Raw genomic sequence first — 72089 nt, forward strand, 5'->3', positions numbered from 1 at the left:
GCATTCCCGTCTCGCATGATTTTCCTTGTTAACCTCTTTCCGTTTTTGGAAGAGTTCAGATTGTGTGCTCCATCCAGAGAGACCTGAAATGTCCACCTGTCGTCTGCTTTTTCGAAAGTCATTTGTTTCAGACGCCTCCTTAGGTGCTGATCCAAGGACCAGAGGCGTCGGAAGTGTTTCGAACCTGTGGGTGTCCGTCTTGAGATTCATGTAGGAAATTTCGATTTTTGAATCAATTCTGTGGGTGCTCGGAGCCGTTCTACAAACTTCCGTGGGTGCTCGAGCACCCACAGCACCCCCGGCTCCGACGCCACTGCCAAGGACTGAACTCCAAATCATGTTCAGTTTGTGAGCTCCGTCCATAAGGAACTAAAATGAATAGATGTTCATAAATGTCGTCTGTTTCCATGGAGGCTATTTGTTTTGGACGCCTCCTAATGTGGTGACCCAAGAACTGAACTTTAAAGCAAGTTCAGTTTGTGGGCGATGTCTGTAAAGCCGGGTTTTCCTAGGAGCAGGTTTCCTGTGCCGCGTGCAACGTGATTCACCCAGCGCGACACGCCGTCCACTCACCAATAAGAAAAGCAACATGACTGTTTTCCTACAGAGCGCAATACGCCTGACGACAGCGCTTTACGTCGGGCGTGATTGGCCGACTGCTTCTGGGGGAGTCAAATGCGTCGTGAGCCGCGGTTTTGCCGATATTCTCTTCACTCTTGTGTGTTTTCTTTTCCTTCCCTTCAAACCGGAGCATGCAGACGACAGAGTAGCTGATGCCGAAGCCATATACCTATATAGCCGCCCTGATCTGATGCGCCTCGCTAGGAAAACACAAACGCGTAGCGTGATTATGTAACACGTTTCTGTCGGCGCGAAATAGTCTAATTCGGTTCACGCTGCGCAACAAACCTATTCCTGGGAAAACCCGGCTTAAGGGACTAGACTGGATAGATGTTCATCTGTCGTCTGCTTTTTTGAAAGTCATTTGTTTCAGACGCCTCCAATGTGCTTATCGCCAAATCAAGTTCAGTTTGTGGGAATGATCAAGAACTGAAATGAACAAGTCTCCACTAGTCGTCTGCGTAGGCTACCTTTCGTTTTCGAGCTGACCGGCTCCAAATAAAGTTTGGGAATAAATACGGGAAAATACGGGATATTGTCAATCGTTGCTAAAAAAAATATCCCTCGACATGCTTGGTTGGCAAATCAAACTTTTAAGTCCGCAATTGCAACAAGTTAAGCGCTTCTGCAAATAAAAGAAAAACGTTTCACATAACAAATACCAGAGATAAATATTTATATTTATAAGTTGTGAATATAGTCTTAATATTTGATTTCAGGGAGGAATTAAAACTCAAGTAAGCCCCATAAAAATTAATGGGGAATTTTAATTAAAAAAAAAAGACGGACAGAGAAAAAAAATCACAGGAAACAAAATACGGGTTAATATCTCCCTTAAAATACGGGTCATATGGTCAGAATATATAGACTATCGCGCCAGTGAGGCATGCGTCCTCTTTTCTCAGTTTTCGAATCTGGTAACACTACGTTCTGTTTATTTTCAGATCAGGTGAATGACCCATGGCCATCGTGCGAATATTACTATAGTGTTATTTAAGCTTGATGCCCATGGCACATTCCAAAATCACTTAACTAGGCTGACCATATTTCCTCGAGAGAGATACGGGAAAATACGGGACATCGCCAAGAACAACGCCAAAACTGTACAAAGTTGCCAAATATTGCTGAAATTATTAAAAATCACAATGGTGGAGGGGACTGCCCCGGTTTTCACGTATGGTCACCCTGCACTTGACCCTTCTATTATGAATATATTCGATTGTTTTTATTATTAAACACTAATATCAAGGACGTGCGTCGGTGGTATAGCGGTTAGCATAGCTGCCTTCCAAGCAGTTGACCCGGGTTCGACTCCCGGCCGACGCAAGTTTTTTTTTTTTTGCTTTGTCTCATGTGCAAACGAGCAACGGAATCACAATTCATGAATCGTTTTTATGTGGAAAAATACAGAAAAACTCTTCAACAAGAGTCACTCTCCGAAGTGCTCTCTTGAGGGGGGGGGGGCCGCCCATATAATTTTTCGGAAAAGAAATGCAACATGTAAAAAGAAAAATTGTCCTGACAGATGAAAATTTTTCGAACGGTTCACACACACACCGTAAAAATCAAGGGTTTTCTTGACCCTTTTCAGCCGCGAACCAAAATCAAGATCAGCTTCGCGACACATGGGACTTCTTTCGAAATTAGTGAAACCAGCGATAAAAGTACATTTGTTACAGGACTTCTGTATTACTATATAAATAAGGAAGCTCCCGAGAATCAAGTTTGGGTCGTGAACATAGCCCGTACGTTTTCACACACTCTTTTGAGATAGTCGTATCCTAAGGGCGGCAGAATTCCTGGGACAGGCCCTGTGTACGACCCATAGCTCAAGAGGCCCTGGCTGTTAATGGATTTGTACGACCCATTTCTCGGAATATCCTGTGACTCAGAGGTTTGGGTCATGACCGATAGCTCCACAATTCCTGGCTACAAGATTCATACGGCCCTTATCGGAAACCCCCCTTGTGAATCGAATTTTGATCGGATCCATAAGAATTATTTCTATTGCTTTTAGTGGATTTATACGACCCATGTAGAAAGCCCTTGCGTATCAGAGGGTTAGGGTCGTGAGCAGTGCTGCCTTAAATAACGCATGGGTCCACTCTGGCCCGTGCCATCTTAACGATTGGGCCCACCCATGGCACCCACATCCTGTAGCGGGGCCCCCTAGGCTGGGATCTTTTGCGGACCCCTCGGTCAGACTTTTAACGAGCCCCTTCTGTAGGTAATTTATAGCGTGAAAAAGCAAAAAAATGATGATAATCGTCCCGGACCCCAGTGCTAGAGCCCTGTCAGCTGCCCCCCCCCCCGCTCATGTGGGTGCCATGGGCCCAGCCAGAAATTTCGTACGTGGGGGGGACCACTTTCATTTCGGGGGGGGGGGGGGGGGGAACCAAAGTGACAGAACAATGGATTTGGCCATTGAGGCGGACACTGTCAGAAGGTTGCGTGTTCAGATCACGTCCGGGTCACCACTGAAGCCGAGGCGTACACATAACACAAATTTATTAAACATTTTAGCACAAATTACCAAGACACAAATATAAGACAACTAAGAATCAGACAAACTGAACATGAACATGCTTCTCTGTGTGAGTCAGCGAGTGATACAGTATATATGAAAGATCTTCGTCAGGAGTTGGGGGGGAGGAGAGTTTAGTTTTAGTTCCAGTCTCAAAGTCAAACCAAAACCAAAGATGTTCTTCGTTTTGCGGTAAACAGTGTCCGCCTCAGCTATCTTTTTCCCTTTCTTGGGTCATTTTCTCACATTTCGGGAGGGGGGGGGGGGACCAGACCCCCAAGTCCCCCCCCCCCCTCGCTACGCCCTTGCATGGGCCCCACCCGGGAAAGGCCCGGGGACCTCAAGAGAAAAGGGGTCTCACAAACATAAGAACTGAATTTCCGAGAATTTTCCTGGTAGGGCCTCAGAAAAACCAATTGGCCCGGGGGCCCATGATGCTCTTAAGACGGCCCTGCACTCTGGCACTGCCCGGGGCCCTCAAGAAAAGAGGGGGCCCTTCACAAATACGATATACAGTTGAAATTTTTGAGGACTATGCATGTAAATTTGCCTGCTAGGGAAAAATCACTTGGCCGGGGGGCCCATATGGTGCCCTTAAGACGGCACGGGTCGTAACCCATAGCTCAACAGCCCTTGACTGCTATTGCCGTTGTACGACCCATCTCGGAAGCAATTGTGACCAAAGTTTGGGTCGCGATCCATAAGTTAAAAACCCTTGCTGTTAAAGTCATGAAGCATCGCTATATCGTACTGAAATTCGTTATTTTTAATAGTTATGACAACTTTTATAGTATTAGTTGTTTATTTACGATGATAGATGGCAGCACGAGAATAACGATGAAATGAATAGGTTTTCCCTGTCCAATACAATAACGTAAAACTAAGCGGCAAATTTGAATAAAAAATTACATTAATCCAAAGCAAATTTTCAGGCAAGCCGTCAAAACTAGTTCCAGGGCACCATTCATTTTTCTAGGCCCTACATCTAGGGTGCTCAACTTTTTGAAGAGTGTGGGCCACTTCATTGGTCTGGAAACGTTAAAATGATCTGAGAATGCCACTCACTGGCTACTTAGTGATTTGTATATTTGCCGCGGGCAGGGCCGCAACTAGATGCTTGGCAACCCAGGGCAAGCGCGCATTTTGACGCCCCCCCTTGTAATGTTGAAGGAGAGGTTTCATAACGAAATTTTGCGCCCTCTCGGGTCCAGCGCCCGAAGCACGAGACCCGCCTGCTACCCCCCTAGTTGCGGCCCTGGCCGCGGGTCACTTAAGGGAGCTGGAAATGTGCCGCCGGACACTTAGGTGATCTGGAAATCTAACGCGGGTCACTTACAAACCCACGCAACGTGTCATTCAAGTGACCTGAAAATGGAGGATTACTCAAGTGATTTGTAAATGTGCCACAGGCAGTGCCGTCTTAAGGCATGGGGCCCACCTGGGCACGACCTCAAGCGAAGAGGGGCCTCATAAAAATGAGATCTGGTTGAAATTTTCGAGAAGTTGTTTGGTAGGGCCTCAGAAAAATCAGTTGGCCCGGGGACCCATAATACTCTTAAGACGGCACTGGTCACAGGCAACCCAAGTGATCTGTAAATGTTCCACGGCCCAATTAAGTGATACGGAAATGTGCCGCGGGGTTATTTGAATGATCTGGGAATGTGTGCCCAGGTGCCTTACTCGATCTGTAAATGTGCCGATCATCAGTTAAGTGATCTAGAAATGCACCGAGGGTCACCTGAGTGATCTGGGAATATTCCGTGGCCCGCGGGTCACTCAAGTGATCTGTAAATGTCCCACAGGCCACCTAAGTAATCTGGGAATGTGCCCCAGGTGACTTACCCGATCTGTAAAAGTGCCGATGATCACTTAAGTGATCTAGAAATGCGCGCCACGGGTCGCTGATCTGCTCAGTTCATTCTTTACTAAACTGAAGTTTCAGGTCGCGGGCCACATTTGGTCCACGTGCCGTGGGTTGAGCACGGTCCTACATGCATAGGCCCATTTCACCCACATATAACTCAATTTAAATACAACTCCTATTAAAAATCGTTTATAATAAATATTTAATGATTCAGCGCACGCGGGCCCCGATCATTGTAATCGAATATGACATCGTTTTCGATTATTCGTCAAGAGAAAAATTATTCGATTGAAGAGTTCACAAATTTAGCAATAATATATATAGTAACGTATTTCATCCAAAAACTATTAAAATTTTTTCAATTTTCAGAAATTTTATCGAATTTTAAAACACTCGCGGCTGTGTATTCACCAACACAGTTCAAACTGCAATCGCAGGTGAAAGAAGGATTGAAGGCGGATTGGTGAAATTGAGGATTTTCAAAACCAATCCGCGTCGATCGCCAATCGTTTAAGGTAGGTCTATCTCACTACTCTTTCGACTTGGAAAAAGTCGAATTTTCAAAAATGACTTCAAAAAATATTTCATTTGATTGCAAATAAAACGCTGAAAATTTCGTGTCAATCGGTTAATTCATTCTTTCGTAATTGAATGTAATTGAATGAAACAATGTATACTAGCAAAAGCACTTTGAACGCGATTTTCTCTCGGATTGCAGTTTTTGAGCTCAGGGGTCAGCATCGGGGGAGGGGGGTTGAATGAAGGTTGATGCTTACGTCATCAACCACCCCTTTTTGAATATATGAAATGTTCTAAGCTGCTGACGAAATTTTACTGAGGAGGGTGGGTCAGTGTTTTTTGCTGAGAAGGGGTGGGGAGGGGGTCAAATATGGCTGAAAATCTGCTTACGTAATACTTGAATGGCCCCTCATGCATAAGATTTAAAGAAAACCCACTGCCCCAAAAATTCTGATTTTTTTTGCAGGAAAGTTTAGTCGACATGTGTTAGCAGAATAGACCTCTCGGACTTTGATATCTGACCATTCGGTTAGAATTTATTGAATTTTTAAAGTTTGAAAAATATATAAATTTCAAAAATCTAAATTCAAAATTAAAAAAAAAATACTTCCCATCAGTCAATGGCTAAATCCGAGGTCTATTCTGCTAACACGTGTCGACTGAACTTTCCTGCAAAAAAATGCAGAATTTTCGGGGCCGTAGTTTTCTTTAAAATCTTACGGATGAGCTCAAAAACTACAATCTGAGAAAATCGCGTTCAAAGTGCTTTTGCTAGTATACATTGTTTCATTCAATTACATTCAATTACGAAAGAACGAATTAACCGATTGACACGAAATTTTCAGCGTTTTATTTGCAATCAAATGAAATATTTTTTGAAGTCATTTTTGAAAATTCGACTTTTTCCAAGTCGAAAGAGTAGCGAGATAGACCTCCCTTAAACGATTAGCGATCGACGCGGATTGGTTTTGAAATCCTCGATTTCACCAATCCTTTCACCGGCGATTGCAGTTTAAACTGTGTTATACGGCAGTTGGTGCAGTTAATATTATTGCCATCTTTTTTTTTTTTCATTTTTAGTAGGGTTTCAAGAAAATATCAAATACATTACAAAGTACGGCATACATGCTCAATCGGATCGCGGGATCAATCAGATTGCAGGCCAGATGCAGGGCCGTCTTAAGAGCATCATGGGCCCCCGGGCCAAGTGATTTTTCTGAGGCCCTATCAGGCAAATTCTTTAAAATTTCAACCAGTTCTCATTTTTGTGAGGCCCCTTTCCTCTTGAGGCCCGGATGGGCCCATGCCTTAAGACGGCACTGGCCAGATGCCCCCTTCCCCTCCAGAGTCATCTGAGAAATGGGGCAAATGATCAAAATACTTCAGTGGCTTAGCGGAACACTTGCAGATTACTTAAGCTGCCGAGAACGTATATCCAAATCCCTTAAAAAAGGCGACTCCAAGCACATATCTGAATCCGTAGAGCGCGACCCGTGGCACAGCTCTAGTTTGCTTAAGTGGTGCGTGATACTTTTGCAGGTTAACTTAAGTGGCTGGCCGTTACATTCTAGTGGTCAGCAGCACGCTTTGAGATTATTTGAGTGTCTCGCAGCTCACAATTTAACACCTGCGGCCCGCGACACATTCACAGTTCTTTTAAGCGGCCAGCTGCATTTTTATAGATCACCTGAGTTGCTCTTGGCACATTTCCAGATCACTAAAGTGTGCCACGACATTTTTCCGGATCACTTAATTGACTTGCGGCGCATCCAGATGAAATCAAGTGCCCTGCGGAACACTTTCAGATGACCTCTGTGGTTCGAGGCACATTTTCGAATAGCTCAAGTGGCCCGTAAGTCTCCCAAGAGGTTGAGCATCTCCGTAAATATACATTTTTTTCGAAGTTCCTCTTCTGGTCGCTCGCATGTTTTAACATCCTCTAAGTTTAACAGTTCTCTAGCTTTCCATGGCACCCTTCACCAATTGTCATGACTCCACTTTCATCACAGCAAATGGTTTTTAGTGATAAAAAATCTCCCTCCCACTTCAGTTAGCACCCTAAAAATGTGGCGCCATCTGCGGCCGCGTAGCTAGCAGGATTCTAAATCCGGCCCTGGCAATCATGACCCCTCCCCACATTCTGTATCGGGGGCCCCGGGATGAAATATTTTCAGCCCAAGATTTAATCCAAAGCCAGGTTTTTCATGGGCCCTTCATAGTGTGAAAAAACAAATAAAAAAGTTAAGAACTGCTGGCAGAGTTGGAGCTCTGCCAGCCTAATACAGCACAAACAATACAATTATGGCCCCTATATCCTGCAGCAGGGCCGGAAGGGCTCTAGCCCTTGGGCCTGGGACAATTCTCATCATTTTTTGCTTTTTCACGCTATACATTAACTATGAAAGGGCCCGCAAAAGATCCCAGCATAGGGGGGCTCTGCTCCATGATGTGGAGCCATGAACAGGACCACCCAGGCCAGATTTTTCACGGAGCTTTGAACAGTTAATTTATAGTGTCGAAAGCAAAAAAAAAAATTCAAGAATTGTTTCGGGTTCCCAGAGCTGGAGCCCTGTGTGTGTGTGTGTGGGGGGGGGACATCCATGAATAAAACACACATTAATGTCCTATTTCCCATAGCGTGAGTGTTAAGGGCAGATTTCAGGGAAGGATCCAGCCCCCACCTTGTGGGTGCCAGGTACGGTCAGGACGGCCTTAACACTTAAATTTTTATATTAAAAATGAAATTATTATTTAATTGAATCAAAATGAACAAACAAAAATGAATCAAGTATTAGTTACTTTCTTTTCCTGGTAGATGGCGCGGCAGTAGCTCCGACAGTGGGGGGGAAAAAGAAGACGAAACGGTCGAGAGAACGGCAGCTGCTGCTGGTGGTAGTAGTAGAGTAGAGAGTACACGTTCGGCGCAGACGACACCAGACGCAGCCAGAGAGGTTATTCAAAAAGAAAAGTCCATCCGGCAGCGATTTGAACGGGGGAAGAAAAATTATAATCGTCGGGTGTTTTTTCAGCGGTCGGTCGGAGGTTTTTCCGTCGAATCGTCACCAGTGTTATGTGTGCTTCGGACCGGAATGTTTTAAATAATTAATAATTAGTTTTTTTTATAAATTAATTAATCCGGCGGACTCGCAAAACTAGAGATTAGGATACGTGAAATATACTAAAGTCGTCATCACCATGGATGAAAATAGTGCCAGCAATCCCGAGGTATCATTATTCGTTCACGAGTTCCTCCAGTACAAACTTAGCCAGCATGGACACGATTGGACTTCCCCGCTCACGGAGCAGCAGCAGCACGAGGAGGAGGAAGCCGGTGTCCGCCGACGCCGCCCGATAGCCGCGACGAAAGTGGGCGCAGCCCTGCGCTCGCTCGCGGACGACTTCGCCGCCCAGTACAAAGACAACTTCAAGGAGATGTGCGAACATTTGAACATCAGCGAACAGACCGTGAAGCCGACGGTGGTCGGGGTCGCGAACGAACTCTTCAGCGAGGGCATCAAGTGGGCTCGGATCGTGGCCTTTTTCGTGTTCGGTAGTGAACTGGCGACGCACTGTTACCAAGAGCGAAACTTACCGCACCTCGTGAACGACATTGCCAACTCGTTATCGTGTTATATCTCACAGAAACTGCTTCCCTGGATTAATGACCACGGCGGATGGGTAAGTGCCAGCCTTAAAAAAAATTGTCTTGTACTCGTATTACTTCCATTCCATATGGTGGGCGTCGCCATCCATTTGCTTCCATATGCTAGGGCTCTGACCACACCCTGGGCAGTCAGTCTGTCCCCATGGGTAAGCTAACCCTATGTAGCGAGGTTCGCTGTTAAAGCCCCTGGGTGTCCGTCTGCCTCCGTAACGCTAAACAGCTCATGCTCATAAAACCAGAATAAAGGGCCGCCTTGTACTCGTATTGCTTTCATATGCTGGGACTCAAGCCGCCATGGGCAGCCAGTCCCCTTAGGTAAGCTAACCCTAAGTGAGATCCACATTGACCCCTGGGTATCTGCCCCGTAGCCCCAAACAGCTCGTGTCTGTAATTAAAACCACTCTTTCATTGCTTCCATATGCTTCCCCTTAATCACGCTGGCTCTAACCTGTGAGCCCGGGGCCATTCCTACCATTTTTTTTTCAATTTCTCTGTAGGTTGTCCCGTGAACCCAGACAAGTCGCCCGCGAAAGATCCTAGCCCAGGAGATCTGCTGTAGTATGTGGTGTCATTCGTCAGGGCCTCTGGATGCTAGTCTGCCCGTAGCCACACCAGTTCGTATCGGTCGAAGCCAGATCTGTATTTTTTAAATCGGGGTCAATATACACAAAGGAAGTTAAAAAAGAAAAGTCATTGTATAGGGACAGTGGTTCTCTAAACTTTTTGCACCCGTGGCCTCCTTGAACACTTGTACGTCTACCCGTGGCTCCTCGCAATAACAAAGAATCGCTTCAAAGCACTGAACCGGCGCGTGTGCCGGTGATTAACATGTGCCGATGATGGCTCATCGCGCCCCCCCAGGAAGTCGCAACGCACGTTTTGAGAACCACTGGCAAAGGTGTTCGACAAGGCTTAGCTGTTAGACCTTTAACTGCTCAACAATAAAGCCAAGCTTTGAGCGATCATATGGATGTGTATCATGCGTATCTTACACCTTATTAACAGACTTTCAAACATTAACCCGAGGCCCTTGGATCTTTGAATGGGGTCCTGTGTGATGCTGTTGGGACAACTGAAAATACACGCAGGGTTTCTCATTTCGTGATACTTTTACAGGTCAAATTACATTTTTTTTTGGATGAAATACCACACGCTCTACCAAAAACACTGGTTTTTCCTATAAATATCGCGAATATGATCGATCGCATTTGATTGATCGCATGAGCAAGTAGGGTCATTAGCCTCAGCCCCCCACCCCAGTCGTACAGACGAACCCCAAGCATGACGTCTTAAATCTCCATTTTGTGGATTTGGCCGAAAAACCACAATCTTTAGAGAAATTTGGTGTTTAGCACAAAATATTAGCGAGAAAATTAAAACTTTAAATTCGGCGTTTTTCGATCAGCACCTACTGGGTACCCCCTCCTCCCGGGTCAAACGCTGTAGCAGAGGCGCCGACATGAAGAAAATATTTGGGGAGGGCTAAAAGTTACTGATCGTCCCGTATATACGGGACTTACGCGTACGCAGGGGAAGGAAAGGTGCATTCCATTGTTTTTTTCAGAAATGATTGGGGTGGGAGCTGCTCATATGGCCTCAGCCAACACCCCCTATAGATAAGAACCCCCTCTTATCTATTGGTTGGGCAAACTTTTTTGTCCTATCGCCCCCTTCAGAAATTTTTCTCCCAGCGCCCCCAACGTAATCTAACCCATAGAATCCTATGCTATATCTGTAGCTTCTACCGCCCCCTGGAACATTCCATTGCCCCCCAGGGTTCGTTAACGCCCACGTTGGGAATCATTGCTCTACAGCAAAGTAATGTCAGTCCCTTGCCATATTTTCATTCCAGTTTATGATTTTTCCTCTAAAACACATCACGCGGACGTGTTATGTGCCACTCTCCTGACTTGCGGGGGGGGGGGGGGCTGGGGGTCACCTTTTCTGAATCCCTGTGATTAATTCAGTGACCGAGTGTTCAGTACCTATCACTTCATTATCTATGCCAGTGGTTCTCAACCGAGACTAGCGGAGCCCTTTTTATAATATAATTTTTGTAGCGGAGCCCTATCTCTTTTTTTCACGATCAACTGAGAAAAATATCAAATTTACAAAATTTATTTTAATTATACCAAATTTACCGATTTTTATTGTTCTCCTCGGGTGGCCGCGGAGCCCCCGGCAAGTGCACACGGAGTCCGAGGAGCACCGTTGAGAACCACTGATCAACGCGGACATTTCATTAATATTATTCATAATCAGTAATAAAATTTACCTATGTCTAAATGCACGAAATTTCAGATCAACAGTGGCGTAACTATAGCTGAGAGCGTCATTGCTCCAAAGTTAGCTAATTCAGAAGTTGTAAACGTTATGCTTTAAATTTTGGCTCTAAAACTTGAAAAAAAAAAACCATATTCCCCCCCCCCCCCCCCCCCCACACGCGAAATGCATGCATACTTTTTTTTCTTAAACAGTTCAATGCAATAATCCGCTTTACACAAGGTTTTTTTGAGCGATTCGATGGATTTATCAAAGTGATTATATTTTATTAATCTGATTTCAAGGAAACGTCATGCTTCCGTGACGTCCATCTTTTTTTTTTTGAAAGCGAATTGAAAAAAAAAGAAATGCATATGCTTTTTCTATCCTTTCATCGTATCAATAGGACCAAATATGTGCAAGAGCCTTTTTCAATATGGAAATTACGGCCTGAATGTGGAAATAATAAGTTTAAAAGAAAGATGAAAAAAGAAAAAGCGGCGCATGTCGTAATAACTTCCTATGAATCAAAAACAGGAAATGAACAAATTCTCATCCAGTAAATGAATGTTTGGTATAAAGGCATTTTGAATGGCTGCCAGTTTTTTTTTTTTTCCAGTTGGTTTTCATTTCACGTGGGCGATTGCGGTGATGAAATTTATGTCTTCTCTTTTTAAGCCCGGTGTTTGTGTCAATAACATTGTTGGAAAGGCGAATTCCTCCAGACACACACACACGATGATGATGGCGTAGTTGTTACGATCGTCTTTTAATGTGTTAATGGGTGCGGATTCCGATGACATGACGTCAGGCCTCTATTAAGATGTTCTTTATTTTTCTTAGCTGTCTGGAAGCGACGTGTAATGAATCGGTTGTCTAAAAAAAAAACCCCCAGAGGTGTCCAATGTTTCATTTCTCTCGGAACCCGTGGTGTCTAAGATTTTTCCACTCGACCGTTTGTAGACATTTTTATTATAGCGTGTAACTTATGGCCTGAACCAGCGTTTTTCGTGGCTTTTTTTCTCCCCAATGTCCCTCCGCCCAGAACCTTGTCCAGCGCAATTTTTTTAATGAACATTTTCAACACCGGTTATTTATTTAATTCAGGGGTTTCCAGCGACCCCCCGAAAATTCAAGAAAATATGCAAATGTTTGATAAAAGTCGGGGAAAATTCTGTAAAAGGAAAAAAAAACATTTAAAAGCTGAGATTTGAATAATAGGTAGGCCTATTTTCCATTTCTTCGGTAGTTTTGATCTGGGAAAGTGTCAAGCAAATTTGAGTTTTGGTTAGGGAATGATTAAGAGCATGTTTTGCTGGTGTTGTTCATGATCAAGGAGTCGACTAGAACATTTTTTGATGCAGTTGAAACCTCAATTTTTAAAACATTTTTTAACCTTGATATTTTTTAGTTTTGACGCATGGGCTCACCCAGGGCACCCTCAGTACGTTAGGAGCTCCGTGAATAACTATTGTTCTAGTAATAACTGCATCATTCACACTGGATGGTCATGGTTTACTCGGGTCGTAGAATATCCGTGGCAAACAGACTGAAAATGAATCATTTTTTTTATGAATTTGTTTCGAATGATCCGCCTTCACGATCATTGCCGCTATTGAAAACAATTGATTATTTTCATTGCCCATAGACGAGTTGCGTTCGGTTTGAAAAAAAATCGTTGTGCCGCAATTAAGGGGGGTAAGCGTACCTGGTGTTCCGGGTGCTGGACTAAAGGGGGCGCCGAATTCACCCTTTAACTATTTCTATAGTACACGGAAGCGCCAAAATGAGTGATTGCCTCGGTTAACAGTTTCTAGTTGCGACCCTGTTCACAATTATTACAGTATGATTTTTTTTTCTTCCTTTCATTCGTCGTTGTGGCGAACTTTTATGATTTTGAACCATGGCCCCTCGTTGAGAACTCCCTGGTCTATGAGAGTCGAGTCTAACTAGTGTCGTTCTTCAAGTGGGAGTCGTCTCATTAGAGAACGAAAAAAGATGTCTTATCTATCTTCCAATATAAGAGACAATGGGCATTTGTTTTTTTTTTTTTTTGCTGCCAATCAAATCACGGACGGCGCATGTTATTGTTCTGCGATGAGAATCGGGTTTGCGAACGTTTTCCATTCATTGTCATTGGAGTGTTGATGAGATTTGCCTCCTCAAAGAGTTCCTCCATTCATGCTTGTTGTGTAAATTGGCTTTGCCCTTTTTCTGAAGAACTCGATGTCGCATGAAGAGTTCAGATAATCTAAGGCTTTTGTTCAAATATTTGTCCCGTATTTTTTTGCGCTTTTTCCTCAGTGCATCGCGGTTTGCATAAATGCGTGATAGGGGGTTGGTATTTTTTTACAGTTGCTTTAATGCTTCTTATTTACATATCTAAGTCTGCTCACGATGTCTCCGACCATTGGCAGGAGTTAACTAAATTCAAACGGCATCGAAGTGCGTATGAGGTGGGTTCAGATTGGGTTCCTTCCTCTGTGCTGGTAATGATTTTTTAATGCTGAAAATTCATCGAGACCGAGCAGTCTATGTCAGGACAGTATGAAGGTGATTGGGCCCCCTTTAATAGTGATAGCCAGGACCGGAACCAGAGGGTGAAGGGCAACTGCCCCGGGCAGCAGTTTTAGGTGAGAACATAGAACCGTTATAAAATTATCGAATTTTGAAGTTGTTTTTGGTGGCAATCATGTTTGTCCCGGGCGGCAAATCCTAGTTACGGCCCTGGCGAAGTGAATGACAAACTACGTTCAGGAATGCCATGTTCGGCAGGCCATTTGACTGGTGGGCGGCCCCTTTAAAAAGGTTTTCAAAGTGGAGCAGGGATTACCAAACTTTTTACTTTTCGCGGCACCTTTATCCTGTGACATTTAAGTGGCACCCTAATATCAGCTTTCAGGAATCGTAGCCTTCCTTCCCCCCTTTCAATACGAGTTCGTTTCCAAGTTATCGCACAATGAATTCATCGGGAATCACTGCTACAAGTCATTTTCAAATTTTAATGCTTACGCCACCTCTGGGAATGAGACTGAAATTTTGCTTACATACCGGCACGAGACCGATAACCAATTTCATGCCATCCTAGAGCACCGTACGCCATTTGGGATTCACTGTTTCAGGGATCAGTTTTTAATTGGTGATTCAAAATCTAAGAATTACCCCCTGGTCTGAAAACCAAAGGAACCGCGGAACTCCTGCGATTTACCGTGGTTACTTGCAATATGATCCATTTTAATTTACGTTTTGTCATGAAGCACGTTCTTTGAGCATTTATGGTTCGCAGACCACTTCAAGAGACGCCTCTCTCTGGAGCCACCTTTTTAGCAACTCTCCTATTAGGTTGAGAGCGGGCACTGGTTTGTGTCAGGGGTGTTAAGATGCAAATGTAGTGTTTCAAAACACCTGTAAAGTGTTACGGAAGTTACTGATAGAAGGCCGCAACCCAACGGTGACCATTTTTGCTCTCTAGTGGTGAGCCAAGTAGAATGTCTGGCGGGCTTTTTTTTTTGACCCACCCGTTAGCATGTCAAAAAGAAAAGCTTGATCTGAGGTTACACGGCAACATGAATTGAGCACGTATTGGACGAGTCAAAAAATATATTTTGGACCGATTTTATCAGTTTGTGGGGGACTTGACGCCTATGAATTTTGCGGGTGCCTAAATTTTTTTTTGCCATTTGCCAAGCACGGGTGTGGACGAGGATGGCACCCTAGTTTAACGAGGGTGGCTCTCGTTCATCGATGGCAAAAACGGTGGCCAACGGTGGAAATTACATAGAATAATAGTGTCTTGCATATGATCCATGCGATTCATTTTCATCTTACGAATGTTGAAATTAAACTGGCTTCATTTTCCGACCGACCTTCGTAAATTGGTGCGAAAGTTGCCACCCTCACGGCTCACGGACAATGGAAATTGATATCGAATCTCGGATGCAAACGTTCATTTGCGTCGGCGTATTTATTTTTTTCTCCCTTTCAAGGACTGATGGGTATTGTTTGCTAACTAACGAGTAGTGATGCGTGCTAATTAGCGGTGCCTTCTAATTAGTTCCTTGTGTAAGTTTTCTACATCAAGATATGGGCCGGTTCTCTTGGTATCCATTCATTTCTGCTACAAAGCTGAATATTTCAGTTGCTTTTTTGCGTTCTATGGAAGGTTGTAACGGAGACAGTGGGACCTACGTCAATTAGCTTTGCTTTTTTCTAGACCTTCTGTTGAGGGCCCCCTTTTATTATTCCCGACTTTCCCCATACAGGATTTTTAATTGGCCCGTGAGTAATTACTGAGCGAGTGCCCAAAACCTTTTTATGTTGTATCCGCGTGTGTATGTGCAAAACAAAGAAAAAAGAGCCCCATACAACACTAGCGGTCCATGGTTTTCTCACGCTTGCTGCTGCTGCTTTTTTTTTAATGAAACGCTCCGTTGCACAGTATGAGTAGGGTAGATAGAGTAAATGTTGATGGAATGGGTAGCGTGTGTGTGTGTGATGAGCCTGGTTCTGCTGCTGATGTGACGTGCGCTTGACTATGTTACGATCTGTTGTGGAAGTTTTCTCGTATTTTATTCATCGCGTTGCGTGCCCATAACACGAAGGTATGCGTTGTTGCGTATATCTCTGCTGCTCCTGGTCTGGAGCTGGTTACGAATTTTTTACGTCTCATTTCCCCCATCCACCCCGCCGATATTAATACGTGGGAAAAGTTTGTGTCGGATTCGGGAGAGTTTTGTAGAGTTACTACTGTGCTTCCCCGAAAATAAACCTTAGCGTGATTTTTCAGGATGTTCCTAATAAAGCCCTACCCCGAAAACAAGCCCTAATGCATTGTTCTAAGCAAAAATTAATATAAGATGGCCTTATTTTCGGGGGAAACACTGTAGAAAGCAAGTTTTGAACTCGCTGTCATGTGTAGGATGACAGTGGGAAAACTGATTTCGTCGCCGACTACCCTTCCTGAACTCTGAATAGAATGGGCAATAAGTGTATTTACATTCTAGAATGTAAATTTCACTTCGTTCCAGGGCAGTAACTTGGTATTTTGTCAGCAGCCCCCCTCCCCCCGTAAAACTAACATCATTTTTTTGAGTGATAAATTTTCATCCCCTAGTTTTTGCGCCTCGTCAAGATTACTACCCGGGCCAGTTGTGGGCCCCTTTGACCTCCTAATTCCGGCCCTGCTTCATTCTTCACTGAGGTAGTATTAAAACAATCACGCTTGTCTGAACCAGGATGATATATATATATATATATATATATATATATATATATATATATATATATATATATATATATATATATATATATATATATATATATATATATATATATATATATATATATATATACACCTTAATTTCAAACCAATCAAGCTGCAGTGGGATTTACAGTCAAACCTCCGTATAACAAATACCTCAAATACCTCTAGGTAAGAGCTTTGGGTCCTGATCCGTAGCCCTTTGAATAAGAACTCATTTACCTCTGAGTTCAGTTCTTGTTTTCTGAATAGAGGATACCTTATCTCTATTTGGGGGATAAAAGGGCTGGTCTCATTGAAAGGTTTCACTGAATCAGATTACGGTCCAGACCAACACGTCCGAGTTTAGCTCCTGCAAAGACGATGCGATTGTTCTTGATTCCTAGTTCTAGTTCCCATAACTGCTCGATCGGGCTTGAGATCAAGACTGCTACGAAAAGGTTCACAACAATCTTTTCATACCAAAGTCTTCGTATCACTGTATATTATTTATATGGTACATTTTCATCCTGGTAAAGAAATCGCCAGTTTCATGGTACTACTACAGTGTAGGAATGGTGTGTTTATAACATCAAACTATCGCCAGTCATGGCAGTAGAACCGGAAAACAACCCATACAGTGCTACCCACTGCTGGTTTGCTTATGTTGCTGAACAATTGTTGGTGTGCACTGTGACCTGACTAATTCCTTTGTAACTTGCCATGTTAACCTTTCAATATCTTGACCTGGTCTTCGTCGCATGGCCAGGCGAACAGAAATTTTAAACTAATTTTCAGTTGCTCAAAATGGAATAAACACAGTGGTCTCGCATCGACTGGAACATCTAGCCTCTACCAATGTCCAAAACGGTCCCTAGTTTGTGAGTCTTATCGTGAATTTCTAGTTTGCGGAACTATTTGCATATTCCATACCTTGTATCTATGGTCTCTGCTGAAATGCAATGCCATCTACCTCCCGCGAATATATGATTCGTTTGTCAAAGGGTTATTTTTTGGTGATACGTGGATGGCCTCGCGGTTTTACTCATTCATTCATGGCCGGACAACCAAGAGGAATGTCGTCAATCCACCTCCATTGTAGTTTTTCCCTCTTCCAAAACTTCGTTCACTAGAAGTCTATTCACACAAATAGACCCACAATGGGCTGTTTGGACCCCGCCATTGTCTTGTAATAATGGAGGGGATTGAAAACTCTCTTACAACTACGTAGTCACGCAATACAGCGTATATTATAAAGTGCAGTTTCCTGGATGGTGCTGATGTTGATAACTAGTCGACGACCATGCCGGACCCAACGAACCGTATCGCATTTACTTTCGAATCGACGAGTAGTAGTATGCTATGAGTCTCACTCGGTTGTGAACGGTCGCACCAATCCCTTTCATGGCATATACCCTGGAGTCTTGATGGCAGTTACTGATATGACAATATGTAAGATACAGTTGAAGGTATGGTATCGAGTGGGGTAGGAGGAGGTTGGCTGCTTTGTCCTATTAAACGACTTTTGTTTCCCAATTCATTAGCTGCAGTACGCATGTAGAGAGAGGGTAAGGCTTTCTTTCCCATTCTTGTCGAAGATCCATTCTCCATCCGTTAATGATGGTCATCTGTCTTTCAATGGTGAGAAACTGTTGTTGCGTGGAAATGACATAGTGTGTGTGTGTAGGGAATCGTACGGTGAGCATTGTAACATTCAAACCACCACTCACCAAATGCCTGTTCAATTTGAGTTATACCTCAAATAGGTGATTTCTACCTTTCCCAACTTGAGTGTTATCTTTTCGATATTGCACAAAACTTCTATCTTTCAATGGGTGGTGTTTTGTCACTTTACGTGTTGGCAGATTTAGCAGTGGTTGCAAGATATCGACCGAGGTCTAAAGCACATTCCGATGTTCCTTTACACGTCAGATGTCGTTGCGCGATGCTCCGTTAATTCGATCGTGGCGTTGAATGAGAAGGGACTAGGAACTATCTCAACTTGGGCGGTAGTTGTATGTGTATGTATACCGGGAATTGCAATGGGACTCGAAAATTACTTGCCCTTGGATATTCTAATTCATTCTAATGGCGTTAGCGGTCGAGGCGGAACGAGATTTTCGTGGATTTTCCTCTCTCTCTGCCCTTGTGAATTGACAGTTCCGAGTCCACTGTTGAATGGAATTTCTATGTTACAGTTATATGCCTGACTAAGCTAGTAACCATCTATTGCTTTCGGACAGGCGATACCAAATCGCTAGTTCGACTGTAGCTGTCGGTATTTTCAATATTACGTTCGTTTTCTTCAATAAAAATCGTAGCAAAAATATTTCTGAAATTGTTGCTGCTGTTGAATCTGTCAGTGTTTTTGAGATCAAAGTTGAAAATCGTTGCTTGTGTGTAAAGGAAGGTGGATATACAGGAAGCTCTTGAAACTGATGAAATCGGCTATTTTAGTGCTGAAAGGCTTTGGGGGAAAATTGCTTATGTGGATGCGTAATCGAGTTCTATCAGATACGAGTATATCGACACGTGTAGGCCGATAAGGAAGGTAACAAAAGGGAAAAAGGATTGCTGAAAAGTAGAATTTTAATTTGGGATCATGATTATCACTTATAGAAATAACAGCCGTATTGTCATATCTCGATCGAAACTCGTCACTCATGTGCTATCTACTTAAAAAAAATAATACATTCATGTTTATTAAGCTTACCCAAAGCAATAAAATTTTTCCCTGTAGAAGGGCGAGGCTTAAATCATGTCTCAGATTTTTCGAATGCTATCCCCTGTTTACGAGGAAAAATAAGCTGCTGCCCAATGCGTGAATGAATGAATTTTGAGGACGGGACAACTTCCCGTGCCTTTGTGCGGTTCGTTGGCTCGTGTTTTCAAGAGAAGAAAGGGTCTTGGAGCGCAATGACCTGGCCCGCGTATGGCGCATTGACATGCCCCAGAAACCCGAACCCTTCTCGAGAAGAAATCGCAGACCGTCTTTGAAAGAACTTATAGGGCAGTTCATCTCTACTAGTACTATTTTCCTCTTCGTAGCAGAATACTCGTATCTGCTACGGTTGAGGTTATTCTTAGTTATTCAATCATTGCAGCATTAATTACTCTAATTTTTAGCGAATTATTTCTGGTCTATTCTTATAAGAATCGAAGGTGAAGTTTTTGGTTATTTAAATTATTCGAATCTGGATTAGAAGACTAGTGATTTCCAACTTGAGATACGCTTGCCCTCGAGGATACCTGATCGGCTGTTCAGGTTACACAGAAAATCATCCGTAATTAGTATCCTCTGTTTAGTACTTAAGTACTCTGTTTAGTTCTTAACCTTTTTTGACTTGCGGAGCCCTTTTTGGTAAAAATAAAATTTGTACGGTAGAGCCCCGTAGGCATATTTTTATTTATTCGTCAAAGTTACTGATTTATTTTTATCATTTAAAAAATGTTCATTTTCAAATTTACTGGATTTTTTTTTATTTTTCTAGAGTGCGGCCGCGGAGCACCGGTGGAGAACCGCTGCCCTAGTACATTGCAGCTAGTGCTGTATATTCCTAGCGCTTTTGATTTTCTTCACTTTATCTTTTTTTGCGTAGTTACATACTTTTTATAACTTGAAATCTGAACAAACGCTGATCTATAGAAGAGTCGCCCCCCCCCCCCAAGAGCCCGAAAAGATGTGGAAATATGCCTGACGAGACTAGTCACCATTAATGTCAATAAATAACAATAAATGCTCCATCTCTGACACATCATCCTGAATTCGCGTCTAAGTATGAAAGGTTGGGCACCGTTGGTCTAGAACAGGGGTTCTGAACCTTTAGTGTTCCACGCACCGTTTGTGCCAATAAGATGAAGCCACGGGGCCCCCCGTTTTACATAGCATTCGGTGTACAGCTATGCAAAAACTATGTGTTTATCGTTTTTTCATGTAAGCTTTCGGGACCCCTGGTCTACAACAAGGAAGTTCACTTGAATGGGGACTGGAAATTCCAATGATTGCATTTCGTAGCACATTGGTAAGGTTGAAGTTCATCAGATTTTTTTTTGGTACATCAACTATCTCATCTCCAGAAATCATGCTCGTTACATCACAAAATCTGTTTAATATTACTGTATATTTTACCAATGGCAAACGAGATAGTCTAGAAATCTGGGTGGATAGATAGTTCCGTTACACATTGTTGATTGTATAAAAGATATAGATTATATATATAGTTTTTCCCTTGCTAACACAAGATGTATTATCCTATCTTTCATATTTTTGTTTCCACCATCCCATAATGGCTTGTCTTTCATTTCTGTTCTGCCTGGGTCGCCGTTTGACTGTATATCCTCGCCGCTCGCAATTAATCTGTGCGGTCTGGTTTGATATCCTTTGAACTCATCCGGAGATAGCATGGAGCCGGTGGATTTGTGACTTATTCTATATAATGCTTGCTGCAGCAGTCGAGTCTCTCAGCTCCACCCTAGTGTTGGTTGTGATATAAGTGGGTTTTTGCTCTCTCTGTGTGGGCCTCATATTTTTTTGTCTCTCTAACCCAGCAACCATCTGATCCGTATTGTGTTATGAGGCTCGCCCTGTACTTTGTGAAGGCGTTGTTGGCGCCTGCCGTGCTATTTCGAGGGGGAAGTCCGTCTGTGCTCTAGAGTTTGTTTCTTCCTCCCTCTTCATATATCAGAAATATGCTCGTAGTTTTTAATAGTTGGGCAACGAGATTTTTTACGCCAATTTCGCTTGAGGATGAACTTCATGCTTGAGGACTATTCGCTTGAGGATGAACTATAAGGGAAGTTTATGCTCTAAAAAAAATTTTCTTCACCCTGATACAATTGTAAAAATTTGCACATTTCAACATTTTCTGGAATTCGAAAGACACTTGCTGAATATTCATTTGAACTGACAAACTATTTTCCCAACTCGGCCGCGTTGGAAAAATTAGTGCTAGACCAGTGCTTCTTGGCCCTTTTTTTTGTCTTTGTCCCCGTCTAATCCAGGGCCCCCTACTTCTCGTGCAAGAGCGAGGTCTTTTCTACCAATTGATTTTTCGGGTAAATTTGTTGTGCACGAAAATTTCATAAGATCGCTCCCTGGTCGCATCTTTTAGAATTCAGTGAACTATGTGTTTAGTGAATTCGATGTCTCTTTTCTTTTTGTGGGGATTCAGTGCAGTGCAGGGCGGTCTCAGCATCACGAGCACTCGGACAAAGTATGGGACCCCGTACTTGTCTGGAATTAACAGCCGGCATATTTACAAATACAAATACAACGCCACAACAGGCAAAATGCCCAACGAGGTGGCTGATAAAAAGATGCCCATAAAAATATGGTTGTCATATGTTTCAAAAATACAGCAACCCAATTAAAAATGCAATTAACACAAATTACAAACAATATATACACATGATAAAATATTATACAATGCCCATAAAGAATACTTATGGTTGTCTTATCTAAGAATGGATAGCTTCTCGATTTACCCCAACATGTTTATCGTATTTCTTTTTAAACGTGTCAATTGTGTTACAATTTACTACCTCCGGGGGTAAGCTATTCCATTTATTAACAACCCTATTGGAGAAAAATTCCCTGCGACACCATAACCTTGCATTGTCCCTCACCAATCGATACTGGTGTCCCCTTGTAAAAGCAGTCGATTGGCGGTGTACTAAAAGTTCATGGTCCATCCTATCCATCCCATTGAAAATTTTGAACACTTCGATCATATCTCCTCGACACCTGCGTTCATCCAATGTAAACATATTCACGTTCTTTCACTTGAAAATCATAGTACCAGATCTTATCATATAGGCTCCTCATGGATATGTGGCCATGACGGATGTGACCATGGGTTGAAATAGCCCTGGTTCTGCGGTTTTATTATGGAGCGTGTAATTTTTCGGTTACCATGTCTTAATTCGTACCATGTCGGTAAATTGTCTAATGAGACTCAAAGACAGTTTTGGAATTCGGCCAGGATTCAAATTTATTCGTATTTGGTACACATCCGAAATTTGTCAAGGCGTGAAAAGTCCGGAAAAATTTAGGTGTCGCCAAATTTTTCAGGCATCAATCAGAAAAAACTCAAAAATGCCCCTATAGGGACATTTTGGACAGTTTTTTCTATTTTCTTAAGGGATTTATTGACCCCATCTTATATGTTGGTAAAACGTTGGTGTGAATTTCAAAAAAAAAAATTGTTTTCAGACTTCGATTTAGTAAGCTTACATGAAATGGTTAGGTGGTTTTTTTAAGTAAAAGCTGTATAAAAATTTTCATTGTCTTTTAGAAGGTACCTTTCATCAAGTCACTGTCATAGCTATTGATTTGTTACTCAATGACGTCTACAGGTTGAAACGATATCTTGAGAATTGTGTTCGGCGTATGAAATCGGGCTTTTTTTGTGTGATACGTACTACAGTATTTTATCAGCTGTTTTACGTCATAAGAAATGCAGACTTCCAGACGCCAGTCCAGACTTTTCTTTCCACCAGGCTTTGAAATGTTCATTTGTTGTGTTTTTTTTTATGTGTACCATTGTCGCACACCTTTATTTGTAAACGTCGTCCTCCTCAGTGCACTATAAATCTAATCTCGTTTTTTTTTTTCGTTTCATAACTTATCTCTTATCTTGACAGCTCGTTTTGCTAACGATAATATCCGTTTTAATCTTATCTCGTCGGCGAGTAGCTGGTGAAAGCCTTTGATCACCGAATGTGCCTTGTTTTTTACGAATATATGGATGCGCATTTTTTTCAATATTTTATTTTAGGGCAAAGCTGTTGCAGACTGATTTTATTTTAACCCTTTCATAAGGGAGCTCCTGAACATTTACATATTGAACAAAACCCACCACTGAAGGAGTTGAAGGGGATTTTAAACGAGGAAGTTTGCAAATAATAGATACTTGACTGTAGGTCTATTCAGAAGTACTATTCAACGGAGGGAAATCCCAAATGTTATAATCAGATATTCCGGTTGAAAGCAAAGCTGTTGCACGAGCGTCAAATCAATGAGCACCTAAAAACTACTCGATACTTATCTAACTCTTAAGTTATTGATTAAAATCCCACTCTAGCACCCCTATTCGAATTTCAGTCAAGGGGTTATTATGCGGATTCGAGTATGAGCTGATGTCGAATCTGTCATATGAATTGCCTTCCTTCTGTGACGGGCATACATGGTGCTTTGTGGCTCCATAAAGGCTGTAGATTCCTGGTATAGTCAGGTGTCGTAATGCTGTTACCAAACCGTGATTTACGCCAATCTGGGAAGGCTCGAGAAATCCTAAATTTTTAGAGATATTCTATTATGAGCTTTCAGACCAGTGTTTCACAAAGTGGGCGATATCGCCCCCTTTGATGGACGAATTGGGATGGGTGATAGAATCTTAAAATACAACATGGGATATTATGGTTTGGTTCAACGAAGACGACGAGGGAATGATTTTTTTCCCCTTCTCAAGAGATGAGTGATGAGACAAAAGTTTTCAATACTATTATGAACAATACTGTGATGAAAACGGGATGTGGCAGTCATTCTCAAGGCGAGCATCGTGGCGACCTGGTGATATCGATGTGTTGCGATTTGGTGCTTGAAAGCGGTTCTCTGTTGGACTATTCTGTGGAACCGCAGATAAATGTTGACCAGTTGCAGGGAACCGTGGGTGATTTAAAGTTTGTTGGACAAAACATGTGGAATTAATTTAATTAAATTAGTTTCAACCTGTAGACGTCATTGAGTAACAAATCAATAGCTATGAAAGTGACTTGAATGAAAGGTACCTTCTAAAAGACAAATATATTGCCCAGTGAAAGACTTGGAAAAAACCTGAGACTATTGGCCTCGAAGTTGTCAGTGAAGTTTTATTTTTGTTCTCTGAGCCCATAGAGGGTGCTCAATTTCTCAATGCAAAGTAAAAATCTTAAGTATTGTGATCGTTGTAATTCAATGTTATTTTCATTTTATTTTGATGTCTGATTATTCTAGAAGCCTTATTAATATTGTTTATCAGTTTTCAATATACAAAATATACATATGGTATTAAACAGCAATTGAATTTTCCCCCCTCAAAATCGAATACTCCGTTCAATCGGATGTTATGTGCTGGAACCGTTGACATGCGTTTAAGCGAGGCTAACTGTATATCTTATGCAGTAAGTTTCCAAAAACTTGCTCATCTAGTACATAATAAATGAAATCGCCCAAAATATTTTGCCATAAAGATATTTTTTCTTCATGAATAAGGTTCTCTCTGCAAGTTAGGCCAATATCACGCTCAGGCCCCGTAAACGAGCCTCACTTCCACTTCGGTTTATGATTTGTCAAATGGAAACGAGGCTGTGAAAAATGACTAGGATGCAGTAAATAATAATGATGTAAAAAAAAAAACTAAATAAAAAATACGTGTATCCAACTATGCGTATTAAGAAAAAGAGGAGAGAAGAAATATTGTGTTACAGCAAATGCCACCGCCCAATCTTCACAGAAAAGTGTTTGAGGCTCTTTCTTTGGGAGGCTTGTTCAGGAATGTCTCTTTGATTCGAGCCGAAACGTATCTTGAGGAAGAAGAGAGATGGGACGGGCTTGTGTGTGTCTCGGGGAAGGGAAGCAATTCTTGGATAGAAATTTCTTATATAGGAAGATGGGGAGATGGTGTGTGTTATTGAGGAGGGGGAATCCCCTCCCTTTGCTTTTGCTCCCATTCCACAGCATCATCTCCTCTGCTTGTCTCTCTTGTGACCCCTAGAGGGCAATCCAGGCCCTTCACACACACACACACACACACACACACACACACACAAGCTAGATTTTTTCTCATGAAGACCGAACCGCATATATTTGTGTGTGTAGTGAATTTATTTCTTTGGGTTTGGCGAGTCGTTCGTGCTGTATCCGGTGGAAACATTAGATTTTTTTTTCCCGCTATATATTTCGTAAGAATTTCGATCGGATGGTTTTACTTTTTCATAGTGTTCAGAAATTTTGTCGAGAAACTGCGTAACCAATTGGGATAGCGTAGTAGGACTATTTTAACAGCGTGGTGGGTCTCCGGACGGAGCAATGCACTAGAGTCATCAAGCCTCTTGTAATTGATGTTAATGACTATGCAAGGTCGTCACGGACTATTCAAGTACAAACACAGCTTCGGGCAGTGGTTGGATGAGCCCATGCGTTAATGTGGCCCTAGTAGTGCTTTTCTAAAATATCGTATGTGTGTGTACTCAATAGCAGAATCTTAACGCATTGGTCTACTGTGCATGGGGGTGTACGGCCCCGTGATAATGAAATTTGATTTTCGATAGTAAATGGACCGAACACACCCCGCTTCCCATCTCAAGGAGATATCGAAGCGTTCCCGAAAGATGGGTGTATCCGGAATTTTATTAAATGAGTATGTTTGTCATTAATGTGAAATACGTGTCTGTCTGTTCTTTATACATACCTACAGTTTTTGACCGATCGTCGCCAAATTTTGCATATATATACCAAACAGGACCGGGATTGAACCGTAGACTACTTTGAAAGTTCGTCAGAGCAGGGCGAATTCCCGAAATGGGCAAAAAACCGTCGGGCAATAATAGTTCTTGGGGCCCCAACAGTCACTTTCGAAATATTTCCTTTGGTTGTCGTGGTTTCCTAACTATGCGTTTTAGACGTGTATATGTCTTTACAATGTTTTGCCACTTTAAGATGTTTTAAAATTAATTATGGGCCCGCAAAGTACATCGAAGAAATTTCACTGCTTTAATTAAGCATTTTTTGAAGCAGAAATAGGCAGATGGATAACTTGAAGTTCCGTTGGTGGTGGTCAGTTCGCGTTCGCTGGATGTCACAAGTTGAAGTCGTGCAGGCCGTACACACGACAAATCATGTTTGTCACATGGAGTCCTGGTCCAAGTCAGCCAATGTTCGGACACCCAGGTGGTTTAGCTCATTCTAGGCGCATATTTCTGTTCCATAAGTATCCTACATCTCAATTCTCCTAGGCAAATAGAATTTCATCATTCCCGAAGCTACATAGGCTGGCTAGTTTGATTATGGGTGGCATCGATTCACCACGTTTACATGTTAAGTGCTTATTGTTTCTCCAATAAAGTTCGCCATTCAGCGCCATATCAGTTTCGTGAATTTCCAGTACTCCACGTGGCCGCAAGTTGTAGACTCCCCCTGGTATCAGCTTTACTGATCTGGAAGGCTGAAATTCATCCTGCTTCTTCCGTAGTCCACCCTCTTTGTCGTGCAGCAAGTATAGGTAACAGTCTAAAAATTGAATCAAAATTTTGAATGAGCCAGAAGTTCATTGGACTTTTTAGTATTTTCCATGCCGTCATCTGGCTTTGTTACATCTGACCAAAATGAAACGCATGTATGTGGACATTGGCAGACAATGCCATAGCGAGCCCGTAGCACCACACTTACAAGCATTGTGAGATGATTGTTCAAAGCGCTGCAATTATGTCGGACCATGCTCAGTTAAAAGGATCGTTTTTGTTCGTGGCCATATACACAGGGCCGCAATTGGGGGGGGGGGGAGCAGGCGGGTCTGGTGCCTCGGGCGCCGGACTCTGCATACACACTTGCGCAAAGCCACTCGACGTTTTATCTTGACGCTTGCCAAAAAGATAAGCATTCTGTCTTTCAAGATATTGCGGGCATGACTACTCGTCCAAGGTAGAACAACCAAATTTTTTAATGTTGTCGCCTCCTTGGCAAGTTGATCTGCTTTTTTCGTTTCCAGCAATACCTACGTGCGCTTTGACTCAGACTAATGTTATGATGTCGTTAGTACAGTAGATTCTCGATAATCCGACCCATCCAGTAATCCGGCGTTTTTTAGGCGGGTTTTCTTCGAGCGCGTGTGTGGAAGAGGAAAACTTGTCACTGTATTATGTGGGTAGAAGTTTATATTTAAATAAGGCTTTTCAGTTGACTTCCAGTAATCCGGCGATTTCTACAATCCGGCACACCCTGTGCCAGATTAGCGAGTCTATGTGATAATTGGAAGGCTATTTTCAGACGGATAGGGTTCGTTCTCTGGCCTCTCTTCTTCCAGCGAGATAGAGTTGGGGAGGGGGCGGTGAAACGAGACGTCGCATTGCATGAGGGCCCTTGATGCTGTTATGACTGATCACAATAAGATTTCTCGATTTACTCAATTTTACCTATTTTTCACATGCTGCTCCTATACGTCAGAAATTCCTCAGGACTATTAGCGTGGAGGCGTGTCTGTTTTTCATGTTATTTTTCGCAGGGATTATATGATCACAGGGAACAGTGGCGTAGGAGCCGGGATTGCTGTGGGTGCTCGTACCCACCACCATCAATTCAGAAATCAAAATTATCTTCATGAAGCTCAAGACGAGCTGGTCTAAAACACTTCCGACGCCCCGGCATTGAATGGAACCGTTGCGGTGAATTTAGAAAATTTCTTGGTTGATGTAAGAAATTGGCGAAACTTGAAAACTTCGCGATAGTTATATTCACATACTGTATTTTTATAGCAACCCTCTGAAGCAAGTGGAATTCCAGTCTGGGTAGAGGAGAGTGAAGTGGTTTTTTGAAAGGTTCCTCCCAATGGTGTGTTCTTGGTGACCTCTTCTCTTAGACCTGTTGAAGATTGTTTCTATTCTCCCCCCTCCCCCCCAAACATGATGGGAAATTTCTTTTGAGGGGTGTGTGTGTATAATAGTGAGAATAGAAATATATAGCGCATTTAAAAAAATGACGTTTTGCTTTTTCTTGATTCATTCGGTTTTATTTCGTCATGGATCAGAGTTGAATTTGTGATCAGGAAAATAAGTACGGTATATGATATGCTTGTCTTTTTTTCAGTTTTACTTCAGTTTCTTGTGCGTGGATTGGTGTCAGTATTCACTTGTAAAACGGGGTTTTCATCCATGGAGTAAATAGAAGGAAGTGGAAATATTCAGTTGTGAGGAAGGTTGAAATGTTCGTGTCTGGATTTTATGCAAATTCTTGACGTTTCCTCCGCAACACCCTGAATGTACAAGTACTCACGGGGGTAAATTACAGCAGTTTTATCAACATTTTTTTTTTGCCCCGGTCTTTTGTGGACCACATTCTCACTTCGTGGCCCGCTTCTCATCCAGGAACTAGATCCTCTCTACCTATTGAATCGATTTCTTTTCAGTAAATTTATAGTTAACAAATATTTCATAAATAAGGAAGTCTTTGGATCAACATTCAGCTTTTCTCTTGTCCCTGGGTCTATGCGGGACGTCTCATTATCATAGATCCCCGGGCAGGGTGTTGTTCGGGAGGCCCTCTTATTTAGCTGGAAGTTTACAGTTGCATATTTACATACTTGCTCTCAATCCTATTACCAGTACTCCTCATGGTATCGCCCGAGTGGCATGGTGGTAAGATGCTCGTATAGCACCGTGAATGTCCCCAGGTTCAAACTGGAGGAAGTATATAGATAAAAGATATTTTCCCTAGCGTGCTTGAGGTGACCATCGATAGATGGTGCCTTTATTTCAAACCATACTTGTTAATGGCAGTAAATTGTAGTGTAGCGAGTGTGGTGAAGTAGTGCTCATGATGCTCACAGATCATGTTCAAAAGAGCTCATCAAGATGGATGGCCCTGTTTTATGTGCAATTCCTCTGGATTATGAAAGGAGTAGCACTCCTCCCCCACCATATTTCACTTTCATTTCTTCATCAGAATTTTTGTCACAACTCTGTGACCACCTGTCATAGTTGCCCTTCCGCTTGATACCGATGGAAAATTCGTTCCCCCTCCTTTCAATGTCCCAGGACTGCAAGCCAGGTTGAGTACCTCTGAATCTTGAACCTCCTAAGTGATTGCATGCGTAATTTTCGAGGAAATAATTCGACCAGTTTGAACTTTGGGTAATATCCCGCATCACTTTTTTGCGGTGGGACACATGTGATGTTCGTTAATTTCAAAGTTTTCAGTTCCGTCCATAATGAATGCTTTCCTAATCATTAGTCGTTGCCCGAATCCCACCAGACGTTAGTTGAGTAAGCGTTTTTTTTCCTCCTCTATAGACACTAGTTGTGGGAACTGTATCGAGATGTGTTTTGCATTCTTAATTAGCTGGCGGAGAATGTATAAACTCGCCGATGAGAGAGAAAGAGAAGTCATTATCGCCAGCACAATCTATCGACCTTCCCTGAAGCTAAAGATAAATGCAATTGCCATAGTTGAGATTTTTGTCAGCTGACTGACTACCTGTTGTAATGGCTTAGAAAAAAGAAGTGGAAGTTGGAATGAGAAAACCTGCTCGTTTCCTCTTATGCAATTCGGTTTTTTTTTTTTTTGCTGTTCTCCCTTCTCTGGTGGCTGGTCCTTTACTCACCTTATATTATACGTACCTTTCTTCTTCGGCAGCCGGCACTACTAGTGTCTATCAAAAAGCCCTGTACTACAGGCCCTTCTTTTTAGCGCTGCTTTTTTATTATAAGCCGAAAATCCGGGTAGCTGCATTCCTTTGGAAGCCTTTCGACCAATGGCGTTGCGCTGAGGCTTGCCTTCGTATTTTTTTTTGGTTTGACTGAAATTTTTTTGACCACAGGAGTTGAAGGCGATTGTCGGCCTCCCAACCACATTTTTTTCTTATTCACGTTCTGCACGTGGAACGGTTTCAAGTTCATGTTTGAAGGTGGTGGTGTGGTGTGAAGTTTTTCTCTTTTCTGTACATATGCCCTGGTTCAAGTGAGAAAAATCATGTGGGGGGGGGGGGGTGTCTGAATTTCTCCAGTTGGGCCGTATATTACAATATTTGCAATGGATCATCCAAAAGAGATTTCGGTTCGTACTTGATCGCTGTTAGTTGGTTTCGTTGCTTTTGTTGCTTATACGTGACCGAAGAATAGGCTTATTGAGGGATTATGTGTAAAATTGGCTGGAGTCTTTGTTAACTAGCAAGCAGCACACGATAACAGCGTCTCAAATTTTTTTTTCAGCCATGTAACACTACTTTGAAAACGTATGATACTAAACTAACAATCATATTGATTTGACATTCTTTTACTTAAAATTAACGTAAATCTGACAATATTAGATCGTTTTGAGAAGCTTATTTGGCATAAACTTAATTTTGACCTGTGAATTTTTTTTTCAAATAAGAGGTTTGATCTACTTTTTGCAAATAATTTTTTTTGTAAAAATTTAATAAAAGTATTTGAAATCGCACATAGTGGAAAATTGTCACAAAAAAGTGTTTTTTTCGTTGAATTTTCCATCAACCATTGTCTACTATAGTATTTTGAAATTTTCGTGTCTTAGATGTGAGAAATTTGTTTTTGATTGTGAATATCGTATCGAAATAGGAAGGTTCGTTTCAGCTCCACTTGGGTTTTTTCACGTCCTCTAATGTGAATTTGGACTTCTTTACTAGGCTTCCCCCCCCCCTTTTCATTCTTGGCATTTAATTTATTTCGTTCTTGGTATTTATTTTGCCAACATGACTTTTTCTAGATCCTGCAAGTTATTGATGTGTTTCAAGTACGGGTTCCCCTACAAGTCAGGTACTCCATTCGGGCATGATCTAAGCCAAGTTATCACGGATCTTTCGTGGCTAAATTATACGACTTTTCGTACCTCTGTTGTGTTTCTTTAGATATTATGTTTCTGTGTTATGTTGATAACAGTGAAACCTCTCTGAAGAGCCACCTCCTAATCGGGTCAGTTTTTCGTTACGTATGTTCCCTTTTTTTTTAACCCTCATCGGCTTTAACGACATATCTCACACTGGAGTACCGTGGTGCTCGCGAGCAAAGGGGTCGAAGATGCCTGCTCTATATCATAGTTTCCCAAACTTTGTTTCATCGCCCCCCAAGTCAATCTATAGGATCTTGCACTAAATCCAAAGCTTCTATTGTCCCTTGGACCACTCCATCGCCCTACAGGGGTGATATTGCCAATTTTGGGAAACACTGCTCCATATCTTTTGACACCTTTGTAACTGTAACTAAGACAGGTTTTAATGAAGCCTTTAACTAGTTAGTGCGAAGTACCAAGCATTGAGCTCTTTTCTTCATGGTTTCTCTAATTCATTGTTTTTCAGCCAGTGGCGCCGCTATGCGGTAGTGTGGTCATCATGCTGGACTCTTGTCCTGAAAATCCAGGTTTGAACCCTGTTGAAGGCACAGTGGTGGTTCTCTGAAGTGTTTTTATGCGGTTTTCCAGCTTTGAGGCGTGAATGCGAGTCCCGGTCTCCCATTTGAAAAAGTTTCTCCGCAGAGAGCAGGCAGACCTACAACACGGTACTGACATAACATGCGATTTTAAGCATTTCCATCTTTACATGAAATCAATAGGCTTTCTCTGGATATTATGCCGAGGTTAACAGGAAAAAAGGGTTTCTCGGCACCGGTTATCGAACCTAGGACCTTTGCATACCGGGCAAGCGCACTTACTATTATACCATAGGGAGACAATATTTTTTCTTCAAAACAGTCCATTGGCGGAAGTTAAAGGCTGCAATACCTGTCTCTACTCAGCGAAAATCACGCTATTGTGTGTGTGTGTTTTTTAAAGGGAAAAAATAGTCTGGTATAATGGTAAGTGCGCTTTCTTGGTATGCAAGAGGTCTTGGGTTCGATTCCTGGTGGAGAGAAACAATATTTTTTCTTGTTCACCTCGGCATAATATCCAGAAAGCTTGTTTTCATGTATCTTAGCTGAGCACAAAATCATCACCCATCTCTATTTCCATATTTACTTCAGAAAATGGAAGCCAGATGGAAGCATGAACGCGAAACAAGCCCAACTCGACAAAAATACGTTAGGACCACACGTACTCTCAGAACACACATTCTGGCATGTACCGATTCGTTAGAGGAATGTGTACGAGGTGCATGCACGGTTAAGTAGTAGTAGCAGCCACTTGCAAGACCACGGGGGTGGTAGGCTGAAGTTGGTTTCCAGCGATTCTCATCTCCGAGGCGCGAATGCGAGCCCCATTAAAAAGTTTCGTCACAGAAAGCAACAGGCCCACAACGTACACTTCATAGTTCGAAAAATAGATAGCGGATGGAAGCACTATAAGGAAGCATTACACACAAACTTCGCGTTAAGTTCACAACACACATGCACATTCCCACATGTACTCATTCGTTGGAAATTCCATAGAATAGAGGAATATGGGCGAGGGTGCATGTGGTTTAGTGGTGGTAGTCAATGACAAGAATGTACGTAATGTATGTGTGGAAAAGTTTTTTTTTAATTGCAAAAACCACATTAAACACAATCAGATACAATACGAAACAAAAAATACCAAAGACCATACAACAAAAATGATACACACACTATGCAGCTCTTAAAGACTTATTCGGTTGGTCCTAGAACTTAACTCTTTAAGCTGCACAGCAGAAATCAATTGAACCTCTTTCAAAATGCTCTGTATTTTTTAATGAAGTTTTTATAGTTATGTGTTATGTAGGCGAAAGTGTTACATTGAGAAATCAGCTTCATAAAATATCTGGGCTTGTCAATACTAAAAATACAAGGCTTTTCAGGAGGCGAGATATCTCGTCAATGCCGCTTAAGAGGGTTGGCAAGTTTCCCAAAGAACACTTTCGAATTTTTCAATTTTTAGATACTATGAAATTTTTTACGTCTTTGTTACACACACACACACACACACAATGGCGTACGCAAGGGGTGGGGTTTAGGGCCAAGCCGAGATTATAGTGCTATTTTGCAGGAGGAAAAAAGTAAACCCCCTGAGAAAAAATATATACCCCCCCCCCCCTCGAGAAAATTCTGCGTACACATATGTATATATATATATATATATATTGTCTTGCAACTTAAATGGTTTTTTGTTAGATAAGGAACATTTGTTTTTGAACACCACTCATTCGAATGCCTCGAAACTCTCTCTCAACATTATGGAGTTACATACTTTAACACGAGAAATTTTCGATTAAGAAAATTTTATAGCGCGCGCGCATGTACACAAAACGGGTAAACTATGGGGGATTTTTGAAAATGTTGCATGATGTTGAAGTTAAAATTCGAGAAAAATGCTCGTGGTAAATTTTGCATAAAAATATCCATAGTATTTCAGAAAAGAAATAATTGAGTGTCTATAGTGAATAGAGAATTTTTAAATGCTGCTTAAATGGAGATTTCTCCCGTAGGAAAAGGGGAAGCCAATCCCCTTGAAGGGTTAATTCAAATTCTGTATTTCAAACAAAGCACGGTCTGTGAATATAAGGATTGCAAATGTATGTACGTGAATGTATTTTTTAATGGATGCGTCCAACTTTGACAGGTTTTTACTGTAACTTGAAGGAACCAGGAAAATTTACGCGATTCGGTGGCTTTTTTTGTCAACTTGGCGGTTTTAATTTCCACGAACCGTCGGCATTTGTATGCTTTTTTTTCCTTTCAAATGCAATCGTTTCTGGCGTCTAGATTGTCATTGGTTCTTTCTGGTAGTAGTACTTGAAATGCAAGTGAAGGAAAGAATAAATTTTTTTATTTTGTAATGAGAGCTAGTGAGAAAAGAAAATATTCCAGCTCTCGGTATATATTTTCCAGCCACCCGAGTAGAATTTTCCCACACATACCTCCTCCCTATATCAGTGAATTCTGCGAATTCGTCGTTCTGGTATGTGCCAGTCCCCCCTTCTATTTTTTTTTACACACATTTAGGGGAGTTTCTAGTCGAGAGAGATATCAATGGCAAGGAGTGTCGCTTCACGCATGCGCAGATTGCTGCTTTTCTGTTGTGCGTGTCCCCTTTCACCGTGTCCCCAACTCCACGACACTCCCCACACCGTTGAACCTTCATTATTACACCGCGTCCCTTCCCTCCCTCGTTTGAGTTCTACGTCCTCGCGTCCCCATGAATGAATGAACTGCTGCAAATGCTTGTGATTTGGTTGGCCGGCAAAGCGTCTATTTCGGTCTCTTGTTGGTTTGGTTTTGATTCTCGGAAGCCATCGATCTGTGCTCGTTTATTGGTGGATGAATCTCAATCTGTCCCGTGAATAAATAAAAATTATAAAGGAATTGCGGAAAATGTGAATTAGACTTCAACCCTTTCTAACGTGTACATTGATTAAATCGCTTGGTGCAGGAGTTGAACGCTCTTGAAATTTCTTTTGCTGTCACTAGAAGTTTTTTGATTCTATCTGAATTTAGCTCCATCTTGGTGTGAAGAATAGGTTGTTTTACAGGGTGTCTCATAAATTCATAAAAGTTTGAGATTGGTATACGGTGAAATCTTGATATAACGATGATCTGTGAACCAAGAAAGAAATATCGCCGTAGAGAATTATCGTTATATCGACACGCAGCAGTTTAACATCAAGTTGTAGGCATTTCCAAACAAGGCTTTGAAAAATATCGTTGTGGAGGGATTTATCGTTATATCGAGTATCGTTGTACCGAGTTGTCGCTGTATTTGAATGTGGTTTCAAAAGTTTCTCACGAAGAGGGATTTTTGTTTTGAGCAGAAAAAATTTAGTTCAAATTTTTGTCGATAGTGGGCTGCACGGAAGCAAATGACACAATTCTGGACTCGAACCTTTAATCTCTTCTGTGTCCGAAACGTTCGTAAAGTTTTAACGATTCGGAGCTGAGGTAAAGCAACTTCACCAACAGTGCATTTTTATCCACCAACATCAACATTACAATGATAAACCTTATGTAAGCGCTAGTAACAGGAAAATTCAGAAATGAGCTGTTCTTGTACTGTCTGCATTTTGTTACTCTTATCCGCATATTTCCAGTGATTTGCTTTTGTGCAGTGCACTCTATCGCCAAAAGTTTGAAGTAATTTTTTTCTCCATTCGTGAAAATAACCTTTTCGCAAACAGCATTAAAAAAAAAAAAAAAACCAATCCCCTCAACTTTTATAAATTTTTAAACCAAGAATTTATGGGGCATCCCTTTATTTTCTTTACATGCAGTAAGAATTCGAGTATCTGCAAAACCGTAAAATCGCCAACATCCGAAATCGGGTTCTCCCATCCAAATTTTTCGTCCGTTCTCCGGACCTTTCACAGAACTCTGAATCTCGTATAATTTTCAGCCCTTTATTGGTTTTCTGTGGTTCCTAACTTCAAGACGAGCCGATCTCCCGTTCAAAAAGTCTTGCCACAGAAAGCAACAGACCTACAAATGTAATTCAATCATAACATCACACTTCGCTTGTGAAATATAGATGGCAGCACTGGAAAATCAAACGCAACACTGCATACGCATTCCGACTGGTGGGTACATACAGTTACACTTCCGGTACAACTCACTAGGTAGTAAATCGCCCATAGATGGCGATAGACCTGAGTTGTACTCGGTTTGAAAGAAAGAAAAAGCCCTTTATTTTGGCTTCCAGTCTCATTTTCAAGTCAATTTTGTAGATATTGCACATGAGGTTTCCTAGTGACCTGGAAAGTCAGGGAAATTTTTAAATTTTGCAGAAGTCGGAAACACGTGCAAATATTTGATAATAGTCTGGGGGGGGGGGCGACTTTTACCAGCAAATTTGGTCTATGAGAAGTTTCACAACACCCGATTTGTTGCTTGATTTTTGCCCATGGAGCGTGAACTTATCCTCTATCGATCGATTTCGTAAATGTTCGGTTTCAATCAATACTTAGTGAGAGGCTTCAGAAGGCGGACTGTAAATTAAGGCTTCAGACTTTTTTGGACTTGTTCACTAAAAATAAGATTCAAAGTGAAAATGTTTTTTCCCCCCTCCATTCACAAATGGCGCGAGCTCATTCTGAAATCGTGTTGATATTACTACGTGGACGCGATGTTTTGCGTTTTTCCGCTGTGGTTTTTATTTTCTGCTTTCACGGTGACTATTTTTGGTTGCGAGTGACTTGGATGTTGGTTTCCACGCTTCCAGCGGGTTGTTTCCGGTCTCCCGCATGTCTTCGCTCTTACTTCCTTTCTCATGTTTTATTTTCGCATCTGTTAATTTCAAGATTGCCAGTATTTCTCAAAGTGTGCGTCGCGTTAGTAACTCACTCAAGTATCTCAAGTAAGGATGGGGGGGGGGGAAATGCAACAAAATTTTTGTAGGTAACAGGCGGTAAAACTATATCTTCCTCTGACTAAAGAGCAAGGAACTTCGTCAATTAATGACCAAGAACGTGTGCAAGCAGATGAGTGATCAAAACAGTGTGCAAGCATGTGAGTAACCTAAAGATTGACCTAGAGAGCGGGGGACCACGTCGATGAATGACTGAAAGAGTAACCAAAACAGTCTGCGAGCATGTGAGTGATAAACAGTGAGATGCAGATAGAGGGACCAGATCATTGAGTGACCAAAAATGTGACTTGAGTGTTATAGGAATGACCGAAAGTGTAAGCAGAGTGACTAAAAGTGATTTAAAGAGAGGATCCAAGTCAGTGAATAACCAAAAGAATGAAAGAATGAATAAACGGGATGGGGGGAGCGGCGAAATGGATATTGGTCCCCGGTAAAAGTAAATTTCGTTTCCAGTTGCGGCTTTGAGTGGTGCATACCCAAATTTTTCCCGTTTAAAAAAAAATCCAGTGAATCCAAATGAAATCTTGCGGCGTTATAAAATCCAGAATATTCCCCGTGGTAACACTAAATTTGCAACTTAAAGGAAAAAAGGCTGTCATGGATTCCATTGGAAAACATTTTTTTTGGTTTTTTTTATAATATAATGGTTTTATTTTTTTTCATTCTATACACAACCAACTGTTGCTGTGATGAGGCAGTTCAACATCAAGGTCGGGTTCACACGCTCTCGCCGCCCGTGGGAGAGAGAGAACAGAGAATGAAAAAAGAAATTCCTTTCTGAGAAAAAGCCGGTTGTGTAGGCTGGCTGCCGTTTATACTGGGCCGTGTTTGCAACATTGGCTGAGTTATCTCTCGCTCTAGAAAGAACTGCAACACGAACTCTCTCAGATATCGAGACGTTTCCGGTCAATTTCCTCTTGTGCGAAACGCATTTTCAGTTCATTTCGTCTATTTCAGTGTTTCTCAGAGTGGTTGATATCCCCCCATCCCACACCATTCTGCAGGCATAGGCGGGGAAAAGGGAGCCCCGTTTAGCGAAAAAAAAAAATGCATTATTGACATAGGTGGCAGGGCAAAGTTGAGATTTGCCCCAATTCAAGGAGCCTATATCCGCTTTTTGGCAGCAGGGTCCATACGCTTGGATCTTCGGTGGGCCAGGTCAAGTTTTTCGTATGCCCCTTCTATAATGGAAATCCATATTGCAAAAAAAAACTGACAAGAATAGTTCCGGGCCCTTGGGCTGTAGCCCTTTTGGGGTGGGGGCTCAGCTACAGATCAGGATAGTATATGTACTGTGACAAGTACAGTAAAACCAGCCAAAAAACATTCGCCCGCAGATGGCCGTTAATCAGGGGTTAGGAATGCATATTTTTTTTAAGGGAAAATGTTTGGCCGTAAAACTATTTTCTAAGTTCTTTTTTAAAGACAAATTATGAAAAATCTGATCTAATTCATGGCATTTACGAATTTCAGCGAGGCCTTTAAGGCTAGATTTCTACTGCCCAGCTCTTACGTGTTTTTTCTTCAGGCTAATGCTCTTGCGGATACCACTGTCTAATTTTTCTTTCCAATGAATTTAAATTCCAGCGAAGATACTCCCGTTAGAACGTTTTCTTTGCTCGAAAGAACATTGTAATGTCTTCTGCAGAAATGAACGATAAGGCATACGTTAACATCTTCCAAGTCCTTTTGATATTTGTAGCATTTATTTATATAACGTTATCCTCTGCGTGGCATCCATGCGGATGCGCATTTCCTGCTCTCGAGAAGAATGAGAATAAAAGAGGTTGGTACGTGTTTCCCGTCGGAGGTCTCGTGGTGCGAATTTTGAATGACTTGATTAAATTTTTAAATGGGGCGATTTAAATATTGCGAAGCGAACCGTGCGAGTTTTTATTCTCGGTGAGAGATTTTGGCGACGAACGGAAAATGTGCCCATGATTTTCGAAACGCTTTGGTACAGTGATACCTCGGCTAACGAAGATAATTCGTTCCGGAATCACGTTCGTTAGCCGGAACGTGATTTATCTCGGGGTTTCTATGGAAAATCGTTCAATTCGTTCCAGATATGGCCCAAAGTTTGAAGATAAGTTTTTTAAAACACCAAGGAGCGCTATGCAAAGACGTAAATTGACCTAAGGCTAAAATGAACAGCTTCAAAACTAGATGAGTTCGCATGTGTCCATCCGTGTTTTGGTCAACTCAGTTTTGTGTTTGACACATGCAGATAGAAAAGATAAGCTCCTAGAATGTCCAGGCTGTTCAATTTGATGCTCTGTGCAAGACCGAGCAACACTTCAGTTTGATGCTTTCAGTGCTTGCACTGATAGCATGTGTGCTGTCTTATTGCATGGCCCCACCCAGGGATCTCAAGCAGAGGCGTACGCAGGTAGCTGTGCCCCTTTCCTCCCAAGGCGATCAAAAATTAAAAATGTTTGGATATTTTTGTCAAAGAATTAACATATCTATAGAAAGCACTTTTTGGCTATCTTAATGAGTTTCCACTAATTTAAAATGCTCTGTTAAGGTTATATAGTAATTCGAAAATCTCTGGAAAAAATGTCTAGTGCCTCTCTAATGGTCAATCTTGTCACGCCCCCTGACCTCAACTACAAGTGGACTCTTTGTTAATGAGATCTCGTTAAAATTTTCGATTTTAAGCATGTAAATTGGCAAGCAATCATTTTTAGTCAGGTTGGGGGCTTCAGAAAAACCAATTTACCCGGGGGGCCCACGATACTCCTAGGACGGCCCTGGACGTGAGTTAATCGGGCTCGGGTGACAGTAATTCCGATGTGATGTTTGGCGCTGAAATTCAGCTGTTCAGCGCGTGCATCCATATCAACGAAAATATTCGTTAACCGAATCTGTATTCGTTAGCCGCGGCAGAAAAATCGCGAAAAAAAATATTCGCCGTTGCCGAAAAAATTCGTAAGCCGAGGTATCGCTGTATTCTCGTCGCCTTGGCTGGGATTTCTTGAAGACCCCCAGGTACCAAGCTCGGTTTTTTCTTGTTATGTGCAACCCTGAAAAATTCCTCTCATTCATTCATTCACACAGAGGCACCTTACCTTTTTTTTTTTGCTTTTTTTTGCATCCTTATTTGTGCTTTCTCCTCGCTTTCCTCAGGGTTATGCGCTTACCCTATCGTACCTCTTTTTATCTGTGCGTTTCTCCCTCCGATATCTTGGGAATAGCCATTCTTTTCTTGTTAAAAAATTTTGATGATGGTTATTTTTTCGTGGAAAACTTCTCTTCTCCCCCCTTTTTGTGTTGTTTGCCGCCCCTCTATCGAGAGCAATGCGCCTTTGCGTTTCTTTTGATTGCGTAATTTTTTTTTGTTTTATTCGTACATCTCGTTTTGAGATGTACGAAAAAAATATATATATATTTTTAGTTGAAAACTTCTGAATTTATTCCTTCGTATGGGGTAGCCTGAAATTTGCAGAAACGAAATGCAAAGAAAGTTTCTTCAAAAAGTAAAGTAGTAGTTTAGTCGACTAATAAGCTTATTGGTTATATTCGAGCGAATGTAACAGATAGGTTGTTTTTTTATTCAAGTTTTGTAAAAGATCTTTTATCAAACATTTATAGTGTAATCCCGGCACTTAGACCACCACGGGTGATCGAGAAGAAATAACCACTGCTCCAACTAGAATCTTGAATATGTGTGATGTAGGGTTTCTCTGCAATTTTTCTGTATTCATTTCACCGTTTTATATAATCGATGCGAATTATACTTATGATTTTTCTTTCTCTTTTACAGGAAGGTCTGGTCTTATATAACGAAGGTAACCCCGGAGCAGCGGAAGAAGGTACAAATGGAAGGTGGCCCTCAGTCCGGAACATGCTGTGCTTGGGCATCAGCGGCCTAGGAGCACTCTCCATTGCTGCCTTCCTCACGAAGTCCTAGTTGAAAATCGCGCCCTAGTTAACTATTTACAACAACAACTACTCTATTATTTTCTAGTGCACAATTTTTCTTTTTAAAACTGTGTATGATACAATGATGATGAAGGAAAACCGAGAAATTTCTTTATATATTATACATATTATATATATAAATATAGCGGATTGTATCTAGATAATAATTTTTTTTCATTTTTTTTGTCCACTGTACATTTTATTTTTCGGAATTCGAAGATGTGTTTAGAAGAAGAAAGTGTGAAGGTATTTTTCTCTCCACTGACTACTTACTGTGCAATGGGAAAATAATCGAACATTTTTACGTGTAGGTTTTTCTGTTTTTTTTCAGTGATTATAGACGAATACTTATGTCGGTAACACTTTTTTTTAAAAAAAATAAATAAATAATGGAGTTTTTTGTAACATATTTTGCACAAATTTACGCTTTGTTTTTCTGTAATAAGCTTTGTGTTCATAACGGGAATTTTAGTGTTCTCCCCTCTCCAATAGCTGTGTTTTTCCCTCAAGTGTAAATTGAGTTCATTTGAATTACATGGGGAAACGAGTTCTGTATTTTGTGTACATTGATCAGCGTGTATGGTTCCTCTTCCCCATAATATTGCCAAAAAATGTTCTTAAATATTTATCCCCCTACATTCAAACATTATGACGTCAATGAAAGTTTTTCACCCCCCTTCCCTTAACCTACCCGAACGATTTCTCATGAATAAAAATTTCATGTTTGCCGAATGAATTCATGTTTGTTATTTTTTTCGTTATTTTTCTGAGTCTCATGTTAATGAATTGCTATTTAGGGTTTTGCTTTAAGCAGCCATTGAGCAGGTCTAAATTACACTAAATGCTAATACTTGTCCGTACACCATGTGCGTTATCTATTTCTAAAAGACGTTCAGGCAATGGCGTCATTGCTACTCCGTCGTGGCTTAAAAAAATCCAAAGTTTAGGTGCCGGATTTTTTAGGAGCCAAGCATAGTTGTTCGAGAAAAATCGTGCTAAAAAATGGAATCGGTTGGCTATCTGGATACTATGCCGAGGTGAACTTGGAAGAAATATTGTATTTCTCTCCACCAGGAATCAAGCCCAGGACTTTTTGCACACTGGGCAAACGCACTGACTAATATACCACAGAGATGATACTCTTTCTTTTTTTTCCCCTTAAAACACTGCACAGCAGCGTGACTTGCTGAGTAGACATATTGCAGCATCTCTTTAACTTCAGGTAATGGCTTCCAGGTGGCGGCAGTAGAAATATCATTTATCGGTATTTTTTTTTTCTCGAGACTTGACCTGTTTTCGTGTTGGTAGATACAAAATTTTTTGATTTCATAATTATTTTTAATCGCTGATTTTGGCAATCAAATATAAAATTGTTTTTGGCGCCAATAACAATTTTCTAGTTGCCATGGTGCTCGGGGTACGTCAATCCCTGTCATAGGTGGAATAGACTTGGAAGTCTGGGGGCGGGGGGGCACGATGTCAATTCACATATATATTAGATCAGTCGACTCTACCTTTGATGCTGGGGGGGGCGCAATGCCCCCACGCACCCCCGTATCTCTGCCCATGATTCCTGTACTCTGTGGGTGATAATGCAACGCGTCACAAGCGGTTGTAATGTCTTATGAAGGCCGGTGTGCTGTGCGGGCTAGACAAACCTCCAAAAATTTACATGCCCAACTTGAAACTAAGTGCCCAAATCAATGTTTGTTATGCTAGCGTGAGGCATTTGGTTGAGAAAACGTGTGCCCGGTTGAAAATTTTACGCGTCGGACAATAGATTTATCCAACCCTGCTGTGGTGTGAAACGTTGTTTCAGTCGTTCAGAACTAATCTCGACCCCATCGAATAATCGTGGGACGAATTGGAACGAGGATTAACGTCCAGATCAACTGGCATCGACTTTGAAGCGGCAGTAATTAACATTATTCTACTTGACGCAATCGAAAATTAGTCTGAAGTCTTCCAAGAGGATATTATTCGTAATAGAAGTTCAAGGTTGTCCTAACTTTTACTAAAGCCAGAGCTACACGTGTTCAGCGTATCTCAATACGTTCCAAGGAATGTGGCCGACCATTGGCAAAGATCGTCAAAATTTGAAGGCTGGTTGAAGGATTATCCTGCCTTAAAAGTCAAAGGAGCCTGCTTCCTGATATTCCAAATCCATCTAACCACTCTGGTTGAAATGTCAAGAGTCACAACATAGTGTTCTGGAAGCGAATATTCGCCAAGGAACATTGGGCCAGTGTGTAGCCAGCCTATGCAACTGGGGGTTTCCATTGCGGCAGACATATATTTGCGAATGACTATTGGCCACACGACTGTAGCCCTAGCCTAAAACGAGCGTTTCTCTTAGGTAGACCATCGATCCATTTTCTGGATCAAGCTGCTGCTGAATTTGGGACTTATTGGACTACTTTACCGCACACCAACTCCTGGTTACATCACCGTACGGTAATTTCCAACCAGTGGAGTTTGATGGGAAATGAAGTGCCATCTATCGGTGGTCGCCCCAGGCTCGGTAGGTAAAGATCTTGATGGTCTTTACCAGGATTCGAACCTTGACGGTAACGTTCATAGTGGAAGACGAGCAGGACTTGTGGGACTGTTATGCCAGATATGACCCCAGGCTCGGTCCCATATGGGATATAAGCACATCACCCCTAGGGGTTGGGTCACACTGGAGAGAACCAGGTGCGCCGGACCAGAGGGCTCGAAAACAGCCCCCAGGCCTCGATCCATACGATTGGGGCTCCAGGCTCAGAATCCTTAAAGATCCTGGGCACCCTACCACCACTGGTCCGAAACCATCCCAGAAGGGACCCACGAACCCGAAGACAGCCGCAGGAGCACCAACCAACACCCCCGGATACCCGACCCCGCATTCATCCCAGAATCCTTATTATCACTAATATATATATGTCTCACAATAAAATGCATACACACGGAAAAATTTACACTAAATACAAGAAATGAATGAACCCCTACAAAAATGCAGTACGTCATGATATGATTGCGTGTAAAACGTATAAAGATTTATGTTGAACGTTAAGCGGAGGAAAAGATGCATTAACAAAAGTAGAGCAAACCAATAGATGCAAACAGAATATGATATGTAATATCGGGATAAAAAAATGCGCCAACAGTATGAGTACTTATTGTATGATTAAAAATGGCGCAATATTGTGATAGACCATGCATATCTTGTTTAATTATATGACGTAAGGATTTATGTAAAAAAATCCTTACGTCAAGGACTGGAGGTCCCAGTTCTCATTTTTATTCGTTCCGCAATTGCTCTATTGGATTCGGGTCAGTTTTCGATGTAGGGCTTCTTGAAGCCCCAGATCGAGTTAATCCGCCATCTTTGAGTGAGGTGTGATGTCAGTATTATCACAATAGCCAATCGTTGTTTCGTATCCCTTTTTTTAAGGATTTGATGTCACTTTGAACGAAAAAAATTCCCGAGACATTAAAATAAACTTTTAATCAGAATGTTAGGATTCCTATTAAAAATCAAATGGCGGCAATAACCTAAAGCCCCCAATTTGATGCCACCATTCGCAGAATGCAGACGCTATAACTTATTGTAACTAATACCTGTATATGAAAGATTCGCAGAGAAACTTCCTGGTACTAAATCGGGGGCGGCAATATACTATAATTTATTCGTAAAGTAGCCTTTTCTAAGTTTTAAGAACCCGATTTTACCTCTACGCACGGGAAGCGTTGCTATGGTGTCCCCGCCGTTTACAAAAACAATGCAAAATATTATTTCTCTTCCGTAACATGTTCCGTGACTGTTGGAAACTTCGTTGTTCTCTAAAGCATACATGCTCAACCCATGGCCCGCGGGCCAAATGTGCCCCGCTACCTCGAAGCTGTAATTGTAGAAATGAACGGAGAAGAGTGAGTAGGTTACTCTTGCGCGACCCACACAGCATTTCCACATCACTTACGTTTGTGGCGCATTTCTAGATCATTTGAGCGACTCGCAGCACCTTTACAGAATACCTTTAGATAGGGACATATTTACAGATCGCTTATATGTGACTTGGGGCGCTGTTGCGGAACACTTAAGTGGCCCGCGGCACATTCTCACTTCAATCAAGTTCTTCGCGGCACATTTCAAAATCACTTAAGTAGCTCTACTACTACACCATACCTGCACCTCGTTCATATTCCTCTGCGGAACTTCTAACGAATTGGTGCGCGTGCTGAACCTGAGGCCCGTTGCTCTTTGTGGCGAGATTTTCTAAGAGATCGGCCCTCATTTGTGCCCCGAAGTAGCCCGCGCGCATTCTCTAATTACTAGATTGGTCCGCGGCACAGTTCTAGGTCGCTTAATTGACACGCGACGTATTAATGGGTCATAGATTATTCAAATGACCCATTACAGGTTTTTTAAGTGACCCTCGGCGCAGTTCAAGATCCGTCAAGCGGACTGCGGCACATTTTCAGTTCACCGAAGGGGACCGCGGCCTCGTTCTAGGTAACTTAATCAAGTGGCCTTCGACATGTTTCCAAACCAATGAAGTGGCCCACACTCTCAAAAAGGTTGATCACCCTGAGTCTTAAAGGCAATTGTTAGCAAAAGAAATATCATTGTTGTCTGGAGCGATTATTATTATTTCGCACGAGAGCGACTAACTGTGTACAATGATACGATTGGACGACGCTGTTGCAAACAACGGCAAAGAATCGAGGTCAGGTTACGGGAACAGCTGGAAACACACTCGCATTGAAACGACTGTCCGTTCAGCCTTTTCGTTCAGCTCGCTGAATAAAGAGGACCTTTTCAATACAATATAATGCCCATAAAAAAAAATAGAGCATTAACGCGCAGAAATTGAATACACACAGTAGCGTGTTGTTCATTGTGACATATTTGGTTGAAGCGATATCTAGCACAAATGCTAGCCATGATAATTATTATTAGTCGAACCCCGACCGATCTGTTGAAAAATTGCCCTTTTTATACTTGTTAAGTTAAAACTTTAGCACTTTTCTGTAAAATAGCGCTGGAGTGAACTTTAATTGTATTTTTTTTAGAAAGTACCCCCCAAAATAATGAAAACAATAGTTTTGGGACGACCCGTGCCTTATTTTCTATGAAAAAAAGTTATTTTTATCTCGAAATTTATGCAAAATTCTATTCGAAACACGATTGCGAAAATTCTATGAGAGAATGTTTTGTTATTTTCACACACTACATTTTCAGCTAGTGATGGTGTAGGTTTAGTGTTTCCTCAACCTGGGAGCCATATGGCCTCCTTGTGGTTCTGGGGGGGGGGGGAGCACGGGTGAAATTAATGTGAAAGGGGGAAGTCAGGAAAAGTAGTTCGAGGGGCCACAGAGAGGTACAAAATATTCTGATGTGAAGAAATACTGCTTCAAAGTGGAGTGTGGTGGGAGAAAATACGGTCAATTTCAGAACCCAGCAGAACTGCTCATAGAACCTGCTCCGTCCATGTCCGGATGCATGACCAGAGACACGGGGATCTCATACCCATAGAGGCCTACATGGATATATGTCATAGCTGCCAAGTCTCCAGAATTTTCCGGGAATCTCCCGAATTCTAGCTTCATCCCTCGACCTCCCGAAAAGTTCTTAAATCTCCCGAATTTTTATGAAAATCACAAAAAATCCCTAATTGTCACTAAAAATTCCCTACTTCATTAAAAAAAATCCCCGCTTCTGAAAACAATCCGTAAGGAATTTCTTGTGGGGCATGAAGTCTTTTGCCTATGTTTTTTTCCCCTTTCGAAATGACGTCACACGTCGTAAACAGGGAAAAATAGCTTAGCAGCCAATAGTCCTGGGTAATAATTGAAGATTATAACGACGCGCATGTGGTCAGAATTTCTTTGATCATTTTTGTCACACCACGGCCATTTTTTGCACACGAGGGCTAATTAGACCGGGACCTACAATTTATTGCCGATTCCGATAGGCAGGTTTCTGACAAGGACGAACTGGGTATCGAACTCGCGACACCTCTAAACATCCTTTGGTACTTTAGGCGAGCATCTTATCGACCGGGCTACCGCGCCCTCAATACCGGGAACCCCCCCCCCCCCATTGATGATGACGTAATACTTGAACGGTCCCATGTGAAATCAAAAAAACATAGAGCAAGTGAGTTACAAAAAGTTATTTTTCTTTAAAAATTGACGCTTTTTCCCTTCATCTTCCGATGATTTTGGGACCATTCGCGCAGAATGTTTTTGAACACAATATGGAAAAATCCCTTTTGTATACATATATGAGGGAGTGGTTTTAGCATGAAATACGGGTCCGCGCGAAAATCTCCCTAATTTTCATTTTCAAAAGTTGGCAGCTATGATATGAAATCCTGTACAACAAATGAATTGAAAAATATGTTAACCTTTATACTTCCAGATAAGTAAGGAAGCCCGCAGATCATCACTGACCCAGGAATTTTAATGTTGAAATGCCCCTACGTAGAACCACCCACTCCCCCCAAGAAACAAGCTCTCACTGAACTGTATCTCAGGGTAGGAACGGATGTGTTTGTAAGAGGCGATTTATTGTGTAGGTCGTTGTGAATCATCTCGTATTTTACAGGACGGACCAATATTTTGGTTCATTTCAAATTCAGCTTTGACTTAATTCAATGGAAAGCGTCTCACTGGATGAGTGGGGGGGGGGGGGGGCATTAGAAGAAAACATGATTTCACAAAGGAGGAAATGGACATATATGTAAAAACGCAGCACTAAAGTTTCCACAGTGGTGGTCTGCTGAAGTTGGTTTTCTGCGGTTCCCAACTTCGAGGCGCGAATACGAGCAGATCTCTCCCGTTAAAAAAAAGTCTCGCCGCAGAGAGCAACAGGCCTCTACATCGGTACAGTTAGATAGAGTAGAAATCCGGAAGAATTGGCAGCTATCTCCCGGACTCCCGAAAAATTCTTATATCTCCCGAATTTCGCAGTGAAGGGTGTCTAAGGGCCCTTTCACACGGAGCGGATGCGGGTCCGGAAGAAGTTTTAACAATTGGAATATACTGCGCCTTTCAGACGAGCCGAAAAATCTCCGCACCTAGGAAATGTTCATGCGGGTCCGGACGTCGTCCGCATGTGTCAAAACCTAAGTGCGGGCTCCGCATCCGCACATAGAAGTTTTGACAATGGGTTTATTCGGAGCTATTCACACGATGCGGATGCGGAGCGAATTCGTCCGCATCTTTGGCTACTTTTTGAAGGTGATTTTTCACGGAATTTTTTTAATTATTTGCCATAAATACCCTTAAAAACACCATATGATGGTCCCTGCTCATTAATATAATGTACCTACATACGTGTATCCCTTCGTTTCCTTCTGAGATTGAGATATAGCAACTTTAACTGCCTTTTGTCCATATTTCACAACTTTATATAATAAAACCTGCCAACAACGGCCACTGACGGGACCAAAATTATAAGCCGTTCTGTTCATTACGAATATTTGATTGACTGCATACTTTAATAACTTTTAAATTTAATTAAAAAATTTTAATTTTTTTCTTTTTAAATTTTTAAAATTATTTAAAAATATAAATATCTGAAATATTATTTTAAATATTTGTTATTTTTTAAAATTTTTAATCTGTTAATTTTTTTAAACTTTAAAAAAAATACTTTTATTAAACAACGTTATCCACGTACGGTGCTCACTCAGAGCCGGATTAAGACGTTTGAAGACCCTAGCACTTGAATATTTTTGGTGGTTCCCCCCGAATACCTACAAGTTTATTTTACTCAATATTTAGTCTATAAACTGAAAAAATGAAATTTTATATTTCAGAAATGACTAATCTAAGAATGGGATTTCACTCTAAAAGGTTTATGAAAGTTATTTTATAAAACTTGAAAAAAGCAACTAATAAATTGCAAGTGCAACCGATAAATATATTAGTTGCTTTTTTAAAAGAATTATTATAAAATTTTCATAGTGTAATCCGTACTTGAGGCCGGGATTATACTATAAAGTTTTGTAAAAGATCTTTTATAAAAGTTAAAAAATTCAACCAATAGGCGCATCGGTTGCATTCAAGCAAATGCAACCGGTGATCTTAATGGTTGAATTTTTCACGTTTTATCAAAGAGCTTTTACAAAACTTTTATAGTGTAATCCCGGCCTAAGACAGAATTGTGATGTGAATATTTCTAAGCACAGACATTTTGAAAGTTCCCCCCCCCCCACCTTTTTTCATACTTGCAAATTCTTTGATATTTGCTGAATTTTTTTTTTTTTTTTTTTGGAACATTGAATGTTTTGGATATTTTTGGATTGGATTTTTCGAACATTGGATGTGTTTTTGGAATTTTCTTTCACATTTTTCCGAAACGACAGATTTTTTTTCAAAATTTTTTGAAAATATTTTAAGATATTTTCTCCCATCGACTACTTGTGAGGATCGGAATAGAGGCATCTTTAGGCTCAATGATAAAAACCACCAAAGAATGCCTCTAGGCTGCCTATGGGCACTGAATCAGGGGTGAAGGAGAAAAATAATTACAAAAATTGCGAAAAAACAGTTTTTATGCACGAATTTCGAACTAAAGATGCGGGCGATTCGTCCGCATCTTCAGCGCTCGTTTGAAAGGGTATGCGGACCCGCGTCCGCATCCGCTCCGTGTGAAAGGGGCCTTACCCAGGCATCTTCAACCCGTTGCTCGCGGGTGCTCCCTGAAGCCCCCCAAAGTGCTCGATGTTCATGTCCGATTTGGTGCTCGCGAGCACTTGAGATCAACTTTCCAATTAAATACCTTGTGTGAATTACATTCAAGGATTGAAATCATCTTGATTTCCATGCATTCGTATGTCAAACTTGCCGTACAGGTGCTCTTCTTTTGGTGATGGGTAAAAGCAGTGCTCACGTCTAGAAAAAGATTGAAGACCTCTGCTCTAAGTGGCCAATTTCATCGCAGCCGTGGAGCTTAAATACGCAACATGGGGGCCAAAAGCAAGTTATAAATTGCAGTACCTAGACTCGCACAGTGACGTCTCAACGGATTAGCCCCGTGGGCCGTATATTGAAATTATTTTTTTACATTAAATATGAGTTTTTTCATTAATTCTGAAAAAGAAGTTCGCTTTTACCGGGGGGCGGGGGCGAAGGCGGAGGCATTTTGTTTAGATGAGCCTGCGTAGAACCTCTCATCCTTTTTTTTTCTTTCAGCCTGTGGCACCATTTAAACCATATTTTCTTCTCCATAAATATCTCAAGACCGCAAGGGTCCTAGGTCGAGAGCCATTGATTCAGTGTGCTCTGATTTGAGAATACTCAAGGGGTACGGGTTACGAAATGAGAAAACATTGAGAAGGGTTGAAAGTTTCCAGTTGTCCCGTATAAACAGGACTCAAGCCCTTATATGGGAGTGGTGCTTTGCATTGTATATTCATTAATTCTTGTGGCTGGGGGGCCCAAACAGTCTCAGCCCCCGGGTTTCTGCACCTATGCCCAGGGGTTGGGACATCGTAAGCTCTTTATTGTGTTTTCTTGAAGAAAAAAAAAATTCAAAAACAAAGTGGGGGGGGGGGGAATTGGCAAGAGGCCGATTCTTGGCTCATATTGACGATCACGGCGTTGTAGAGCATACAGGGTATCCTTTATGCGGCCTAATGTCCTAATGCGGCCTTTATCTCATCAACCTTCCGTCGTAGAGGTATGTATAGCTTCTATTTAAAAAAGTGCTCGAAAGGGATACACAAAAATTACACTGTACCAGTTATATGTGTCAAAATGCGGTGGCCAATATGAGCCAAGTCGGCTTCTTGGCAAAAGATGACGGCCTTGAGATAAAGGCCAAGTGATCTCTTGAAGTTGTTGACATTCTGTATATTGGCAGACAACTGCACCAGAGAGAAAGTCCAGCTACTGGCAGTGCAATGAGTCCTGTCACGTACCAAAGGGCCGTGCCCGTAAAAAAAGCTAAAACTGCGCTGGACTAAGCTGAAGGAAAAGTTCTACCCACAACAGGAAAGGGGCCATTCAAGTATTACGTAAGCAGATTTTCAGCCATTTTTGACCCTCCCTCCCTCCCTCCCCCTTGTCAGCAAAAGTCAGCAAAACACTGACACCCCCCCCCTCCCCGACGCTGACGTAATACTTGAATGACCCCCAAAAAACTTGAATCATGGGTTATCAACGTAGACTAAAAATGTCTATTATTACTCCATGGTTATCAAGTGAAAGCAGTTCCAGAGCAGTGGCCACGGGAAATTTACCCTTTCGGGGTTAAGGGGGGTGATCTATTCGCAGGGGCCAGCAGAAATTCATTTTGTTACAGACCCGGGTGGATCCGTCAACCACGTCCAGTTGCGCGATAACAAAGTCACATGATTCACGCATGGTATCGCGGAAATATATCTTCGGCCAGAATGGATACATTATTTACATCTCTGGGCTGTCACCCAAACTGACACGGACCCCCCCCCCCTCCCCCCGAAAAAGCTGTCGACACTCAAGAGAATAGGAGTGGGGTGGGGGCGCCCATATCTCGAAATAGAACTTTATACGAGGGCATAAGAAGTGTGCAAAACAGGACGGTGGAATGAATATGAAAAGGGTGGCAAGGCAAGTCAGTAACGTACACAAAGAGTCGGGCGGGCAGGCCCTGGGGCGCACGCCGCGCTCTCTTCAAACAATGGAGCCACGCGTCCCGGCCACGTCCGCCTAGTTTGCGGTATGTGTTTTGTATACGCTTTTTCATATACGGCAGTCTTTTTTCTCTATACTGCTCCGGGTATCCCGCACTAAACAGATGCTGCAGGGTTGGGGTGGGGAGGGGAATAGACAGCGGTAGGCCAGGTGTCATTCTATAGGCTGGGTCAGGTCTTTTTATTTATATCGTGGTACAGCTGATCATCTGGAAATTTCCATCATCTTGCGTGTTGTATCGTGCAGTATTTGACATGCTTTGATATTCACTGGTTTCATAACGGCATTTTCGGGCCTGGTAAAATTCGGTTTTTTGGCCCCCTTCCCCCTGTTTTGGGGTCTGCCCCCCTCCCTCGTCTTTGAATATCGAAGAAGAAAAAAACCGATAACAGCAGCTGCATCCTACGAGCAGAGCCGCCGACATTAAGGGGGCAAAATGTAAATCGCCATTCATCCCGTAAATACGGGACGCAAGCACGTACTCAGCAGGCAGATTGGTGCTTGGTATTTGTAAAGTCAGCCCTATATGGTGGATAAGTCAGCCCTTGGTGTCAAGGAGCCCTATATCATTCCTTCTTGGGGTAACTGATTCATAACACATTGATGTCGGGCGTATATAAAACACAGCCCCCCCCCCCCTTGTACGACAAATCAGAGCAAATCTAATTGACAAGCCCAACACTTTCATCTCATGGACCAGGGCCCATGTGGGTAATCAAGGGAATGAATTAGCAGACGCACTTGCTAAAACAGCTACTTCATCAGAAAATATGAACTCTGATGTTTTTCCTCCCTGGTCTCATGCCAAACACAAGATACTTTGTGTAGCGAAAGAAACTTGGCAGTCCAGATGGATTGATGGTGAACAACGGGGCAGAAAGGTCTTCCAAATCATAAATAAGACCAAAATCTTCAACCAACCATGGATTAGAGAAAGGACAATCCTATATAGTGAGCATGGCCCTGTTCCGTATTACTTAAGGAGATTTAAAATATCTAAAAATAAATTATGTGCTTGTGGGGAAATCGGAACATTTCCTCACTATATTTGGTCGTGTCCAAGCACTGCATCCTACCATCAGCCCCCGATTAATCTAAAACATTTCCACGTCTGGAAACGTCAAGTAATAAAAACTAAAAACTGGGCTGACATCATTAAACTTATCAACTTTCTAGAGGAAAATCTGTCGTTACTGCACAGCAAAAATGAAGAAGATCTCTTTGAATCTGATGAGAGTGGTGAAGACATCCCTGTCTTCACCATGGTGACTAGATCGATGGCCAGATCAGCATCGACACCCCAAATCTAATGACTACGCTGAAATTGTAAAAATGTGTTCACATTTTTTTCCTTCTCTCGGACTGTGACGTGCATTGTGCTTACCACAGATGTTTAATTTTCACTGTTTTTTGTTTCCCATAGTGATTTAACTAATTTTTATTTTCTACTCCTCATATACATATGTACTTGAAAGGACTGTGACGTGCATTGTGCTTACCACAGATGTTTAATTTTTACTGTTTTTTGTGTTTCCCATAGTGATTTAACTGATGTTTATTTTCTATTCCTCATATACATATGTACTTGAACGGACTGTGACGTGCATTGTGCTTACCACAGATGCTTAAGATTTGAATATTTCTTGTGCTTACCATATTTGCATTTTCGTGTTCTTCATATTTGCATTTTCGTGTTCTTCATATTTGCATTTTCGTGTTCTTCATATTTGCATTTTCGTGTTCTTCATATTTGCATTTTCGTGTTCTTCATATTTACATTTCCGTGTTCTTCATATTTGCATTTCTGTTGTTCCCCGTTTTTTTTTCTCTCGGACTGTGACCTGCATTGTGCTTACCACAGATGTTTATTTTTCATTGTTCTGTGTTTTCCAGTGTTATATAACTGATATATAGTATATATAACTGATGTTTTCCCCCACCCTTTTCATACATACTGAACTGTGACGTGCATTGTGCTTCCACAAATGTTTAATTTTCACATTATTTTGTAAATTACTATATATATTTTACGTCCCCCCCCCCCCCCATGTACTTTGAAAAAGTGTTCTCATGTTTGATCGGGTAGGGTGGATGGATTTGATGGGCTGGGGAAGGTGTTGCTACTTTTCCAACAGATACCCTTTACGTTAGAGGTTCCGTAAGGAATATTAACGTGGGTATCTGTCTGGTAGTTCAAGTTCAAGCCCCCCCCCTCCTTTGTGTGGACCCTTAGGCTTAGATGTCTTTGCCGGAGAATCTCAACCCTCACTCGAGTCCTAGCCCGTATCGATCCTAATAAATTTATCTCTCTCTCTCTACCCTAGATGCCTACCTAAGCTAGAGCCTTGTCAGCCTAGATGCTCAACTTTTTGGAGAATGCAGGCCACTTCAGTTAACTGCAAATGTGCCTTGAGCCACTCAGGTGATCTGAAAATGTGCCGTAGGCCACTCGAGTGATCTGAAAGTGTGGCGCAGGCCGCTTAAGTGATCTGGAAATGTTTCACGGGTAATTTAAGGGATCGGAAAATGTGCCAAGAGCCACCAAAGTGATACATAAAAATGCAGCGGGCCCTTTAAGAGAGCTTTAAACGTGTCGTGGGCCGCTTGAATGATCTGTAAATGTGTTGCGAGCCACTCAAGTGATCTCTAAGCGTGCCGCAGGTCACTCGAGTGATCTGAAAATGTAGCGCCACACAGCCACTTGAGTAATTTGAAAATTGTATCACGTGCCACTTAAGTGAACTGGAGTTGTGTGTGTCGTGAGTCACTCAAGCATAGGCACCGGAATCTAGGGGCTGAGGCCGTTTGAGGCCCCCCCCCCCAATACATTTTTGAGGGCATCCCCCAATAATTTCTTAAAAAACAATGCAATGCACCTTCCCTCTATTGCGTAATCGCTCGAGTCCCGTATATACGGGATGACCAGCAACTTTCAGTCCCCCTCAATGTTTTCTTCATGTCGGCGCCTCTGCACCCAAGTCATTTGGAAATGTCCTTGCAGTGGCCCAAGTGATCGGGATATGCCCTGTTGCATCTTAAATGATCTGGAAATGTGCCACGGACCACTTTAATGGTTCGATAATCTTTCATGGGCCACTTGAGTGGTTTGGTTATTTGTCGCGGGCTACATCAGATGAGGCACATTTGGCCTGCGGGCCCATGGGTGGAGTTGAGTAGTTTTCCAAAATTTTCCCCCCATCGTCCCCCATTATCGGAAATAAAGTGGGCCATATTGCCCACTTTAGGAAATACTGGCCAGAAAAAAAAAGACAAGAATCGTCTCGGGCCCCCCCCCCCCCCCCCTCCTTTTGAGGTTGTCAGCCCCCTTCTTGTGGAGGCCATGGGTGGGAGGGCGTGTGAACAGCGTACAATCAATGACAATAGACACACTAACACTAATTAAAAACCTTATTTTTTATTGACCACTATGGTCCTTATACAGAGGCGTGTTAACGTGGGGGGCTTTGCAGACTATTACCCAGGACAAAAAGTTCACGGGGGCGGCAAAGTTAATACATATAAGGGCTGCAAAATTTTCATAATCCACACAGACGCTGATAAAACCATAAATCAACCTCTAACTAAAGAGTGACAGTCTGGTCAATGAGCTACCAAGAGCACGACTCAGAAAGTTTGGGCAAGCGTGTGAGTGACCTAGCGAGCGAGGAACTCTAGTCCATGAGTGACCAAACGGAGCTAATCTAGAGAGTTTACTAGCATATGAGCGACCAAAAGATTGATCTAGAGCCGCGTTTCTCAACCACCGGGCCGCACACACTAGTTGTACGTAAGACCGGGCCTTCCTACTTACACAAAAGATATTTATACCGGGCCTCTGGCTTTCACAGGTTGAGAACTACTAATTTAGAGAGCAAGGAACCAGGTTGTAGTGCACGACCAAAAGAATGACCTATAGTGTGTGAAATCCTGGTCACTCTCGGGTGACGTAGGAGAATCTGTCACTAAAGACTGACGTAGTGTGTGTGTACGCATGGGAGCGATCTAAAGCAGTTCTCAACTTTTGGAAGCCCGCGGCCCGGTTTCATTTATTTTTATAAGTGAAAGGCCCGGTCAAGGAAACGGATAAAGGTAAATGAATGGGGAAAAAGGAAACGGGCCATTCACTCGCAGCCCGTTATGAATGTCAGGGCCCGGTAACATGCCGCTGAGTGGGTTGGGCCAACACTTTCTAAAGCAGGATGTTGGTTGGGCCATGCTGGAATGGGAATATTTACAGGGACTGGAGCTATGTGGGCTACAGGCCGGGGCAGCAAATTTGACGAATGACCCGTGAATAAAATCGTAGTGGAATGGGACAAGGGCGGCAAAATCCGTATTACCAGGGCCGTTTTAAGAGCATCATGGGCCCTGGGGTCAAGTTACTTTTGCGAGGCCCTACTAGGCAAATCCTTGAGAATTTCAACGAGATCTTATTTTCTCGTGAGGCCCCCCTTCTTCACTTGAGACCCCGGGCCGCAGGCCCATTCGTTAAGACGGTACTGTGTATTACCCACAGGCGGGAAAAAACCATAAACTCGCCTCGCGGTCCTTAAAACAGCGAGAGATAGCCAAGCCAAAAAAAAAAGTCCTTAAAAAGTCACGAGTAGTCGCCTTAGTCACGAGTTTCGGCGAATCACGTGACAGGAAGTGAGCCACATAGTAAACAAGTTTTTTCATCATCATCATCATCAAGGAGGTTTTTTTTCCCCCCCTTTTCTTTTTCGTTTGAGGCTACAAAGAGGTTTTTTTTCTCCGACTTCGGAATTATTTGATATCATTCGCCCCCGATATCGGGGCGCGGCCTCCTTCGCAACAATTACATTCTCTCGGCAACGTTATTCGACGCAAGAAAAATGCCAGAAGTGGTACCCCTTTAAGAACCAAATATTGGCTTGTTTCTTCGTGGGGCCCCTGGAAAAAAAAACCCTATTCTTATACCAATGTAGGTTATGTCTCGATTGTTAGAGGCGAGAAGGAGGTGAAAGAACTCTGTAGTGAGTGTGTGGAGTCGCAAAATATGGCCGCGACCTCGTTGGGAATCGAGGTCGGCCTCAATTATCCCATTGGCCGGAATATTGGGGCCCTTTAAAAAAAAAAATCAAATGTGGCTGGTGAATGGATCCGGTTGGGAATTTAAACGGCCCGAAATTTCGGTAATTAAACTATTATATAAGTCCTTATCTAGTCTAGGAACGTACTGTTCGCTGCAGGGTGATGATCCCCAGGGCAGGGCTACTCTTGTAGGGACGACGGGGATAAACTGTGAAGGCGGGGGCATCGAATTCATTTAATTTAATTTTTATTTAATATTATCGTTGAATATTACGACCGGATGGAGACTATTGAAGGACCGAACTCACCCCGCTTTCCATCTCAAGGAAGCGTTCCCGAAAGATGGGTGCATCGGGAATTTTATTAAATGAGTCTATGTATACATATCTATATAAATTTGTATAACAGAATAACAAGTCCGATTACAGGAGTACACAAATCAGCGAAATAATTATGATGAATCGTGGTCTAAGAATCGAAGTCTAAATTGATATTGTAGCGTCCTTGGCACGTATGGACTCGATAATCATAGTTCCGTTGGTGTCACAAGTTGCAGTCGTGTAGGCCGTACGACGACAAATCGATGTCATGTAGTGCGCAACATGGAGTCCTGGTTCAATTCAGCCAATGTTCGAACGCCCAATTGTGTTCGGACGCCCCAGCTCGTGTTCTAGGCGCGCATTTCTGTTCCATAAGTATCCTACATCTTAATTCGCCTGGGCGAATAGGAGAATTTCATCATTCCCGAAGCTACATCGGCTGACAAAATTGATTAATGGGGGGGGGGGGGAAGACTACGATATGCTACCTACCCTTCACCCGAAATTTTTGTATCTAATTGCGGCCGTGGCCTCCAAATTTTTGAGCTGTAATCCTAGGCTTTGGTGGGTTGTTTTTCTAGGCCTTAAGGCTGTAGCCCTGTCAGTTTGTGGCTTCGCCTTGCTTAAGCTTTCCAGGTGTTTCATTTCTTGAGCCCCCCCCCCCCCCCGGATCTAATGTTTTTGCCCTCATGCCATTTTCTTCCATTAAGTAATAAAGGGTCCAAAATATTTCATAAATTTTTGGTTTTGGTTTTTGGTTTCCTCAGTCCCTTTCAGCGATTCCCCACCTACGGTAGGCGTTCTTTTAAAGGAGCATGGCCCTACATCACTTGCAGAGCTTCCCCCCCCCCCCATAACATTCTTCAACAGGCCCCCGGATTTCCCCCAGGCTTCTCACAGGTCCTGTATAGCAAGTTTATAGCGTGAAAAAAAACCCGATTACAATAGTCCTGGGCCCCCAGGCTAATACTATAAACCTCAAAAGCACTTCGTCGATATTCCTTTACGGAACTTTTACCGAATGGGTGTATGTCGGAATGGGTGTGTGTGTCTAACTTAACGGGAAGTTAGCTTACAGGCTGACAGGGATCTAGACTGGGGCACCCAGGATGCTATTGCTAGTGCTGACGACGACCCAGGCCTATCGCTTGGGCGATTTAATGCCTGTAACCCTCGAGTGAGCTAAAGTGGTGACTTGGGGGGGGGCATGCTAGATCTCTCTCAGCCCTACCCTGGTGGGGCCCATGCTGCAAGATCATTGAGGGATACACGATAAATGACTACATCATGAGTTATGACGCAATGATACGAAAGCGTAAGCAAGCCTCCTTCGCGCATTTCTGTAGGTACGCAAGCCTCCTACGCATTACTAGTTAGTATAAAGCTCCCACTCATTTCAAGGGATACGTACACTTGCGCATTTCTAAAAACAAAAGACCTCCTGCACATTTCTGGGGGGAGGGAGAGGGGAAAGCCTCTTGTGAGTTTTTCTGGGGGACGAAAAACATCGTGCTCATTTCTGAGGACAACAACAGTTTTGCGAATCTCTGGGGTCAAAAAAGCCGCTTGCACATTTCTGGGGGACAACAAGCCTTTTGCTCATTTCCCGGGGGACAAAGAGCCTTTTGAGAATTTTGGGGGGGGGGGGGGGAGTTTAGCATTTTTGAGGAGAAAAAGCCCCTTGTGCATTTCTAAAAACAAAAGGCCTCTTGCGAGTTTGAGGACGAAAAACATCGTGCGCATTTCTGGAAACAAAACGTCTTTTGAGAATTTCTGGGGACAAAGAGCCTCTTGCGCATTTGTGGGGGGGAAAAGCTTCATGTGCATTTCTGGGGACAAAAGCTTCATGTGCATTTCTGGGGACAAAAGCTTCATGTGCATTTCTGGGGACAAAAGCTTCATGTGCATTTCTGGGGACAAAAGCTTCATGTGCATTTCTGGGGACAAAAGCTTCATGTGCATTTCTGGGGACAAAAGCTTCATGTGCATTTCTGGGGACAAAAAAGCCTCTTGCGTATTTCTGGGTCAAAAAGCCAAATACGCATTTCTGGGGTTCAAAAGACCCCTAGTGCATTTCAAAGCCAAAAACCTCTTAAGCATTTCTAAGAACAAAAAAAGCCTCATCTGCATTTCTGGGGGATACAAAACCCCTCGCGCATAGGATAACTTCTTTAAAGGCCGTACAAAAGCTTAATACCACCTGTTAGTCCGTTAGCGCGCCCCATAAGAGCCGAATATGAAAGCCCAATGGAAATGAACCGTCAGCTTCCATTGTCAGTCACGCGGGCCGTCCTTAGGTCCTTCAAAAAACCCCGGAGAAGGACATTCACGTCCGGCTTCACTCGAAAAAGAAATCTTCGTATAATGATATAGAAAGTTACCAAAATAGGCCGCAATGAAACAGTTTTTTGCATTACACGCTCGTCGTGAAGGTCCTTGAAGAAAATACGCACCTGACGTTCGTTATTATTGAAAGAATCAAAAAAAATCACGCCACAGTTCGTGCTTGTCCTGTAGGTTTTATTTTTTTTTGCAATTGCGTATCCAATTATACGACATCATACCATTGTCCTTGACCATTCACCGCCATTTTTTTTTTTCGCCCGATGTTTTTTTTGGCAACTTGCCAAATGTATTTTTTTCCCCCTTACCTATTCTAATATTCATCGGTTGTGTTTTTTCTTAAGGTCGTAAGAAAAAAAAAGTCGTAGGTGTAATATTTCGCAATGGGGCAGATGTTCTTCTTCTTCTTCAGCGATGTTATAGCATGAATATTGGATGTTATAGTGGCCACATTTCACATGATTCACCACAGAGGGATTTTTCCTCGACCTCCACGCCCATTGAGAAATCAGATCCCCCCTTTGGTCACGTGAAATTTTCTTAATAAATATTATTATTACTACGCCGGCCGTAAAAACGTCATTTCCATTCTTTTTTCAAACGTTTTCCGTTTGAAAAAACGTCTTGCCACCGTTACGTATAGTGTGCAACATTTATGGGGGAGGGCCTTAGCGGGCTATAACCCAGGGCGGCAAATTTGAGGAAAAAGTGGTTAATAAAATTAGTAGAATGAGAGAAGGACGGCAAAATTTGTATGAATTTCGATAGATCCACCTCTACCCAGCAGACAGCAAGGGACTAGGTTAGTGAGTGACCTAGAGAGTTCGCAAGCACGTGAGTGAGCAAAAGAGGGACTTACGGAGCGAGGGACTAGGTCGGTGAGTGACTTAGAGCTTGTGCAAGCACGTGAATGACCAAAAAACTGACACGGAGCGTGTGTAAAAGTGTAAATGATCAGAAGAGTGACTTAGACAGTGTAAATGCATGTGAATGTCCAAAAAAACTGACACAGAGCATTTGTAAAAGTGTAAATGATTAAACATAAGTAAAACATAAGTGATCGAAATGAGTGACCTATAAATCAAGGCATTACGTCAGTGAGCGACCAAAGGCGTGATCTAGAGCATGTGCAAGTATGTGAGTGACCGAAGGAATGATATAAAGCATAGTTTCCCAACCTTTTTTGTTCCATCGCCTCCTTCTTCAGAAATTTTTTTCTTCCATCCTCCAATGGATCCTAACCCATAGGACCCTATGTTATACCCGTAGCTTTTACCGCCCCCTGGAATATTCCATCACCGCCTGGGGGCGTTAACGCCCCGGGGGCGATGGGACTACCCAGAGTTTACGACCCTCATCTGGAAGCAAGATCCTTTAAACGTATTGCATTGATTTTGTCAGTGAATTTATACTGAACGAACATTTTGCAAAGAAGATTAGCCTCCACAGACCACTGGCCTAGAAATGATTGAGCTCCCCGCTAGTCCGAGTTCTATTCAGGGCCGTCTCAATATCATGAGCGCCCTAGGCAAAGTGATGCTATGGTAGTCCCATGATTAGCTGGAAATAAGCAACCTACATATTTCCTACTTATTTTCAAAATTTATTGTACTATACAAAATATCATGAGGTGGGGTCACTTATGGACCTGAGACCCCCGGGCATGACCCCCTCACAAGAGTGGGACCGACAGAGCTGCAGCCCGGGGGGCTGATATGTTTTTCATCATTTTTTGTTTTTCCACACTATAAATTTAATCTAGACGGGCCTTGCGAAAAACTCCCATCTTAGGGAACCTGCTGCAGAATGTAGGCGGTGAGTCCCGGGTGGGTCCATGCCCGAAAATGTCCCTGGTTTTATGGGTAGTTTTGTTGGATTCTGTAAGCGTCCAGTCACTAATATAAAAGCTTTTTATTTCTTCACACCTTAATTTTTCTTCTCAGCTCTCTGCAGCCCTTCAAACCACCTGTCATGGCCCCTTTCTCCATTTTCTTCTGTGCCCCCCCCCCTGAAGTATCCCAGTACCACCAGGGGGCCATATGGTATATACTGTAGAAGCTGAATAAGTTCTGTTTTGGCCGTGTTAAAACTCGGATAACTTCATTAGAGTTGTTAAAATGCTGAATATCTTTCTATCATGGTCGTATTAACCGAAAAATTTCGATTTTACGACCTTATAATACACCAGAAAACTTCCCATCAGAGCCGTACAAAAAAGTTTAATATATTTTATCCTAGCCGTATAAAACTGAATACAGCCGAATACCGTTATACCGAAAAAATCTCGTTTTAACGAACACTTTTCTAATCCCACAGATAAGTTTATATAGGAACAATGCAAAAACCTAGAATTACTTTATAACGAAATTTCGTTATAACGAAGTGATTTCTCTGGTCTGTTGGAGTTCGTTATCAGAGCCGTATAGGAAAATTAATATCTCCGTATGAAAGCTGAATGATTTCTATCACAGCTTAATTATTGACTCTTAACTTCGAGTCTTACAAAAGCTGTATATCTTCTATCATAGTTGTATGAATCAATTATGGCTGTATAAAAATCTAAAAACTTCTATTTGGGTTGTACAAAAGCTTAAAATTTTCAATTAGGTCCTATGAAAGCTGAGTTTATGCTGTCAAGGCCCCCATGAAAGCCTAGTATCGGCTGTTAGGGCACCTCCTACATCTACAGCTCTAGCTATAGATGGCGTTGGTTAGGGCCCTATGAAAGCTGAATATCTGTTGCCAGGGCCGCGAAAAATCCGGAGAGCTTCCTTTAGGGCTGTATAACAGCCGAATAAGGCGCCTTAGAGCCGGGAAAAAGAGCTTATTAGCTATTAAGGCTTATTATTCTATTAAGGCTTATGAAAGCTGAATAACTTCTGTTAGAGCCCCTATAGATATCATTTATTAGGACCGGACAAAAGCCGAGTTCTTTTAGCGGGGGTATTAAAAACTTCTTTCTGTGCCATATACAAGCTGATTAATTTTTAAGAGTAGCATATAAAAGCTGAATTAACTCTTCGCTGTGAGAAATAAAAGTTAATTATTTTACTTAAAAGCTCGTAAAAAATAGCCGAGGATTATAGAAATGCTGAATACATTTTCTGGTCTTCCGCGAAAGCTGAGTAAGGTCTCTTAAGTGAGTTGGTGCACGATCTTGGCTTTCCATGCTTCCCTATGGGTAAAATATCCTCCGTTTAAGGAACATTTAAAAAATTTTCTATTCACTTTGGGCACTGAATTTTCATTTGTCAAATACTGTGCGTATTTTTATACAATTTAACACGAGCATTTAGGATTTTAATTGTTGGTCAAGTTTTTCTCGAATTTTTATTTCAACAATACACGCAACTTTTTCCAAAAATCCCCATATTTGCCTTCATAAAATTTTTTAAAACAATTTTAATAGAATAATCCTCATGTTAAAGTATGTAACACGATAGTGTTGAGAGACACACAAAGTTTCAAGACATTTGAATGAGTGGTGTTCGAAAAGAATGTTCATTAGTTCAAAAATGTTCAAACAAAAAACTTAGTTTGGGAAAAGAGAAATTTAGTGCAATTTAGCCGGCATTAGCGCATGTAATATAATGCCGGCCAGTAGATAGAACAAAATCTTGAACACAGACGCAGAAAATTTCGTAGTATTTGAAAATTGAAAAACTTGAGAAAACTGTTTTTTTCCAAAATTTGCGTGCACCAACTCCCTTAAGTCTAAGGTGAAAGCTTGCAAGAATTTCTGAGCTTATCAAATAAGTACAGGGTGGGCAAAAAGTCCGTAAAAACAGTCAAAGAAAAGATACGCAAATAACGAACAGAATGCCTCCAAATAGTTTATTACAGCAGTACGTGTTCCACATGACCACCATCACAGGAGATAACACATAGCAGGCGAGTCACAAATCCAGCAACGGCAGAGTGCAGCAGATCCAGTCCACATACACGGTTTACAACGGTGAACTGCTTATAGATTACGAGCGCAAGTTCTTATAACCTTCTCATTTGCATATTTCCACCGAAGTCGCTCGTACCAGCGCCACCTATCGACTGTTTTCTTTTAGTTTTTTTTTTTTCCTGTCTTAAAAAAATTTCGATGCTAACCCTGCAAACCGTTTTTTATTTCGGTTACTTTTCCGGTTTTTATTCATTTTTAAAGTTTCTACGGACTTTTCGACCGCCCTGTATATTGTATTCCAGCTGAGCTTCCAAAATTTGAACTCTCTTCCACTGAGCTTTCCAAATGTCGGCTATAACGTCCCATGAGCTTCCTAATTGTGGAATCACCTTCCCATAACCTATCACAATAGTATTTAAAACAAGCTAATATCAATGAATAGTTTGGAAGTTCTCCCTCCTTGAAAATACAAGAATGAGAAAAATATAAGAAAGATTCCCTGGATCCGTTTCCAATTACAGAGCCATGGATTCAGGCCCTACAAAAAAAAACAAACTTAACATTAGTTGGTTGGTAGGCGAACGTGATGTCGAGCGTAATTAATGCGAAGGGGGGTTTAAATGTGGCGCTTGTTTCGTGTTACAAGGCTATTGATTGGCTTTAATCCTCTCTCTCTCTTTACTCTTGTACGTGTAGTGTATATGTACACGGGATCATTTCTTGGAACTTTGCCAAGAAAAGGGATATCGCGGCTAAAACAACTGCTTCTAAATTACCATTTTGTAATCCCACACCGTCATCGTATTAATGAAATTAAATCCTCTCTCTCTCTCAACGTTTTCTCACTTCACACTGAGTTCTCCTTCAGGATGATGATTATTATTATAATGATCAATTATTAGTGCGTAATAATTAGCTCTCTCCAGGAGTACGTACCTCTAATGTTGCGTGTTTGCTTCTGTCGTAAATTTGCGTCGAGGTTCAAAAACTCAATGAATCTTGCCAGGGCTGCCTTTACGGGGCTTGGTCCCAATTTTTTTAGTTCTGTGAGAGAAGGGAATCGAAAATTCAGGAAACGGAAATCATACGAAAATTTATGAAAGAAATAGTTTCAGAATTGATGGGCATTTTTTCAGAATTCCGGAATTGATAAAAATTCAGCATTTCAGATTTCATGAAAATTCAGAATAAATTAAAAGAAATAATTTCTGAGATTTCATGAAAATTCAGAATAAATTAAAAGAAATAATTTCTGAGATTTCATGAAAATTCAGAATAAATTAAAAGAAATAATTTCTGAGATTTCATGAAAATTCAGAATAAATTAAAAGAAATAATTTCTGAGATTTCATGAAAATTCAGAATAAATTAAAAGAAATAATTTCTGAGATTTCATGAAAATTCAGAATAAATTAAAAGAAATAATTTCTCAGATTTCATGAAAATTCAGAATAAATTAAAAGAAATAATTTCTGAGAATTCATGAAAATTCAGAATAAATTAAAAGAAATAATTTCTCAGAATTCATGAAAATTCAGAATAAATTAAAAGAAATAATTTCTGAGAATTCATGAAAATTCAGAATAAATTAAAAGAAATAATTTCTCAGATTTCATGAAAATTCAGAATAAATTAAAAGAAATAATTTCTGAGAATTCATGAAAATTCAGAATAAATTAAAAGAAATAATTTCTCAGATTTCATGAAAATTCAGAATAAATTAAAAGAAATAATTTCTCAGATTTCATGAAAATTCAGAATAAATTAAAAGAAATAATTTCTCAGATTTCATGAAAATTCAGAATAAATTAAAAGAAATAATTTCTCAGATTTCATGGAAATTCAGAATTTCGGATTTCATGAAAATTCAGAATTTCGGATTTCATGAAAATTCAGAATTTCGGATTTCATGAAAATTCAGAATTTCGGATTTCATGAAAATTCAGAATTTCGGATTTCATGAAAATTCAGAATTTCGGATTTCATGAAAATTCAGAATTTCGGATTTCATGAAAATTCAGAATTTCAGATTTCATGAAAATTCAGAATAAATTAAAAGAAATAATTTCTCAGATTTCATGAAAATTCAGAATTTCAGATTTCATGAAAATTCAGAATTTCAGATTTCATGAAAATTAAGAATTTCAGATTTCAAGAAAATTAAGAATTTTAGATTTCATGAAAATTAAGAATTTCAGATTTCATGAGAATTCAGAATAAATAAAAGAAATAACTTCTCAGAATTTCAAAATTGATGGAAATTCAGAATTCGAGAATTGATGAAAGTTTATTTTAAAAAAAAATTTCAGGCATGATGGGAATTTATAATTTACGAAAGAAAATATCATTACCGTAAATGCAGCCGTCCCCCGAACTACGGGGCCCGTTTCGGCCGCACCGGTCGCACATCCCTAAGGACAGCTCTGTTGCTGAGAGGTAGCAACAAACACATGAGGCAATTCAGTAGTTGCTCAATGTTTTTAATTTAATGCTATGAAATTTCAAAAACAAATATGTTTAAATCAATTTTTAATCAGTAGCTTTTCATTTCTATTTTGCCCGAGAAAAAGTAATTCAGCCTTTAAACGGCCCTCAAAGGAGAAACACAGCTTTTATACAGTATCCAAAGCTTTAATGGCTTTGTAATAACTTCGAAGCAATTTTGTTTTTTAGCTTTTCCATGGTCCTAAAACCGCGATTACTCTATAAAAGTTTGATAAAAGTCCTTTTATAAAAATTAAAAAATGCCACGAATAAGATCATCGGTTGCATTTTCTAGAATGTGACCAATAATCTTATTGAGTGGCATTTTTCAAGTTTTATAAAAGAACTTTCATCAAACTTTCATAGTGTAATCTCGGCCTAAATATGAATAAATATGGCCTAATATGTAATCTCGGCCCGGTATTCACTCAAGCGATCTGTAAATATGCTTTGCAGGTCACTCAAGTGATCTGAGAATGTAGCGCGGGTCACTCTGGTGATCGAGTTATGTGCTGCTTAGAGAGTTCATTTTTTTTTTTACAAAATTACGGTTGACATCACGGGCCATGGGTTCAGCATGAATGCTCTAGGACAGCAAATCCTAATCGGGTAGGAGGGTACGCTAAAAGAAAATGGCAATGGCGGCCACCCAGCTAAATAAAAGGAACAAAACAAATTTTAAAAGAAACTTTTAAAGAATTTTAAAAAGTATTTAGAGGTTTTTTTTACCAATATATTGCGTCAATATTACTCAATAAAATCTTCGATGGAAGAGGGGTTGCGCCCGCTGGAAGGATCGGCCAACCTGTGATCAGGATTGGCGCTCTTCTTTCTCGCGGCCCGGTATTTCAGATTTGAATTTTGATTCGTTTCAGGCTGTGCTTAAGACAAAGAATAAATTAATCTGTGTTGCGTTTAACTTTTGTTGTAGGTGTTTTCATCGAGGGTTCAATCTTTCACTCCACAAAAAATTGTTGTCGACAAAATTGAATCCATGAAAAAAAATTGATTTTTGGGCAAAGTGCATTAAAGAAGGACAACCAGTAGTGTTCGAAACACTTCGCGATATCTTGTCACAAGCAGGGCCGTCTTAAGAGCGTCATTGGCCCCCGGGCCAAGTAATGTTTTTGAGGCCCTACCTGGAAAATTCTCGAAAATTTCAATCACTTCTCAATTTTGTGAGACCCCCCTCTCTTCTTGAGGCTCCCGGGCCGTGCCTTAAGACGGCACCCGAGCGCTAAATTTAACAGTCGGTGATGAGATAACTGAGCACATGGAAGGATTGAAATCTTCGTTTGAAAAATATTTTTCACAGCCGCAAATGGATGATCAGTGAATATCAGATCCTTTCAAAGAAGAGTATTTTGAACTGTGGCTCTCCATTGTCGATCGCAGGAAAGGGGAAATTGCTCGCATCAGATACTCTGATGAACCTATTTAATGGCGGAATATATAGTGAACCCAGTCAGTTTAAGGTCTCGTCCAGCACCTCCTAGAGATAGAAGGCCTCTGCAGTTGTTTGCCATAAACGTCTGGCGTAGAATTTTTCTGATTAACTCACAAATACCGCATAGTGATTGGATGTGGGGCATAAAAATCGCCAATTCTGAGCTCGATCATTTCTTTTTCTCACAACGATGATACTGGCACGAGCAGGGAATTTTTTTCCTCTGAGTATTCTGAGGGAAAACGGACTACTTACTGACGTCACAAGCAGACTGCAGAGGCCTTCTATCTCTAGGAGGCGCTGCACCACTGCTCTGGGAAATAAGGCTTTAAGCAGGCTGGGGGAAAAAAGTAATTAGTGTATGGCTTGTGTGACTGAGCGATTGATCGAACCGATTAAAATCGCGTTGGAGTGACTACCATTATCTGCAACACCCTTTATTCCCCCCCCCCCCGCGTCCATTCAACACTACCTACAGAAGAACGCCTCCGCACTAAGCTTGTGACGTCACTGAGAAAAAAACCCTCTCTTCTATAGCGATTTGATATACTACAATAAAGGGGTACAGATGGCGCATGCATCGGCCTGCTATAACCAATGGCTATAGGTGAAATGGCCTTCTTCGGTGACGTCACGAACTTAGTGCTGAGGCATTCTTCTATAGGTGGTGTCGGTCCATTCCGGAAATCAGTACGTGCTGTACCTATTAAAGAGTACACCAGGTACCTCCTGGATCATTCTGTGCACCCATGATGTTGCAAAAAACTGCGTTGAAGTCATCGTTACTCATTCTAATGCCATCGCATTACGGTCCTAAAGAGTGTGATCAGACGTGCACGTCTGCGACACGTAAATGGAAGAAAACGTTATTGCGTGCAATAACGTTTGAATGCAGTAACGTGTGAATGCAATAACGTTTTCTTTCCTTTACGTGTCGCAGACGTGGGTTTTCGTACGTGCAGGTCTGATCACACTCTTTAGGGTACGGACGTCATTGGCGATCACACGTCACGGAAATCTAAAAACATGACTTTTTGCTTTTTGTTCGGTGATAATTCCGAGTTGAAGTAGAGGAAACACTGTTCTTTATCTGTACGATCTAGGATCGATATCGGACATTGATTCATCTCTCTATGATTTCCTTCCCTTTTTCTGCTGATCGCAATGCTTATCCTTGTTTGTACGTTATCATGGGGCGCTCGAACATTCCAAAGATATGCTTGACGCCACATGTTGGTCTTTTTTTAAGCTGAAGAAATACACTGCTGTTGCTAAGAATAGAAACTCATAATTGCAATAATCATTATCGTAGCTGAAACTACTGTATTTTAGAGCAGCGTTTCCTAAAGTGGGCAATGTCGACCCCGGGGGGGATAATTGGAAGGTCCGGGGGCGGTAGAGGCTACGGGTACAACATAGTATTCTCTCCATGGGTTAGCTTGAGTTGTGGGGGGGGGGGGAATGAAAAAAATAAATTTCTGAAGAAGGGGGAGGTGGAACAAAACATTTTCACGGCCCTTCGATGAGGGCTTTCCCCGGGCCCCCCCCCCTCACACCCCGGAAGCGGATTTATAGTTTTGCCACCCTACACACATTCATGTCTAGTTTTCTTGACTACTCATTCCTACAAGTTAGCCACCCCTGGACTATAGCCCGTTCAGTTTTTCTCCTCACCGTAAATATGCCTGTCTGCTTAAGGTTTAAGTCACTCTTTCGGTCATGCATATGCTTTTACACCCTCTGGTGTCCCTGTTTCCGTCCCTCACACACCTCGTCATTCTTTTGGTTATTCACATGCTTGCACACTCTCTAGGTTAGTTATTCAAGTGGTCTGGGACTTCTTTCAAACGACACTATTACACCGGGTATTCTCGCTGTTACGGCTGCCCCTGAACTCCAAATACCTTAAAAGTCTTTCTCTGTGCTTCACCCACCATGAACCTTGTAAAATATGGAATATACTCACGTGAGCTTCCTAAATGTATCGGAGGGTAACTTTTCTTAAATGTGGAGTAGGGTACAGGCAGCTTCCTAGCCCCTGAGCTTTTATTGAATGCGAACTCGCCCACCACGAAATTCTATAAAACGTAGAGTCATCTCCACGAGTTTTTTAAATGCGGACTACTCTGACATGAGCTTTCTAAGTGTGAATTCTCCTACCCTGAGCTTCCTGAGTGTAGACTCGGCTACCCGTGAGCTTCCTTTCTTAAATGCGGAATCAATCTCCCATTCACATCTTAGACGTGAACTCTACTGTCCTGAGCTTCTTATACGTAGATTCACCTCTAATGAACTCATAAACTATGGAAAATTATCTCCAATTATCTTCTCAAACGCAAACAAACGTGAAGTATCCCACACTGAGCTTCCTACATGTAGGAGAGGATACCCTGTGAGCTTCCTTGAGTTTCTTAAATTTGAACTTACCCTGCCATGAGCTTCTTAAATTTGAACTCGCTCTCCCATGAGCTTCATAAAATAAACTAACTTGAATACCACGAGCTTCCTAAATGCGGTCTAATCTCACACAAGCTTCCTAGAATTCTACCACCCTGAGCATCCTTAAATTTGTGGAAGCTCATGGCAGTCGAGTTCACGTTTAAGAGGCGAATGAGATTATGATTTCGCATTTAAGGAAGGAAGCTCGGGGGTAGCCGCGTCTTCACTTAGGAAGCTCAGGGTAGGAGAATTAGGAAGCTAATCCTTGCATGTGTTCACATTTAAGGATTAGCTTCTCATTAGCTTCTTAAATGTGCTTACTAATTCCCATTCCGTAAGCTCAGGTGAGATTAGTCTGCATTTAAGAATCTCCACATTTTCGCGATTTCGCATTTAAGGAAGCTCAGGTTGCCTTCAAGTAGCTCACGTGAGATTATTCCATTTTTAAGAAGCTCATGAGAGGTGAATCAACGTTTAAGAAGCTCACGGGAAATGAAAAATATGGTCTCGTGCCCCTTATATCAGTGGTTTCCAATGTTCAATTCAAGATAATACCGATGTCAAAATGATAATTACATGAAGATAGATAATTATTATCGAAAAATATTTCTATAAATCTAGGAATTATTCTCAAATATATACAAAAAACATACAATTAAAAAAAAAGAAAGATAATCAATCAATTATTAAACTGAAGGAAGAAAAACACCAAGGATATAATAAATTAATGCGCGCGCCATCTGTTGTCGGATTTATGAAAGAGAAATCTAGTTTGGGTTTCGTTTTCTTCCTTTATTTCTTATTTCGCTACTTTTATGACAATGGCCCTGGGGTTTAATCACCATTATTTTTTTATTTTCAACACCGTAAACTGGGGTCCTCAACCTTCCAAACACCGCGGGCCAGATTGAAATTCCCCAAGAAGCCCGCGGGCCACCAACTGGTTCTTAGGTATTTATAATTGTGAGAAGAATCCACACACTCACAGATTCATAAGGGCTTACTCATATAATTTACAGCGACATTTTAATAGAACTGGCCAATGAGGCCCCTAATTTGTATTGGGCAAAAATAATTGAAGACTCATTTATTTTGAAATTATTTTATTAATTATCAATTTTGATTAGTTCTGGAATAACTTTTTTCACCAATTCTGTCAAAATTTTTTGATTAATTTTGTTGATTATGATTAAGTTTTTCATCTGAAAATCACTTTAAATGATTTTTAATTATTTATTTCTATAATTCTGAAATTATATTTCCTTCTCAATATATCTTGATATCATTTTTTTCGGTCGTGATGCAATTATCTATTTATTAATTACGAAATTATTTCTCTCATTGATTTATATAAGTTTTTTTTTTTTTTCACTATATATAATTCTAAAATTGTTGTGTTTCAAAAATCCGAAAATTATTTCTTCCAGAAATTCTTAATTTTTATCAATTCATTCTGGAATTATTCAGAAATTCATCAATTCTATAATTATTGTTATTTTTTTCATGATAACTCTGAAGTAATTTCTTTCATTGATTCGAAGATTATTTTTCTAAGTAATTCTGAAATTATTTCTTTCAAAAAAAAAAAAAATTCTGAATTTTCCTGAATTTATTCTGGTATTATTTCTTTCATTAATCTTGGAATTATTTATCTCATTAATTGTGGAATTATTTATCTCATTAATTGTGGAATTATTTATCTCATTAATTATGGAATTATTTCTTCCACCAATTCTGAACTTCTATTAGTTAATTCTATAATAATTTTTTTTGTATCAATTCTAAAATTACTTCTTTCATTAAGAAATTATTTCTTTCTTTCATTAAGAAATTATTTCTTTCTTTCATTAAGAAATTATTTCTTTCTTTAATTCCGAAATTTTTCTTCGATTAATTTAGAAATTATTTCTTTCAACTCATTATATATATATATATAGTTCGTTAAAAACCATTTATTCTATTAATTCTACAATTAAGAAATTGTCTTCCACAATGTTTTCAATCATTTTCTAAAAATGTTCGGCGTACTATAACAAACAGCTGGAATTGATCAAAGGGTCCTTGCCTCCAAGGGCCGAATGTGGCCTGCGAGCCATACGTTGAAGACCCCTGATGTAAACTTACTTCGTGAATAATACTGGTGTAAGGCCCCCTCCCCTCCTAGTAGTTCCTTGAAGAAAATTCAGCTGTTTCTCGAAGTACAAATGGATTTCCATGTTACATACTCTTCCTTACTACGGATCATGATTGGCTGATCCAAAAAGGATGAAGACCAGTGAAGTCCAACATAGACCGGAGAGAGAGAGAGAGAGAGAGAGAGAGAGAGAGAGTGGACTAATGAGCAGAGGAGACACAGTGTGTAGCGATCCTTATTATATTAATGATGGGCAAACAAAGCTGCTGAACCAGAGTGTGTGACAAATCTCTCGCCATTGGGAGAGTGTTAGAAGATAAAAGCAACGACACCGATGTACACTGAGGTGTGGTTGCTGTGTTGGGCCTTAACTCTCCCTCTCTTGTTATCCTTCAAACTTATTACTCATTCCTCTCTTACTCTCCCTTTGTGTTTAGAAGGGGGTACGAGGGCGAGGGAGAACCCCTTTAGACTCATTAGCACGACCTGCAAATGTTTGTTCCGACCAACAATGTACAGTGACCAACGATTTCGTCCAGAGTTTATTTTCTCTAGGGTTAGAGGTAAAAGGGTGGAGTGATGTGGCGTCGTCATCATCAAACGGACCCTCCATCCTTTTATGATTGGCTAGTCACTCTCTCTTTGAACAGTATGGGCGAGAAGTAAAGGTTATGTCCGTCAT

The 72089-nt window shown here is 41.4% G+C and overlaps 1 protein-coding gene and 1 non-coding gene across 2 annotated transcripts; both read left to right on the top strand.

Annotated features, from left to right (window-relative positions):
• Positions 1 to 1875: 1875 nt before the first annotated feature.
• On the top strand, positions 1876 to 1947 carry TRNAG-UCC (transfer RNA glycine (anticodon UCC)). Its single transcript has one exon. It is a non-coding gene; the product is annotated as a tRNA-Gly (tRNA).
• Positions 1948 to 8415: 6468 nt separating this feature from the next.
• On the top strand, positions 8416 to 41364 carry LOC149088838 (bcl-2-like protein 2). The gene is made up of 2 exons (XM_089250365.1): positions 8416 to 9206; positions 40471 to 41364. Exons 1-2 carry the CDS (start codon positions 8724 to 8726, stop codon positions 40615 to 40617), a joined length of 630 nt encoding a protein of 209 aa, XP_089106491.1. The 5' UTR covers positions 8416 to 8723; the 3' UTR covers positions 40618 to 41364.
• The last annotated feature ends 30725 nt before the right edge of the window (positions 41365 to 72089 follow it).

This window comes from Pholcus phalangioides, unplaced genomic scaffold, assembly GCF_987345545.1.
Source record: "Pholcus phalangioides strain wild (caught in Gottingen) unplaced genomic scaffold, Ppha-v1.0 ptg000003l_1, whole genome shotgun sequence".
NCBI classification, from domain to species: domain Eukaryota; kingdom Metazoa; phylum Arthropoda; class Arachnida; order Araneae; family Pholcidae; genus Pholcus; species Pholcus phalangioides.

Bases quoted from the DNA above. Each gene is read 5' to 3' on its own strand.
- LOC149088838 (XM_089250365.1), top strand. From the start codon at position 8,724: ATGGATGAAAATAGTGCCAGCAATCCCGAGGTATCATTATTCGTTCAC. The intron at 9,207-40,470 runs GTAAGTGCCAGC...TCTCTTTTACAG, and splicing joins TTAATGACCACGGCGGATGG to GAAGGTCTGGTCTTATATAA.